The sequence below is a fragment of the Papio anubis genome, chromosome 14 (genome assembly GCF_008728515.1).
Source record: "Papio anubis isolate 15944 chromosome 14, Panubis1.0, whole genome shotgun sequence".
Lineage (NCBI taxonomy): Eukaryota > Metazoa > Chordata > Mammalia > Primates > Cercopithecidae > Papio > Papio anubis.
In genome coordinates, this window is record NC_044989.1 from 87,509,423 (window position 1) to 87,580,896 (window position 71,474).

Consider the following 71,474-nt stretch of genomic DNA (forward strand, 5'->3'; position numbering starts at 1 on the left):
TCCCAAAATGTTAGGATTACAAGTGTGAGCCACTGCACCCGGCCAAGAATTCTTAACTGATAAAAGATGGTTAACTATCGTAAGTGGTTCAAGAGGACTACAAGGCAGGAGCTGACAAACTTTTTCTGTAAAGGGCCAGATAGGCAATATTTTAGGCTTTGTAGGCAAGAGGCACAATTAAAGACATTAGGTAGGTCCTCATATAACAACACAGAAGGAAATGTCCACATTTTTTTATAGATGAAATTCGAAATAAAGTAATGAGTACACGTTTTGGAATAATGTTCTATTAATGAAAAGAATGGGATCCATTTTGCTGGGATAACATTTTGCCTAGTTGAGGTTCCCATGTAAAATCGTCTCAGATCCGGCAGTACAAAAGCTGGATTTAATCTGCAGGTGGTACTGTGCCAGTGCTCTAAGCCCTATCTATGGGGTGGAGGGATGGTGAACAAGGAACTGAGAAACTTGGAAGAGGGTCTGTGCCCCACAACTGAGATTCAGACCTCTGCAGGGAGAACCAGGTCATACAGCCCACCGGGGACAAAGAAATTTGTTAGAGGACATAGGACACGGACACAGACGAGAACGGATGGACACACACACCCCCAGAGAAAAGTGCCAACTTGGGCAAAGTACCTTTTTCCACCTGCCACTTCACAATGACCCTCCAGCGCCCTCTACTGGCAGAGACTAGCATCAAGCCAACTGGCAAACCAGAGGCGTCCTTTAAGGTCGTTTTGCAGAGTAAAGACTGCTTGGAGCTCAGAGGCAATAATTCCGTAACTTGCACAGGGATACTCATAGTGAGGCAAATAAATTTTTCCCCAACTTCTTGCTTGTCTTTAAAAGTGTTTACTAGAAGGTCGGGCGCAGTGGCTCACGTCTGTAATCCCAGCACTTTGGGAGGCCGAGGCGGGCGGATCACGAGGTCAGGAGTTCGAGACCAGCTGGACCAACAGGGTGAAACCCCGTATCTACTAAAAATACAAAAATTAACCGGGCATGGTGGCGCGCACCTGTAATCCTAGCTACTCAGGAGGCTGAGGCAGGAGAATCGCTTGAAACCGGGAGGCAGAGGTTGCAGTGAGTCGAGATCGCACCATTGCACGCCAGCCTGGGCGACAGAGTGAAACTCCGTCTCAACAACAACAAAAACAAAAAAAAGTTAGTCAAATGGAACCTGTTCCCCACCCACTTAGTTCTCTGATCATAGAACCCATAGTTATCAGTGTATTGTGTATCCTTCAGACCTGTTCGATGCTCACATACAATGCTTTATTTTTAAAATTTCCATTTTACAAATTTTACAACAAAATCTACTTTACACAAATTTAAACTATTTCAGCAGTTACATCTATTAATTTTTCTTTGATGGTTTCTGGTTTGTATCTTATTTAGGAAGGTCATCCATACTTCAAGATTAAAAACACTTTTCCCATATTTTCTTTGAATACTTTTATATTTTAGTTTTGACACATGTATCTGTAAACCATCTGGGTTTTAATATTTGAATAGAGTGTGAGGTGACGATTAGATTTTATTTTCTTCCAAGCGGGTGGCCATTTAACTGCTTCAGTGTTATCTAATCCATCCTTTCCAGCAGATTCAAATGATTTAATACTGGGGACCCCAGTCCCCAATCATCAGTAACAACTGCCAAGGATGGCTTCATCCCACAGGTCCCTCTCCTCCTCGGGGCCTTCCCTGCCTGGCCCCTTCTTCTCTCTCCCGGACCTTCTCGCATCTTTTGCGGTGTCCCGACCCTGGTGATTCTTCTTGCTGCGTCTGGGCCTCTCTGCACTGCCTGGGGCACCCTCGGCCTTTCTCCTGCCCCTGTTCCCTTTGTGTGAGTCTCCCTTCGCACGGTGCTTCCTCTTGAGCTCCTCCCCGTGCCTCCTCCTCAGGCCTCGGTCCCCACAGCCTCTGTCCCCATGGCCCGCCTGCTGGGCGCTGCTGCGGGGCTCCCAAAAGAGGCAACAGGAACCTTCCCTGCCCTGCGTCCCGCGGACGCCTGTGTTCTCTCCCTGCCCAGATGGGCTTAGAAGCCACCGGTGTTTGAAGAAACGGTCCTGATTCTCTTGACTGTGGTTTACAGATTCCAGTCTTCGTGGAGCATGAGGAATTTTAGGCCAGGGAGGTACCCGGCTTTCCACGGTCCTCAGTCTTTCCAAGGAAGCCGGGAACAGGTGGGGTCTCCAGAAGGGGAGTCCCTGCTGCTCCGGCCCCCGAGGCTCAGTGGGACCCCTTTCTTGGTACACGGAGTCCTCCTTCACCTTTGTAAAGCAAAGTGTTGGTTGCAATCCTCTGGCTCTCTGCTTTCTAATATAATCCTCCAGTTCATGTTGAAAAGAGTCAGAAGTCTTAGAATTTTCCATTATATTGATTACGGATGAATCTGTTAGGGAAAATGGGGGGAAGCTTTCTGTTAAATGTATTATTTTGCTATGATTTTTGTGTGTGTCCTAAAGATGAGACTCCAAATTCTAGGGGAGATTATATTATGTAATATGCTGTAAGTACTACATAGTCACTGATGTTGAAAATATTTTTGACATAGACTGAAAATGATGAAATATAATGGACTAAGAAAATGAGCCTTAAAACACTGTGCAAATTTGAGGATCTATAACTATATAATAAATATAACACATATAGATAGGCATAAGACATATCAGTGGTTACCCCAGGTTTAGGGGGAATTTAGATAATTTTAGTCTTAATTGTTCTGAATTTTTGCCAAAAATACTATCACTTGTGTGATAAAAAACAGAAAATTAAGTTGTTTCAAGGAAATAGACAATCAACTAATCTAAAATCATTCATAAATTCTACAAAAACAGAACAAGCTAGTCCTGTGCTTATTATATGCCAAGAAAGAAATAATAGAGAGATAATTAAATTAAACATATTCCCAGGTCACTCACATTCTATCTATTTTAAATCTAATAGCTGGTGAAAAAACAGAGGAAGATGCTATTCTTTTTTTTTTTAAACAAATGAAGAAACTGAGTCACAGAGAGTTTGGGTTGCTTACTTAAGGTCACACACAGCTGAAAAGTACAGGCAGGATTTAAACCCAGGGAGCGAGGGTTCAGAGCCTGCTGGCTCAGTCATACTCTGTAGCTCAGAATGCTTTTCATCTCTGAGATTTGTACCAACCTTATAGGTGTTTTGGGGACTAAGACAGTGATTACAACTGAAGGACTGGGGACAGTGCTGGGGATGCAGCAAGTGGCCAGTGACTGGTAGCTATTAATATTCTCATTAAGATGCAGGAATGAGGACCAGCAGTATTAAATGTTTTACTAGCAGTCTATTCTGAGAACTTGCCTCCATTTTATTTTACTAATTTTTTTTTTTTTTTGAGTCAGGGTCACTCAGGCTGGAGTGCAATGGCACGATCATGGCTCACTGAAGCCTCGAACTCCTGGGAGACACCCGCTGCTCCACACCTCACAGCCAGCACGATCAACAGGTCCTGCCAACTGCTGTTTACAAAACTTGTCCAGAATCTGACCAATTCTACCTAAACTGCTCTTGCCACATGTCCCCTGGATCAGGGCAGTCACCCTTCTCTGGTCTTCCAGCATCTATTCAATGAGCCTATTTCCAAACCAGCTGCCAGGATAACCATTTTAATGTGATGTCATCCTGGCTATCTCAAAACCATTAGAGAGCTCAAAATCCTCTGCTCAAAACCATCAGTGGGCCGGGCGCGGTGGCTCATGCCTGTTATCTTAGCATTTTGGGAGGCCAAGATGGGTGGATCACCTGAGGTCAGGAGTTCAAGACCAGCCTGGCCAACATGGTGAAACCCCATCTCTACTAAAAATACAAAAATTAGCCAGGCATGATGGCAGGCGCCTGTAATCCCAGCTACTCAGGAGGCTGAGGCAGAAGAATCGCTTGAACCCAGGAGGTAGAGGCGACAGAACGAGACTCCGTCCCAAAACAAACAACAACAACAACAAAACCATTAGAGAGCTCCTCCATCTCTCCCTCAGAAGGAAGCTGATTCCCACGGTGCCTACAAGGCCTGACACTGTGGGTCACTCCCTGTCCTGAGGCCTCCAGTTTCTCTGTGACTACCTACCGTCCTCCTGCTCCTCCTCTTCAGTCACACTCCTCTCCCAGCTGGAAGGCAGCAGAGAGGCACACCCTGGCCTCAGGTCCTCCCTGTCCCTAACTCTGCAAAGCTCTTTACCTCTGCACGCACACCGGAAGCCCCCTTGCCTCCCTGGTCTTAGCTGGAAATGTCAACTTCTCAGAGTTTTGACGACCCTCCCCATGGGACACCCTCTGCCCCTTCCCTGCTTGATTTTCCTCCATGACATCACCATTCCCTAATAGAGTGCTTTAAGATACTGAGATACCTTGGGGAATTTGAGACAGGGTCTTGCGCTGTTGCTCAGGCCGGAGTGCAGTGGCACAATCACAGCTCACTGCAGCCTCCTGGGCTGAAGTAATCGATTACTCAATTACTCCCACCTCAGCCACCTGACTATTTGGGACCACAGGCGCACGTGACTACGCCCAGTTCATTTTTTGTATTTTTAGTAGAGATGGGGTTTTGCTGTGTTGCCCAGGCTGGTCTGGATCTGCTGGACTCAAGCAATCCATACATCTTGGCTTCCCAAAGTGTTGGGATTACAGGCGTGAGCCACTGCTCCCAGCTGAGATGTCAAGATGCTGGTTCTCTTGGCTGGGTGGAGTGGCTCACGCCTGAAATACTGGCACTTTGGGAGGCCGAGGTGGGCGGATCACTGGAGGTCGGAGTTCAAGACCAGCTTGGCCAACATGGTGAAACCTCATCTCTACTAAAATACAAAAATTAGCTGGGCATGGTGGTGTGCCTGTAGTCCCAGCCACTTGGGAGGCTCAGGCAGGAGAATCGCTTGAACCTGGGAGGCGGAGGTTGCAGTGAGCCAAAATGGCGACACTACACTCCAACCTGGGCAGCAGCAGGAGACTCCGTCTCAAAGAAAAAAAAGACCCTGATTCTCATTCTGCATTTCTACCGAGCTCCCTAGCAATGCTGATACTGCTCATACCCAGACTACACTTTGAGTAGCAAGAACCTCACAATTTAACGTGTACATTTGGTCTTCTTTTTTTTTTTTTTTTTTTTTTGAGACAGAGTCTCACTCTGTCACCAGGCTGGAGTGCAGTGGCGCCATCTTGGCACACTGCAAGCTCCGCCTCCCGGGCTCAAGCGATTCTCCTGCCTCAGCCTCCCAAGTAGCTGGCACTACAGGCGCCCGCCACCATGCCTGGCTAATTTTTTGTATTTTTAGTAGAGACGGGGTTTCACCGTGTTAGCCAGGATGGTCTCGATCTCCTGACCTCACGATCCACACGCCTCGGCCTCCCAAAGTGCTGGGATTTACAGGCGTGAGTCACCGCGCCCAGCCATTTTACATTTGGTCTGTTTTCTATCTTACTACACTTGGATGTAAGCTCCTCATGGGTAGCGATTCCTTGACTGCTGTTTCCTCAACATGTCAAATTGTGCTTAACGTAGATGCTTAATAAATACTCGCTGAATGAATACCTGAGTGAAGAAACGCCGTGACCTCTCCCAACATGTTCGGGTCCACTAAGAACCCCAGATCTAAGGAGTCCTACCCACTTCAGCTGTACTTCCCACACAACCTCCTCTCATTTGCCCCTCAGCCGTCTTCCTTAACAACTAGCCATCCAAACGTCGCCAAACGTCTGGTTCACCTCTTACCTGGAATCACTGCCGTGCATTAGTTTACTGAGAGAAATTTCCACAAAACAGATGGAACCCTCACCTCCTTTAGACTACAGTCGTTGGGGTCGTGTAAGTAGAGGTCCTGGGGGCCTCACAGAGTGCAGAGGCCCACCTGCTTAGAACTCAGAAGCAAGTTAGGAGCCCTAGCACGGCGGGGGTAGCTTTTCTCTGAGCTCCAGGAGAATTCCAGCTTGCTCGCTGCTCGCCCGTCCAAGAAAGCAGGAAGCCACACCCCCTCCTTCGCCCCCGCCTCTTTGGTTTCAGGCCTCCTCATCCCATAGCTCCACTCTCAGGAGAAACAAATTCAATTACAGACACTAAAGTGATTTAGGAACGCCCAAGTTTATCGCCTTGGAACCAATCAGCCTATAATCTAATCAGTATTATTAAATCCTGTTTGAAGAGTTTATCTTAAAAAAAATTTAATAAAACACTATTACTTTGTGAAATATAGCATACATGCAGAAATGTGCACGAAACAAAAATCTACAACCCAATGGTTTATCACTAAGACAAAGTCCATCCAAACACCATTCAGGTCAGCAAACAGAACCGAGCCACGTGCCAGATGGCGTCTCCTTTCCCTCCTAACCTTATCTGTCCCTTTGTCCCGCACTAGCCTGTGTTTTTTGGGGGGAATCTCATCGTTGCTTTTCTGGATAGTTTATTACTTACATGCAAGTCTCGAAATGCTATAGTTTTGCCTGTTTTTTGTAATGTACTTTATGTAAATACGCTTGTACACTGCACTTCTTCGTACACTGTATTTCTGAATTTTACCACGTTCATTTTCATAGCTGTATGGTATTCCATTATTGAAAAAAGTATATATATTTCATAGAATATATATGTGTGCATTATATATGTATGGGTGTGTATATAGATAGTTAGAGGGATATTAACAGATTATTGATCTGTTCTAGGCCATTGTGATTGTCCCCAGTCCAGGCCATTTTAAACAACACTGTCATGAATATTCTTGTATATACTTCCTGATATACATAAACTTGCATTACTACAGAGTGTTTACCTAGAAGTGGGATTTCTGTGCTACACAGCATGGTATATTCAGCTTTACCAGACATAGTAATACCAAAGGTTTTTCTAAAGGGGTTAATACCAATTTTTTTTTTTGAGACGGAATTTCACTCTTGTTGCCCAGGCTGGAGTGCAGTGGTGTGATCTTGGTTCCCTGCGGCCTCCGCCTCCCGGGTTCAAGCAATTCTCCTGACTCAGCCTCCTGAGTAGCTGGGATTACAGGTGCCCACCGCCATGCCTGGCTTATTTTTTGTAATTTTTTTTTTTGAGACTGAGTCTTGCTGTGTTGCCCAGGCTGGAGTACAGTGGCGTGATCTCGGCTCACTGCAACCTCTGCCTCCCAGGTTAAACCGATTCTTCTGCCTCAGCCTCCTGAGTAGCTGGGACTACAGGCGACTGCCACCACACCCGGCTAATTTTTGTATTTTTAGTAGAGATAGGGTTTCACCATGTTGGCCAGGCTGGTCTCGATCTCCTGACCTCGTGATCCGCCTGCCTCGGCCTCCCAAAGTGCTGGGATTACAGGCATGAGCCACGGCACCCAGCCAGTTATTACCAATTCACATCCTTCCCCCAGGAGTGTTTGGGAGCTTCACATTCTTTCCAACACTTGGAATTGTCAAACCTTGAATTCTGTATCTAACTGTGATTTTAATCAACATTTCCTGTTTACAATGGTACTGAGTATCTTCTTTATGTCTATCGGCCAGTGTTTTTCTCTTTTGGGCCATGGGGGTCCAGGTCTCTAGAACATTCTTCTGTTGGGTCGTTTGCATTTTACTTATCTATCTTCTAAGAATGAGCCCTCTGCTGGCTCTGTGTGTTGTGGAGTCTCCCACTGTTTGTCTTGTATTTTCATTCCCTGGGTGGTGGTATCTTTTGGTGGACACTCTTAATTTTAATGTTGTCCAGCATAGGAATCAAACTTAACAGGGATAATGGTTTTTGTTGTTGTTGTTGTTGTTGTTGTTGTTGTTGTTTTAGAGACAGAGTCTCCCTCTGTCGCCCAGGCTGGAGCGTGCAGTGGTGCTATCTCGCCTCACTGCAAGCTCTGCCTCCCGAGTGGGACAGTGCTTTTTAATGTCATGTTTAAGATATATTTCCTAATCCTAGACCAGGATTTCTCTACCTGGCACTGATAACATTTTGGGTCAGATAATTCTTTGTTGAGAGGGGCTGTCCTGTGCATTATAGGATGTTTAGCAGCATCCCTGGCCTCCACCCACTACATAACAGTAGCAACCCCCTTCCAACCTAGTTGTAACGACCAAAAATGTCTTCAGACATTGCCAGAAGTCCCCATGTTTCAGAAACATTGCCATAGATCATAAACATATTCTCATATGATGCCTTATGAAAGCTTCATAGTGGGCCAGTGCGGTGGCTCACGCCTCTAATCCCAGCACTTTGGGAGGCCGAGGTGGGTGGATCACTTGAGGTCAGGAGTTCAAGACCAGCCTGGCCAGCATGGCTAAGCCCTGTCTCTACTAAAAATACAAAAAGTTAGCTGGGCATGGTGGCGCACGCCTGTAGTCCCAGCTACTCAGAAGGCTGAGACAGGAGAATCGCTTGAGCCCAGGAGACGGAGGTTGCGTTGAGACGAGATCATGCCACTGCACGCCAGCCTGGATGACAGAGCGAGACTCCAACTCAAAAGAAAAAAAAAAAGCTTCATGGTGGCTGGGTGAGGTGGCTCCCACCTGTAATCCTAACACTTTGGCAGGCTGAGGAGGGTGGATTGCTTGAGGCCAGGAGTTCCAGACCAGCCTTGCCAACATGGCAAAACCCTGTTGTTTCTTTTTGAGACGGAGAGCCCAGGGCAGAGGACCAGCTCACTGTAAGCTCGGCCTCGGAATTATTTTGCCTCAGCCTCCCCGAGTAGCTGGCGGCAGGCGCCCGCCATTCGGCCCGCTAATTTTTTTTGTATTTCAGTAGAGGGGTTTCACCGCGGTTAGCTGTGGAGGTCTCATCTCCTGAACTCGTGACTGCCCTCGCCTCCCAAAGTGCTAGGATTACAGGCTTGAGCCACCGCGCCCGGCCAAAAACCCTGTTGTTTCTACTAAAAATATAAAAATTAGCTGAGCATGATAGTGCGCACCTGTGATTCCAGCTACATGGGAGGCTGAGGCAGGAGAATCGCTTGAACCCAGGAGGCAGAGGTTGCAGTGAGCTGAGATTGTACCACTGAACTCCAGCCTGGGTGACAGAGCAAGACTCTGTCTCAAAATAAATAAATAAATAAATAAATAATAAAAGCTTCATAGATATATAATTCAACTGGAATTGATTTTTGTGCAAGCCGTGAGGCAGGCATCCTACTTCATTTGTTTGAAGATATGGTGGGGGGAATGCAAAGGGTTTGTGTTTTTTTCTGTTCTCTCACTCAACAATCAACACAGAAGGCTTCTGTGACCAAATGTATGGGGTTTCCCCCCACACACCAAGCGAACAGTCAATTCTGCAGCTGACACCAGCGGGTGTGCTCTCATCTAATTCAGTTCTCACACGCTCAACCTGGAGATGGCATCAGGTCCCATAGGTTGAGGACTCAGTGCCCAAGACTGCCCCTGCCCCCAACTTTGGAGGCCAGTTGCAAGTCCTAGCCTGTTTCACTTGTGCTTCTGATCAACCAGCTATGAATTAGAGTTCCCAGGACCTCCTCCTTAGGTTCAGTTAATTTGCTCGAGTGGCTCACAGAACTCGGGGAAACACTTACTTATGGTTGCTAGTTTATTATAGAGCATATTAGAAAGGATACCAAAGAACACTAGATGAAGAGATGCAGAGGGTAAGATATGGGGGAAGGGGGCGGAGCTTCCTGGTCCTCCCCAAGCTCCTCCCCGGTGTTCCACCCTCCAGGAACCGCCATGTGTTCAGCTGTCCACAAGCTCATCTGAACCCTGTCCTTTTGGGTTTTTATGGAGGCTTCACTACCTAGGCATGATTGATTAAACCACCGGCCATTGATCAACTTAGCCTTCAGCCCCTCTCCCCTCCCTGGAGGTTGGGGGGCAGAGCCGAAAATCCCACCCTTCTAATCCTGCCTTTGTCTTTCTGGTAACCAGCCCCCTTCTGAAGCTACCTAGTGGCTGCCAGCCATCAGTCAACTCATTAGCACACAAAAATATATCACTTTGGGGAGTCTAAGGATTTTAGGAGTTGTATGCCAGGAAATGGGAAGAAGACCAAATGTGTATCTCACAATATCACAAACCATACTTTTCCAACGCCATTTATTGAAGTTTATCTTCCACACTGCTCTGAAGTTCTTTGTTAGTTTACTTTTTTCTCACGTCAGACTGGTAACAGGCAGACCTTACCAGGTTTGAGAAAGGCACGTCCCACACATGAGTGTGAAAACCCAATCATCATGCTTATGAACTGCAAACAGATCTGCCTTTGTTATTCAACAAATGTCCATTTGTTCATGGTTCTGCTTCTGGTTTCTGTACTCTGTCATATCTTTGCACCAGTACTCCTCTGTCTTCATTACTTAGTTTCATGAGAAGTCTTTATATTTGCTAGAGTAAGTCATCTCCCTATTCCTGTCTTTCCATATTCAAGTATGTGTTGATTTATCTTGACATTTTGTTTATATATAAACTTTAAATCTGGCTCATCAATTTCTGTAAACACTTGCAGTTTTGCTTGGGGCTACACTGAATCTGTAGGTTAATTTGAGGAGAACTGACATCTTTCCAGCGTTAGAACTTTCAGTATATGAACATGGCTTATGCCTCCATTTATATGAGCATTCTTTATTCTTTCATGTTCCCAGATGATGGACTTTGTTCACCAAACTCCTCCTAGAATCCTGAAAGGTCACACATTTTAAGCTCTAGGCCCAATGTCACATATAATGCCTGTGCAATTCATGGGTTTATTTATGTCAGATGTAATTTCATTTTTTACATTTTTATTTATTTATTTATTTTTTGGGACAGGGTCTCACTCTTACCCAGGCTGGAGTGCAGTAGCGTGATCATGGCTCTCTGAAGCCTCGACTTCCCAGGCTCCATTGATCCTCCCACCTCAGCCTCCTCAGTAGCTGGGACCACAGGCGTGTGCCACAGGCATTCACACATGCACAGGTGTGTGCAGTAGAGACAGGCTTTCACCATGCTGCCCAGGCTGGTCTCGAAACTCCTGAGCTTAAGTGATCCTCCTGCCTTGGCTTCCCAAAGTACTAGGATTACAGGTATGAGCCATGGCACCCAGGCAGGCGTAATTTCAAGTACTGAAGAAGCTTACAAAGATAAGGACTTTATTAAAAGAATATTTGCAGGCTGGGTGCAGTGGCTCACTCCTGTAATTCCAGCACTTTGGGAAGCCCAAGGTGGGCGGATCACCTGAGATCAGGAGTTTGAGACCAGCCTGGAAACATGGCGAAACCCCGTCTCAACTAAAAATACAAAAATTAGCCAGGCGTGGTGGCGCGCGCCTGTAATCCCAGCTACTTGAGAGCCTAAGGCAAGTGATTCGTTTGCATCCGGGAGGTGGAGGTTGCAGTGAGCCGAGATCATGCCACTGCACTCCAGCGCCTGGGCGAAGCAGAGTGAGACTCTGGTTCAAAAAAAAAAAAAAAAAAAGGCCGGGCTGTGGCTCTCACATCTGTAATCTGCTACCCTTTGGGAGGCCGAGGTGGGTGAGATCACTCAGGTCAGGAGATCCAGACCATGCTGGACTGACACGGTGGTGAAATCTGCCTCTACTACTAAAATGCAAAAAAATTAGCTGGGCGTGGTGGCGGGCGCCTGTAGTCTCAGCTACTCGGGAGGCCAAGGCAGGAGAATGGCGTGAACCTGGGAGGCGGAGCTTGCAGTGAGCCGAGATCCTGTCACTGGACTCCAGCCTGGGCGACAGAGCGAGACTCCGTCTCAAAATAAATAAATAAATAAATAAATAAATAAATAAATATTGCAATGTGAAGAAATTTGTGAGAAAGGAAGATAAAGTGGGAGAAGAAACAAAATGGAGGCCCCTGCAAGTCCAGGCTGTGTAGCTGCCCCGTCTGGGTGAGAGATTATTGTCACCATTTAGCAGGCAGGCACAGATTTCACCTTTGGGCAGCCCTGAACGTCAGGCTCAGCACCATGAAATTTCACACTTTATTGTGGGCTCCCATTGTTGCGCTCTGATTATTTGATTCAGCTAACATGGTACTGGCACATTTCATCTTCAAATAACCCTTGCTGAGGCAAATTTTTTTTTTTAATTCCATTTTAAGATGAAAAGTAAGGTTAAAGAGGTTAGGTGATCTGCCCTTAGCCACGTATAGAAGTTAGCATGTTCAAGTCCATCTTCTGATTCCAAGGCCAATGCCTGCCCTCCTTCCATTCTACCTCCCCACAGTGTGTGGGATTTCTGCTCTTGCTGTTTTATAAGCTCTGGACACTTGAAAGATATCTAATATACAGAAGGCAGATGCTAGTTATTATCAGACAAGCTGAAGTGAAAGCACGAAAGGGCTCAGGAATCACTTCTTTTCTTTCTTTTTGTTTTTTTTTTTTTCTTTTTTTGAGATGAAGTCTCACTCTGTAGCCCAGGCTGGGCTACAGTGGTGCAATCTTGGCTCATTGCAACCTCTGCCTCCAGGGTTCAAGCGATTCTCCTGCCTCAGCCTCTCGAGTAGCTAGGACTACAGGCATGCATCACCATGCCCCGCTAATTTTTGTATTTTCAGTAGAGACATGATTTCACCATGTTGGCCAGGCTAGTCTTGAACTCCTGATCTCAGGTGATGCAGCCGCCTCTGTCTCCCAAAGTGCTGGCATTACAGGCCTGAGCCACTGAGCTGGGCCAGGAATCACTTCATGATGGCATTACCAAGGGCTGTAGATGCTGAAATTTATCAGAAAGGGATATTCTTGTTTCTGTGATGGACAAGCGCTGCCCCACCCAGACTCCTTAAGGCTCTTCCAGCCCTGAAATAAACCGTGGTGTGGAGCATTTATATGCTAAAGAGATCACTTTCTTGCTTACTTTATCCATTATTTCCATGGCTCTCTCTTGTCCCTAAGCTGCTCCTGTGTCTACGGTTTCACCCTGGAGGGCCAAAAGTTCCAACAGGCAAGTAAAGCTCATGCTTGCTTAGCCCACAAAGGGGGAACAAGTACTGCATACTTCGCATTTCAACATCTCTTTTGGGGGTACCAGGGTATACAACTCCCTTGTCCTGGTTTTATTATTTATTTATTTTTGAGACAAGGTCTGCCTCTATCACCCAGGCTGGAGCTCAGTGGAGCTATAATGGCTCACTGCAGCCTTGACCTCCCTAGGCTCAAGTGATCCTCCTACCTCAGCCTCCCAAATAGCTGGGACGACAGGCATACAACATCATACCCGGCTAAGTTTTTGTATTTCTTTCTAGAGACAGGGTTTTGCCACTGTCCAGGCTGGTTTCGAACTCCTGGGCTCAAGTGGTCTATCCACCTCAGCCTCCCAAAATGCTAGGATTACAGGCTTGAGCCACCATGCCTGTCCTGTCCTGGTTTATAACAGATGAGGTGAGGCTGCTATGCAGCTTTTATTTTGAAAAAGAACTATGCAGTTAGATTTCCCTGACTGTTCTTTCCTCAAAGAGCAACTCATTTCTCCATCTTCCTTTAATCTTGTCATAATGTATCCAAGGATGATATAAGCCCACTTCCACCAACAGTAGAAGAAAGACGCAAAAACACCACACCTTTACCAATCAATGGCTGTGTCCTCATCCTCAAGCCCTCAGGAGTAAATAAGTTTTGCAAATGAAATTTTATTTTACCTATAGAAAGACTAAAGATTTTTCATCAAAAATGCAATTTATTGCTTCTACCCAAGATCAAGGGGTACATAATCTGTGCTTATTATGTAATACCTGACACATCCACTAGCTGAGAACAAAATAATAAGTGGGTTTTAGGAGCAGAAGATAGTGTAATCTTGCTTCATCCACTAGGTGTGCGGGTTCAACAATGCAGTCACAACCAGAACAACGGTGCTCCAGATAACTGATGACTCCAGTACGGCTCTGGCCCTCATGCTCTCAGTTTTAATATGAAACCTGCCTTTTTCCCTTTTATTTATTTTTTTTTTTTACTTTTATTTTTTGAGACGGAGTCTCCCTTTGTCGCCCTGGCTGGAGTGCAGTGGTGGATCTCTGCTCAGTGCAACCTCTGCTTCCAGGGTTCAAGTGATTCTCCTGCCTCAGCCTCGGGTTTAACTGTGATTACAGGCGTGCACCATCACGCCCCAGCTAATTGTTGTATTTTCAGTAGAGACAGGGTTTCAACATGTTGGCCAGGCTGGTCTCGAATTCCTGACCTCAGGGTATCTGCCCACCTCTGCCTCCCAAAGTGCTGGCATTACAGGCATGAGCCACTGCACCTGGCCTTTCCTTATTTATTTTTTTGAGACAAGGTCTCTCTGTCACCCAGGCTGGAGTGCAGTGGCTCGATCTCAGCTCACTGAAATCTCCGCCTCCCAGGTTCAAGCAATTCTCCCACCTCAGCCTCCCGAGTAGCTGGGATTACAGGCACCCGCCACCAAACCCAGCTAATTTTTGTATTTTTAGTACAGATGGGGTTTCACCATGTTGGCTAGGCTGTTATTTTTATTTTTTTATTGAGACAGAGTCTCGCTCTGTTGCCCAGGCTAGAGTGCAGTCGCAGGATCTTGGATCACTGCAACCTCCACACCCCGCCCACCCCCCCCCGGGTTCAAATGATTCGTCTTTGCTGAGATTAGAAGCGCCCACCACCACGCCCAGCTAATTTTTGTATTTTTAGTAGAGACAGGGTTTCACCATGTTGGCCAGGCTGGTCTCAAACGCCTGACCTCAGGCAATCCTTCCGACTTGGCCTCCCAAAGTGCTGGGATTACAGGCGTGAGCCACCATGCTCGGCCTCCTTTTTATCTTTATTTGTTATTTTTTGAGACAGGGTCTTGCTCTCTCATCCAGGCTGGAGTGCAGTGGCACAATCATGGCTCCTTGACCTCTTGAGTTCATGCAACAATCCTCCCACCTCAGCTTCTTAGGTAGCTGGGACTAAAGGCATGAGCCACCACACCCAGCTAATTAAAAACTACTTCTTTTTTTTTTTTTGTAGAGTGCCAGGTGCAGTGGCTCATACCTGTAATCCCAGCACTTTGGGGTTGGGTGCGAGGATCGCTTGATCCCTGAGCACAGATCCCAGGAGTTTGAGACTAGCCTGGGTAACGCGGGGGAAACACCTCTACAAAAAACAAAAACAAAAACAAAAAAACCATATATACATATGAAAACAAAAAACTTCACACTTGCCCATTGTTACGGCACGCGCCTGCCATTCCAGGGGCTGATGTGGATGAACCCAGGAGTCCAAGGATGCATTGAGTGAGCCAGAATCGCGCTGTCTCAGAAAACTCAGTCTTGCCATATTTGCTCACGCTGATCTTGAACTCCCGGGCTCAAACAATCTTCCTTCAAAAGAGCTGGGATTGCTGTGCCTCAGCCACCTCATCTTGGAAAATTTAATCGAAACGGTAGACCTATGTCTTCTAAATTGCTAGTATGCCTGTCTTTTCTTTTTAGCCATACTGTTATAAAGTCATACGCAGGCATACGCAACCACAAAAACTCGACGTTAACGAAGGCACGAACAACTCTGTCTCTATTAGTGTTTATAACATGAAGCGCACTATCGCTCCTGGAAATACTACCATACCAGGTCTATGAGTGCGAAAGATAGAGCAAGCTCCCATTACCAACTCCTGCTTCCAAAAAATACCTTTAATAGTTACCAGAAAAGATACAGATACTACGTAGATAAAAACACACACTACCCTTCTTCCTAGTCAAAAAGTCCAAAAACAACAGTAACTGTACGGCCCCTCCCAGGTCCTCCCTTCTTGCACCCACCTTAAGGTCACGGTGAGAAACCTCATCTTCGGTAAACATTTCACTCGTTTTCTGATGTAAACATTACATTGAAAACATACCCCCTTTGAGGCATTTTGTCTGCTTCTTGACTTAGTGACTTTCGATCTTTGTCGCCCCTTTTCCTTGGTCGCGAGGGCCGTTCATTTGCATGTCCCGCCCTCCCTGCGCCCAGGAGGCGTGGCCACCAAGGGGCCCGGTCCTGCACAGCGCCCCGAGGAAGCTGGTTTGGAAGCTCTGGAGCGACCCCACTGCCGGGTAAAGGACAATATTTGCCCAGAACGGAAGGGAATTTGGGATGAAGTTGCCCTAAGAGTGTGGGACGAAACTGTTTCGGGCAGAGCAGTCGGAACTCACCTGAGGAAAGCATGGGGGCAGGAGTCACTAATATGAATGAGTGGCACGGACAGGGCGGCCTTGCAGCGCCCTTGGTGTTGGAAGGGAAGATCGTGCAGCGCCATGGGGACCAGGGCGGCAGGCCGCAGCTGGGGTGGGGGTGAACGCCGGTCAGGGTGCCTTGGAGCGGATTCTGTCCTCGGGAGCTGCGGTTCTTACTCCTCTGCCGTCACCGGCGGGCGACCTTAGGCAGGGAGTGAAATGCAGCGGGAGCCCTGGAGGGAGGGTGAAGCCGCGCGTGTAGGAGGAACCTACTATTGGCCAGTTCAGGCCCCGCAGCTGCGGAGGTGGGGGACCACTGTGTGGCGGCCTGCTGAGCGGCTGCGTGCTCCGCGGTTGGAGGGGGGAACCTCCAGCCCACCTCCTTTTTTCAGCCTAGAAACCGCTAGTTACCCCCTTTCTTATGCGACCAAGACAGTAATAACTTTCACGGCCCTCCGGGTCTGCGCCCATTCTCCTCTGAGGATTCGCTCATCCACCGGGAGGCCTGTTTTCCTCACCTGTTGTCCCTCTGGCAGACCCTAGGCCTCTTGGAGTCCAGCCAGCATCTATCTGCCCGCTGTTTCTGAGGTGACAGCATGCTGGCAGCCCTCGCTCTGGGCGCCTCCTTGGCCTGGGCGCCCACTCTGGCCGCGCTTGAGGAGCCCTGCAGTCCGCCACGGCACTGTGGGAGCCCCTCTCTGGGCTGGCCGAGGCCGGAGCCAGCTCCCTCTGCTTGCGGGGAGGTGTGAAGGGAGAGGCGCGGGCGGGAACGGGGGCTGTGGCGCTCACAGGCCAGCGCGAGTTCCGGCGGGCGCGGGCTCGGCGGGCCCAGCACTCGGAGCGGCCTGCTGGCGCCGCAGGCCCAGGGCAGTGAGGAGCTTAGCACCTGGGCCAGCAGCTGCAGAGGGTGCGCCGGGTCCTCCAGCAGTGCCGGCCTGCCGGTGCTGCGCTGGAGTTCTTGCCGGGCCTCAGCTGCCTCCCCGCGGGGCAGGGCTCGGGACCTGCAGCCGGCCATGCCCGCACCCCCCACCCCGAGGTGGGCTCCCGCGGGGAGCCTCCCCGACGAGCACCGCCCCCTGCTCCGCGGCACTCCGTCCCATCAAACGCCCAGGGGCTGAGGAGTGTGGGTGCAACCCGCAGAACCGGCAGGCAGCTCTGCTCAAGGCTCCCGTGCGGAATCCACTAGGTCAAGCCAGTTGGGCTCCTCAGTCTAGTGGGGACTTGGAGAACTTTTATGTCTAGCCAAGGGATCATAAATGCACCAATCAGCACTCTGTGTCTAGCTCAGGGTTTGTAAATACACCAATCAGCACTCTGTGTCTAGCTCAGGGTTTGTAAATACACCCATTGTTACTCTGTATCTAGCTAACCTAGTGGGGACTTGGAGAACTTTTTTGTCTAGCACTCTGTGTCTAGCTCAGGGATTGTAAATGCACCAATCAGCACTCTGTCAAAACAGACCAATCAGCTCTCTGTAAAATAGACCAATCAGCTCTATGTAAAATGGACCAATCAGCAGGATGTGGGTGGGGGCCGGATAAGGGAATAAAAGCAGGCTGCCAGCGCCAATCAGCGCTTTTCTGAAGGGTGGGAGCGTTGTTGTTTTGCTCTTTGCAAGGAATCTGGCTGCTGCTCGCTCTTTGGACCCAGGCCACCTTTATGAGCTGTAACATTCACTGCAAAGGTCGGTAGCTTCACACTTGAAACCAGCAAGACCATGAACCCACCAGGAAGAATGAACAACTCCACATGTACTACCATTAAGAGCTGTAACATTAGCTGGGAAGGTCTGCAGCTTCACTCCTGAAGTCAGAGAGACTGTGAATCCACCAGAAAGAAAAAACTGGACACATCTGAACATCTGAAGGAACAAACTTCGGACTACCATCTTTAAGAACCGTAACACTCACCGTGAAGGTCCGCAGCTTCATTCTTGAAGTCAGCTAGACCAAGAACCCACCAATTCCGGACACAGTTCCCACCCACCACACTGTCTCCCTAGTTCTATCCCAGCTCTTTAAACAGTTGGAGTTCAAACCTCAGACCATGACAGCACATGAGCCTGAACTCCAGTATGGCCCTGGACAAGTTCCTTAATCTCGCTGAGCCTCGGCTTTCTTGAAGCAGCGGTAACGTTGTTAGTAGCCTCCTGGCCCCAGTACACCGACATACATATATGTGGATATCCTGTGAGGGGTCGTTTCTTATCCGCAGAGGTCCATACTTTGTTCCTGAGTCACTGATGCATTTCTGCATCCAGCGTGTTTAAGGGAGACAGTCTGGGGAGGGCAGGGAAGAGCCTAGCGGGTCCCGTAGTGATTAGGGCTGTGATGGGGGTGTTACTGGAAAAGGGTCCCTATCCAGACCCCAAGAGAGGGTTCTTGGACCTCTTGGAAGAAGGAATTTGGGGCAAGTCCATAAAGTGAAAGGAAGTTTATTAAGAAAGTAAAGGAATAAAAGAATGGTTACTCCATAGGCAGAGCAGCAGCATGAGCTACTGGACTGACTATTTACAATTTTTCTTGATCCTCTGCTAAACAAAGGGTGGATTATTCATGGGTTTTCTGGGAAAGGGGTGGGTAATTCCTGGAACTGAGGGTTCCTACCCTTTTTAGACCCTATAGGGTAACTTCCTGATGTTGCCATGGCATTTGTAAACTGTCACGGCACTGGCAGGAGTGTCATTTAGCATGGGAATGCATTATAATTACCATATAGTGAGCAGTGAGGATGACCAGAGGTCACCTTCGTCACACTCTTGGTTTTGGCTGGCTCTTTTACTGCATCCTGTTTTATCAGCAAGGTCTTTGTGACCTGTGTCTTGTGCAGACTTTCTATCTCATCCTGATTTAGAATGTCTAAGCTAGTGGGAATGCAGCCCCACAGGTCTCAGCCTTATTTTACCCAGCCCCTATTCAAGATGGAATTGCTGTGGTTCGATTGCCTCTCATGGGGGCAGTGCACAGTCACATCTTGGTCTCTGCTGCCTCATCCTTCCAGATCTTTCAGATGTTTGCCCTCTGGCATTCTAGGATAGGAAGACTGCTTCCAAAGTGATGCAGGATTTTTCTCGGACACTTTTCCAACTGCAGACTTCTGGCCTTCGATGCTCCAGCCCATGCCTAGCTCTGCCCCAGGCAGGAGGTGCCCTACCCACTTGGGCTTGCACTCTGGTGGGGTTCCAGCAGCCACCAAGATTACATGCTCAACCCCAGTAGGAGGGGGTGTGTGAGCAAGTGAGTGCCTCATCTTGCCAGCCATTCCAAGTGCCCTTTGGGGCTTGCAGCTGGATCAGGCCTGTTGGAAGCAACTCCCAGGGTGAACCCTGACATCCAGATGAAGTGAACTTGGTGGTGCCCAAACAGGAAAGCACTGACTCTGAAGCCTCAGAGGGGGTGTTACAGCCATGCTAACAGTTTTTAGTCCCACCATCAGCAGCCTGACAAACAGGGGCATGTTAACAACGAATGGGGGGGTGTGTTAACACCTCTGTCAGTCCTGTTGTCTGCTCCTGCTGGAGGCTCCCTGGCTGGCCTGGCCCTGCACTGCTTCTCGTGGCAAGTGGCTGCTACTGGTTGCAGACAGTGGGGGAGGTGTGGAGGGCTATGGTGTTACTGCCTTCTTCGTACCCTTTGCTGACAATGATAGGGTGAAAAGGGCGGAGAAGACTTTTCTGAAGCGATGAAACAGCTCTCAGTGGAGAGGGGATGCGAAAGGTAGTCCCTGGCCTGAAGTCGGGTGGTCTCTCTCTCAGTGTGGCTCAGTCTGGGGTTTTTATGGGCTCAGAAGTGGGGACTGCATGCTGATTGGTTTATGAGTATGCAAAAAAGGCTAAAACAAAGGCACCATTCGAAGGTGGCATGACAGTGTAGAAAACCAATTAGGGAAGGGGAGATATATGTAAAGTAAGTGAAGGGTTGGGATCAGTCAGAGGAAAGTACACCAACAGGAAGAGAGGTTCTCAGTTCAGTCCGTGGATTTATCCAAGACTTGTAGCTTAGCTTTCAGACTTTTAAACTGCCTTTGGTTTGAAAGTTGGGTTTCACTGGGGACATGCTGCTATCTGCCTAGGTGTTTGTCTGCCTCCTACCACTATTAAAATTACTAAATCAGCGCATCTAGCCTGAGGGCATCTAGCCCGAGGGGTCCCCTAGTCTGGCCAGCAGAGGTTTTTGTTTTTTCTTTTGTTTTAATTAAAATTTTAATTAAAAGGGACTAATATAGAGGGTTTTTAAAAAATTACCATATGTGTTGAGTATTTATGCTATGCCAAGCACTTCCCATATATTTTCTCATTTAATCCTCAGAATAGCAAGGGTGATTGCCTTATCTCCATCCTATAGATGAGAAAGCTGAGACCCAGAGAAATTAAGAAACTCACGAGGTCATGTTGTATGTAAGTTAGTTTTTGCTGTGTCATAAACCACCCAACTGTTTATGATTTCAAACAGGTAATACTTGTTTCTTAACAACTGGATGGGGGCTGGATGGCCAAGGGGCCTCATATTTTAGGGACAGGAAGAGCTCATCATCAGCTGGGTGTTGGGGATGTGACCACAAGTCTCATTATTCAGGAGAGTTTGAACATAGGGGTTGAGTTCCAAAAGCAGCATAAGGGCAGCAACACAAGAACTTTCTGTGTCTCACTTATGTCATATTTGCTATTCTCCCATTGGCCAAAGCAGGTCACAAGGGCATGGCCAGCCAATATGGAAGGGGACAACCAAAAGGGGTGGACACAGGGAGTGAGAATTGCTGCCACAGGGAAAAATCTGGCAGGTGTCACCTTAAGTAACCAAAATGAACATCATCAGTAATAGGACAAATTGCAATCGTGTGCCTCCTGATAGTCTAGCAAGAAGAACACAGCATCACTTCTATGATGTTCCTGCCAATAATACGTAATTGGAATCTAATCCTAAAGCAACAAATTCAAATTAAGGAAAATTCTACAAAATAATTGGCCCGTAATAGAAGTGTAAAAGTCATGAAAGTTAAGGAAAGACTAAAGAACTATTCCAGACTGAAGATGAAAGAGACATGAGAAATAAGTGCAGTGGTGGTCTGAACTGGATCCTGACTTGGCAAAACTTGAATAGGAACTGTTGGTTGGATGGTAGAAATATATTAATGTTGATTTTCTGATTTTGCTAGCTATATTACAATTTTAAGAAGACACACAGTATTTAGGGGTTATAAGGAGTCAGGTCAGGAACTTTCAAGTCATTTAGTAAAATAAAAGTTCTTTGTACTTTAATTCTAAGACTTCTATAAATTTGAGGTTATTTTTAAAATACTTTAAAAAACTCCTTTAAAGTCTCTTAAAATGCTGTCCTATTAATAATAGATTTTTAAATTTGTTTTTATTTTTAGCAAGGTTTTGTGTGCCCATAGTTTGAAGTATTGTTTTTATTTATTAAAACATTGTTTAATGTCACTCCATTCAGAGGTAATGAACTGTTAGTTTGTTGTTGTTGTTGTTGTTTGAGACAGAGTCTTGCTCTGTCACCCAGGCTGGAGTGCAATGGTGCAATCTCAGCTCACTGCAACCTCTGCCTCCTGGGTTCAAGCAATTCTCCTGCCTCAACCTCCTGAGTAGCTGGGATTACAGGCACCCACCACCATGCCCAGCTAATTTTTGTATTTTTAGTAGAGACAGGGTTTCACCATGTTAGTCAGGCTGGTCTGGAACCCCTGACCTCAGGTGATCCATCCGCCTTGGCCTCCCAAAGTGCTGGGATTACAGGTGTGAGCCACTTTGCCTGACCTGAAGTGTTAGTTTTATGTCTTTTTTTTTTTTTTTAAAGACCAGTAGTTCCCTAATCTCCACTTTCCCCCTTTCCTGCACCTCAGAGGCAACTACTTTCAGCTGATTACTTTGACAGGTATGACCTTATTTCCACATAATTGCTTATGTCATGATTTTTTTATTTTTGAGATAGGGTCTTGCTGTGTTGCCCAGGAGGGAGTGCAGTGGCGCTCTTGTAGCTCACCACAACCTTGAACTCCTGGGCTCAAATGATCCTCTGGCCTCAGTCTTCTGAGTAGCTGGGACTACAGGTACATGCCACCATGCCTGGCTAATTTATTTTTGCAGAGACAAGGCCTCACTGTGTTGCTTGGGCTGATCTCTAACTCCTAGGCTCAAGTGATCCTCCTGCCTCGGCCTCCCGAAGTGTTGGAATACAGGTGTTAAATCAAGTTTAGCCTAAAGCTGCCTCCTCACATATATAAGTGTGGCCTAAAGGTTTGTCTGTATATCATGACAAGTGGAGTAACAGACTACACTTGTGCCAATCACTGAGTTTTGGCCAAATGTAGCCAACTGTTCAAACCATGTTCAGATAAGGCAAATGCCAAGCTGTAGCCAAATTCAGCTGTCTCTGTACCTCACTTCCATTTTCTGTCCATAAACCTTCCACTGCGTGACTGCGCTGGAGTGTCCGAGCCTACTCTGGCTGGGAAGGCTACCCGATTCTTGAACTGTTTATTGCTCAATTAAACGCCTTTAAATTTAATTTAGCTGAAGTCCTTCCTTCCTGCCTCCCTCCCTCCTTCCTTCCTTTTTTTTTTTTTAAGATGGAGTCTTGCTCTGTTTCCCAGACGGGAGTGCAATGGCACGATCCTGGCTCACTGCAAGCTCTGCCTCCCGGGCTCATGCCATTCTCCTGCCTCAGCCTCCCCAGTAGCTGGGACTACAGGCGCCCACCACCACGCCTGGCTAATTTTTTTTTATTTTTAGTAGAGACGGGTTTCACCATGTTAGCCAGGATGGTCTTGATCTCCTGACCTCATGATCTGCCCGCCTTGGCCTCCCAAAGTGCTGAGATTACAGGCGTGAGCCACTGCGCCTGGCCTGAAGTTTTTCTTTTATCACAGGTGTGAATCATTGTACCTGGCTGTCCTACATTTTTAAAAACTATCATGCAAGTCATAGTGACTTCCTCAAGACTGTCATTATCACATACTTGTAGTGTGCCCTTGCTCAATTTTTATGGTTTTAATTTAAAAATTGGAAAAAGGATCTGCCTGCTCTACTAAGTGTAGTTCAGTTGTGTGTGCTAACTACTGAACCATGGCATCTATTTTGAAACCATTTTGAAGAAATCACAGTACTTGGGTATCTTACTGAATATTCTTAGGTAGTTGGCTCCTGAACAATGTGGGGTTAGAGGCTCTGAACCCTGTGCAGTAGAAAAGCCAAGTATAACTTGTGACTCTCCCAAAACTTTACTAATGGCCTGCTGTTGACTGGAAGACTTACCATATCATAAACAGTGGATTAACACCTATTTTGCATGTTACATCTAGTGCATGCTGTATTCTTACAATAAAGTAAGCTAGAGAACAAAATGTTACTAAAAATCATAAGGAAGAGAACATAGATTTACTATTAAGTAGAAGTGGATCATCATAAAGATCTTCATCCTCAACATTAGTTGAGTAGGCTCAGGAGGAGAAGAGGAGGGGTTGGTCTTGCTGTCTTTTTTTTTTTTTTTTTTTTTTTTTTGAGATGGAGTTTAGCTCTAGTGGCCCAGGCTGGAGTGCAATGGTGTGATCTCAGCTCACTGCAACCTCTGCCTCCTGGGTTGAAATGATTCTCCTGCCTCGGCCTCCCAAGTAGCTGGAATAACATGCATCACCATGCCCGGCTAATTTTGTATTTTTAGTAGAGACAGGGTTTCTCCATGTTGATCAGGCTGGTCTCGAACTCCCGACCTCAGGTGATCCGTCGGCCTTGAACTCCCAAAGTGCTGAGATTACAGGCGTGAGCCCCACCACACCTGGCCTTGGTCTTGCTGTCTTAAGTGTGGCAGAGGCAGGAGAAAATCTGCGTATAAGTGGACCTGTGCAATTCAAGGCCATGTTGTTTAAGGGTCAACGGTAGTTTTGAACTTCCCCCAAGCATTAGACTCAAAATAACCTGTGAAAAAGAATTTTGTCAACTCTAAAAATGCTGATAATTCAGCTGACCTTGTTTGTAATACCTGTCAATAAAGACTATACTATCTTGGGGTTTTCAGAGAAGAAGGTATCTTTTAGGACTGATAATTCACAGCCTACTTGTGCTCTACTTTGGTTCTCTTTTGACCAGTAGACCAGACATGTTAAAAAACAGGCAGTAAAACTGCACAAAATAATCTTACTCTGTCAATGCCATGGAAGAACAGTTAATTTGGGGATCTACTTAGTCACTCTAAGACTAGTCACATAGTCAGTTATAAATCTACCTAATAATATAGTTTTTTAGCCTATATTATTTTGTCCCAACCAAAAAAAAAAAAGTTATATTCCTTACCTATAGACAAAGATATCACTAAGTGTATTTCCTTATTGTTAGGATTAAGTCATCAAGGAACGGGAATGTCTACTTTTTCTGTTCTTGGTGATTTTGATACAGCTGCGATGACTGGAGGAACACCAGGGTCTTTGGTCTCGCGCTGACAGGATTGACATGGACACACATGGATTGGTTTTAAGAAGCAAAAAGTTTAATAGGCTGGAAAGAAGGAAAGAAGAAAACAGCTCCCCTGTACAGAGATAAAGGGAGGGGGGATTCGAACAAAGAGAAAACCCTGTGTGCCACAGAAAAGGGGCTGCTTATATTGGGATGCTGGAGGAGGCGGTGTCTGGTTTCCATAGGGCCCAGGGGATTGGTTTGACAGGTATGTCATTCACGTAGCCCGTGAAAAAACTGGCCCTCCCATCCTAGCCTTTTAACATGCAAATACAGGGTGTCTTGCCGTTCTACACACGTGGGGATATGTTGGGGCAAGGGAGAAGGCTCAGGGAATCGCCATGTTTGGGTGGACCCAGTTTCTAATGGCCGGGATTTGCATAGCAAAGCTTGGCAGCCCTGCTCTAAGAGCAGGGGCTTTCCTGCTAGATAAGACGTTTCTGGAACAGCTTTAAAAGAAACAAAAACTTCCCAAGGATCCCCTTTTCCTCTCTAGCTGCCTAAAATAATTTCTTAATAACTCCTATAACAATTGATGTTGGGTTCTAATGGTCGCCTCTTCCCCTTCTAGGCTACTGTCTAAGATGATTTTTGTTTTTGTTTTTGTTTTGTTTTTTTTTGAGATGGAGTTTTACTCTTTTTACCCCAGGCTGGAATGCAATGGTATGATCTTGGCTCACTGCAACCTACACCTCCCAGGTTCAAACGACTCTTCTGCTTCAGCCTCCCGAGTAGCTGGGATTATAGGCGCACACCACCACACCTGGCTAATTTTGTATTTTTAGTAGAGACAAGGTTTCACCATGTTGGCCAGGCTGGTCTCAAACTCCTGACCTCTGATGGCCTCTCAAAGTGCTGGCATTACAGGCATGAGCCACCGTGCCTGGCCTGTGTGTTTGAAATTTATTATGGGAACTGGCTCATGTGAAATGATTATGGAGGCTGAGAAGACCCACAATCTGCCATCTGTAAGATGCATAACTAGGAAAGCCTGTGGTTTAATTCAGTCAGTGTGAAGGCCTGGGAACTTGGGGGTTAGGGTGGGATTAGGTTAGGGTGTAAGTTCTAGCTGAATGTGAAACCCTGAGAACCAGGAGCACCAATGTCCAAGGAAAGGAGAAGATGGATGTCTCAACAAAAAAAGAGTAGGCAAATTTGCCCTTTTTCCTCCTTTTTATTCTGCTTGGGGCCTCAACAGATGGGATGATCACATTGGGAAGGCCATCTGCTTTACTAATTCACCAATTCAAATGTTATTAATCTCTTCTGGAAACACCTTCACAGACACACCCAGAAACAATGTTTACCAGATACTCAGACATCCCTTAGCCCAGTCAAGGTGACACACACAATTAAAAATCACAGATGATTAAAAAAATAACAGATGGGAAGAGTTAAGAGTATAGGCATGCTAATAAAAGTTTAAGTAATAATGATTTTATCCAGTGTTTATTTTTTCAGGCTAAAAGTTGTATTTTAGAATACAAAATGGAAAGGGCAGTTAACTTTTGTTTGTGAATTTTCATCTCCCTACCATGGTAAAAATAATTTTAGCAAAACAACTTTAATGTTAATATTATAATAGACATGTAAGCACAACATTGCAGAATACAAAGAGAATTTTTTTCTGTTTTCTTTTTTTAAGTGGGGCTTGGGAATTTTCATTTCACAGTCTCCTTGTTATCCAAGGCATTTTTAGAGGCCAGTCTTTCTAGTCATATTTGATAATGACGAAGATGAACTAATTGACTTCCTCAAAGTCACATAACAACTTCATGGCATAGCTGAGACTAGACTCCTGGGATTCAGATTCTCAGGCCATCAGTCTCTCTACAACAAAACAGTGATGCTTAAATACTTTAGATGCATATCACAAAAAAGGGGATTATTAGAATGAAAACACTGATTAGGACAAGACAATTTAATGGCATTTTATTTCCGATAAACCCTTCTCTCTTCAGTTTTAACTATTTGAAAAAATTGTAGGCATGTCAGAGGCATGTAAACTAGAGTAACTCCATCTTGAATAGCAGCTGGGTAAAATGAGGCTGAAACCTATTGGGCTGTATTCCCAGATGGTTAAGGCACTGTAAGCCACAGGATGACATAGGAGGTCAGCACAAAATACAGATCATAAAAACCTTGCTGATAAAACAGGTTGCAGAAAAGAAGCTGGACAAAACCCACCAAAACCAAGATGGCCACCGAGAGTGACCACTGGTCGTCCTCACTGCTAAACTCCCACGAGGGCCATGCCAGTTTACAAATGCCATGGCAACGTCAGAAATTACCCTATATGGCCTAAAAGGGGGATGCGTATCAAGAAATTACCATAAAAAATGGGCAACCAGCAGCCCTCTGGGCTGCTCTGTCTGTGGAATAGCCATTCTTCTATTCCTTTACTTTCCTAATAAACTTGCTTTCACTTTATTGTATGGGCTTGCCTTGAATTCTTTCTTGTGTGATATCCAAGAACCCTCTCTTGGGGTCTAGATTCAGACCTCTTTCCTGTAACATCGTTCTGGCGACCAGCGAAGGGACTATAGTGAGGAAACCCCCGACCCAAAAGCTAACTTTGGGTAAGTGGTGGGGTCCTGTAATACTCAGTCATAGATTTCCACCTTAAAAACCAGGTTCACATGTGAGTAAGCAAGGAACTTTTACAACTTTAAAGTGTGACCTACCCAAAAGATCTTGCCTCTTAAGTATGAACTGCCAAGTTATTCTCTCCTCCTCCCAAAAGAAAAATCATTGTTAAATAGACTGACACACAACAACATGTAGAAATTAGAATACTTTATTATAAATATTTCCAGAATATAAACTGATTTTGTATCAAGATGATTTGAAACTTTAGAAACTTTATGTAACCTAAGATTATAATGTATTTCATTTTCCACTTTCCAGCCTAGAAAATACACTGCAAGTTAGATCTAATACAGGAGAAAAAAATTGCTTCATAGAGAAAAACCAATGAACATAAAATACCCAACTCAAAACTGTAACAAACCCAATCAAGAAACAGATTGTGCAAAGTCCATTAATCCTCCAATTTAAAATAAATAACCTCCCAAGAGAAAATAATTCTACCATCAAAGCAATTTGATGAATAAAAGCAGAGTCACTTTCATTAAAGGAAATTACACTATATGTCAAAAAAATGTAATAATGCTTTTAGAAAATGAGGAAAAGTAATTTCTGTGTTGGAGAGCAAGCATGCTAAACACTTTCTGTTCACTTGGCCTTTGTTAGAAGTTAACCTATTCACATAAGAAAAGTGGTATGAACATGGACATCATAAAACCAAGCTCTCACCTATTTTTTCAACTTAACTTTGGAAGAACCAACTTTGAAAGCTTCAAAATCCAAGAATAGACTGGTCCCAAAGCATTTCCTCCTCTGTCCTTTCTTGGCCTTGTTCCTTTTTCTTTTTTGTACGCTTACGTTCCTCTTTCTTAGAGACTACATCTCGGCTTTTTTTCTCCTTTCGATTCTTAAGCTTTTCTGTACTGACATGTACGGTTTCTATTTCCACCTCTGTCTTCTTTCTTTGGATGCTCTTGTGTTTGTCTAAATCAATTTCCTCACAACTTTTTTTTCTCTTATGCTTGGACCGCTCCTCCTCTGATTTTTCTCTGCCTTCCTCTGGGCACCTTTTCCTCTTCTGATATATCTGTCTGTGACTGGCTTGATGAGTACTGATACTGTTATCTGAGGAGAAGTGCTTGTAAACTCTAGATTCTACACCATGTGAGCCACAAATATATTCTTGCTGATTAAAGTTCAGGGGTACTGGTTTTTCTGAGAAACAGTCCCTGGTGAACTGACAGTAGCTCAGAGAGTCTAGTCTCAATCTGCTGTCATGGGCTGGTAACCACTGAGGCAACGGATTTTCTACTGTTTGTGAAATATTGCATGATCTTGGGTAGGTCTGGATGGTTTCAGATGGGAGTCTCTGGTCAAACATTCTATATGTGGGTCTGGAATTAACCTCTCCTTTGTACCCACAGGTTTCCAAATAGTCCCCTCTCATCTTTCTGAAACAAGTCTTTGGCTCTAAGCCTCTGGCTTTCTGTACTTTAATATAATCTTCAAGTTCATCTTGAAAAGAGTCATATGTCTTCTTTGAATGCTTCATTAGGTTGACAAAATGGGATTTTCTGCAAAGAAGGGAGAAAATTCTTACCAGATTATCTTGTCCAGAGCATTTCCTTTGCTTTTTTTTTTTTTTTCCTGAGATGGAGTCTCGCTCTGTCGCCCAGACTGGAGTGCAGTGGGGGTGCTCTTGGGTCACTGCAACCTCTGCCTCCTGGGTTCAAGCGATTCTCCTGCCTCAGACTCCCGAGTAGCTGGGATTACAGGCGCATGCCACCATGTCCAGCTAATTTTTGTATTTTTAGTAGACACAGGGTTTCACCATGTTGACCAGGCTGGTCTCAAAGTCCTGGCCTCAAGCGATCCACCCACCTCGGCCTCCCAAACTGCTAGGATTACAGGCATGAGCCACTGCACCCGGCCTCCTTTGCTCTTGGTAAGAGCTTTGAAAAACAAAGCAGCTCAAACAAATTACAACTTAGTTCAGCATAAAAGTTGAATATCTTGACATTATATGCCAAAGGGTAGCATCAGGATGGTCAGATACCTCCCAGGTCATGTACCAGTAACTTTAACCTTCTTAGAAGTGAGAGGAAAAGGGCAGAAGGGAACTGATACACATGTTGCTGTCATAGGGACAAAATGTGAGACAAGCAGGGATGTGTAGATAGGAACCACACAACCATGGTGGGTGTCTTGGTATTAATGTTCAAATAATTTCTGAAGTTCTCATGAATTGGTTTCCTATATATTAGGTTTCTAAGACAAGTAAAAGAACCACAGATATAGAATTTGATTTTTAAAATCTTCAGTTTACTCAAGATAAAATAAACATACTCACCTGGCGAGAGTACTGTAAGACTTAACAATAAAAGGATGTTTATAAAATGGATTGGGAATGCTGAAAATTGGAAATTCAGTTATACGATGAAAACTACTTTTAGGTATCAGGTATAAGGGAAGATGAAGGAACAGAGTTCTGTATCTTCTGTGTAGGCTTGGATTTCATTCCACTACTTCTGATTGGTGAAAAAAGCATTCTAGAATGTCTTCTGGTTTGTTCTCTCTTAAAGTACTGGTGAGAGGCATAAGGGAAGAAACAGGGTGAAAACTGAAAGGGGATAGGGCTGATGTGGAGAAAAGTTTCAGAAGAAACTTACAGTAGATACACCGTTTTTGTTTGCTTGATTCTTTTTTTGGGGGAGGGGCAGGACTGTTCCTGATTCTTTCCTTTCCTCACCTCAAATCCTGAATAAATACAAATACAGCAGAAAATGTACTTACCATGAAATTATAATGCCATATATATGTGTGTATGTGTGTGTGTGTGTATATGTGTGTGTGTGTATATATATATATATATTTTTTTTTTTTTTGAGACGGAGTCTTGCCCTATCGCCCTGGCTGGAGTTCAATGGCACGATCTCGTCTCACTGCAACCTCTACCTCTGGGGTTCGAGTGATTCTCTTGCCTCAGCCTCCTGAGTAGCTGGGACTACAGGTGCGCACCACCATGCCTGGCTAATTTTTGTATTTTTAGTAGAGATGGGGTTTCACCATGTTGGCCAGGCTGGTCTCCAACTCCTGACCTCAGGTGATCTGCCTGCCTCGGCCTCCCAAAGTGCTGGGATTACAGGTGGGAGCCACTGTGTCCCACCTGCCCTTTATATTTTTGGTGATACAGTTTATCTCAAAAAATTAGGAGGGTGTATATCCCATATAGAACTGAATATTTCTTCAGCTCTCAGAAACAAGGCTTGTTTCTGCTAAAGGGAAGAAATGTTCAATTCTACATGGGATATACTCCCTCCTAATTTTTTGAGGCTAATGATCAGCCAGTTTTTCAAATTTGGAAATTTGAGGTTAAAAAGAAAATCTAAATGAAGCCTAGTTTGTCAAGTTAGAAAACATAGTTCCTGTTCAACTTAAATAGTATAAAAATTCTGACTAGAAAACTAATAAAAAATAATGTAACAAATACTTGCTTAAATATGGGCAAACTATTTTAACCTATACTTCAGAAAAGAATATATGCAAATAGCCAATAAGCACAAGAACAGATGTTTAAAAGCACTGATCAGCAAGTAAATATGAATTAAAACCACAATGAGATACCACTATGCACTTACTAGAAATGACTAAAATGAAAAAGACTGACAATACCAGTGCTGATAAGGATCTGGAACTCTCATACATTGTTGATAGGAATGTAAAATGGTATAACCACTTGAAAAACAGTTTGGCAATTTCTTAAGAAGTTAAACATACATTTACCATATGAATGCAGTTAGTCTATTTCTAGGTATTTACTTAAAGGAAAAGGAGATACAGTCATGCACTGCATAACAATGTTTTGGTCAACAATGGACTAAATGAATATATGATGGTGGTCCCATAAAATTATAGTGGAGCTGAAAAATTCACAATAATGTGAATAATGCACAATGCATTATTCATGTGTTTGTAGTGACACTGGTATAAACAAATCTACTATACTGCCATATAAAAGTATAGCATATACTATGTACAGTACGTAAGATTTGATAACTATATTACTAGTTTATGATTTATTTACTATACTATATTTTAAATTGTTATTTTAGAGTATATTCTTTCTCCTTATTGAAAAAAAGTTAACTGTAAAACAGCCTCAGGTAGGTCCTTCAGAGGGTATTCCAGAAGATGGCACCATAGGAGATGACAGCTCCATGCATGTTACTGCCCCTGAAGACCCTCCAGTGGCACAAGATGTGGAGGTAGAAGACAGTGATGATGATCCTGACCCCTGTGTAGGCTTAGGCCAATGTGTGTGTTTGTGTCTTAGCTTTTCATAAAAAAGTTTACCAAGTGAAAAAAATATATATAGGGCCAGGTGTGGTGGTCCATGCCTGTAATCCCAGAACTTTGGGAGGCCAAGTGGGTGGATCACTTGAAGTCAGGAGTTCGAGACCAGCCTGGTCAATATTGTGAAACCCCGACTCTACTAAAAATACAAAAATTAGCTGGGCATGGTGGCACATGCCTGTAATTCCAGCTCCTGGGGAGGCTGAGGCTGGAGAATCGCCTGAATCTAGGAGGCAGAGGTTGCAGTGAGCTGAGATCGTGCCTCTGCACTCCAGCCTGGGCAACAGCATGAGACTCCATCTCAAAAAAATAAAAAAATTAAAAATTTGAGAATAGGAAAAGGCTAGGATAAAGATATAAAGAAATAAAATATTTTTGTGCAGCTGGACAATGTGTTTTAACCTAAGTGTGATTACAAAAGAGTCAAAAAGTTAAAAAAAATTAAAAGTTTATAAAGTGAAAAAATTACAGTAAGCTAGGGTTAATTTATTACTAAAACAAGAAAAATATTTAAAAAATAAATTTAGTGGGCTGGGTATGGTGACTCACGCCTGTAATCCCAGCACTTTGGGAGGCTGAAGTAGGCAGATCACCTCAGGTTAGGAGTTTGAGACCAGCCTGGCCAACATGGTGAAACCCCATCTCTAGTAATAATACAAAAATTAGCTGGGTGTGGTCTGGGCACCTGTAATCCCAGCTACTTGGGAGGCTGAGGCAGGAGAATTGCTTGAACCTGGGAGGCAGAGGGTGCAGTGAGCCGAGATCGCGCCACTGCACTGTAGCCTGGGTGACAGAGCGAGACTTTGTCTCTAAATAAATAAATAAATAAATAAATATTTAGTGTAGCCTAAGTGTACAGTATTTATAGTCTACAGCAGTGTACAGTAGTATCTTACGCCTTCCCATTAACTCACCACTCACTGACTCAGAACAACTTGCAGTCCTGCAAGCTCCTTCATTCATGGTAAATGCCCCATATCGGTGTACTATTTTTTTTAATCTTTCATATCATATTTTTACTGTTTCTTTTTGTTTAGATAGGTTTAGATACACAAACACTTACTGTTGTGCTACAACTGCCTACAGTACTCAGTATAGTAACATGCTGTACAGATTTGTAGCGTAGGAGCAACAGGCTATATCATATAGCCTAGGTGTATAGTAAGTTATACCATCACTCTATGATGTTTGCACAATGAGAAAATCATGACACATTTCTCAGAATGTATCCTGGTCGTTAAGTGACACATGACTGTGTGCCTATACAAAGACCTGCACATGAATGTTCATATAGTTTTATTTGTGATAGCCCCTGAAAGAAAAGAAACTCAAATGTCAATCAACAGGGGAATGGATTAAATCAAACAGTGGTATAACGATACAATGAAATACTATCAGTCATAAAAAGGAATAAACTATATTGATACACATGACGTGAGTGAATCTCAAAATAATGAAAATAATTATAATTCTTTTTTACTATTCAAAACAGTGACACACTAGGCATAGTGGCTCATGCCTGTAATCCCAGCACTTTGGGAGGCTGAAGTGGCAGAATTGCTTGAGTCCAGAAGTTCAAGACCAACCTGGCCAACACAGGGAGAACCCATTTCTAAAAATAAATAAATTAAATAAATAAATAAATAAATAAATAAAAAGTAATAGAAGGCTGACAAAAGAGTACATACGATATGATTCCATTTATATAAAACTCTAGAAAATGGAAACTCTAACAGTGGTTGCTTGGGGAGAGGTGGGAAGAAAAGATTCTAAAGGGGCGTTTTTTGGGGGATGATGGATATGTCCATTACCTTGATTGTGGTGATCATTTCATGGCTATATACATGTGCCAAAACCTACCAAATTGTATACCTTAAATACATACAGTTTACTGTATGCTAACTATGCCTCAATAATGCTGTTTTTAAAAAGTCACTAATGGCCAGGCGCAGTGGCTCAGGCCTGTAATCCCAGCACTTTGGGAGGCTGACGCAGGCAGATCACCTGAGGTCAGGAGTTCGAGACCAGCCTGGCCAACATGGTGAAACCCCCATCTCTACTAAAAATACAAAAAATTAGCTGGGTGTGGTGGCACATGACTATAGTCCCGGCTACTCAGGAGCCTGAGGCAAGAGAATTGCTTGAACCCGGGAGGTGGAGGTTGCAGTGAGCCGAGATCGTGCCATTGTACTCCAGCCTGGGTGACAGAGACAGACTCTCTCAAAAAAAAAAAAAGTCACTAATGAGATTTAAAAGATGTTGATAATTGTGGAAACTGGATGATGGATACATGAGGGTTCATTATACAATTTTCTCTATTTTTGAGTATATTTGAAAATTTTTGGTAATAAAAAGATTTTACTTTACATCTACTAGGAGGGCTATAGTCAAAAAAAGATAATAGAAAGTGTTAGCAAGAATGTGGAAAAATTGGAAACTTCATTCATTGTTTGTGGAAATGTAAAATGGTGCACCTACTTTGGAAAATAACTTAGCAGCAGTTTCATCAATTCCACTTAGCAATTCCACCCATATACAGCCAAAAGAATGAAAACCTATGTCTATGCAAGAAGTTGTACACAAATGTTCACAACAGCACTATTCATCACAACTAAAAAGTAGAAATAATCAACCCAATGCCCATCAACCGATAAATGGATAAACAAAATGTGGTATATTCATATAATATTTTTTAGCAGTAAAAAGGAATGAAGTACTGATATATGGTACAACACGAATGAAGCTTGAAGACATTATGCTATGTGAAAGAAGCCAGTTCCAAAGGACCACAGATGGCACAGAGATGAACAAAGAGGTGAATGGAACCTTACTTACCCTTATCAGGCTGAGAATTTGGTGGAGAAATCTGATCATATTCACTCAGTTTTTCAGCATGAACTTTCAAAGAGTGAGACTATACAATAACTGGTGAGCTAAAAACCATGATTCAGAAACTAAAAATCAATTTTTGTCCAATTCTCCACTCTCATTCATCTGAAACCAAACACAATCTTGTTACAAAGATTAAATAATTCAAAGTTTATAATTACATCAACATAGACCAATCATCTGAAAATTCACAAAATTTATCTTCATTTTATTAATTTGCTTCTTATAAATCTGAAAATAAAGCCTAACTTTTAAAAATGTTTAAACATACTTTATTTTTATAACAATATTTTTATATAGTTTTATTTTTAATTGACAAGTAATAATTGTATATATTTATATATATGATAGTTCAGTACCTATATATAATGTGGAATAATCAAATTTGGTGAATTAGCATAGCCATTACTTCAAATGTTTATCATTTCTTTGCAATGTGAACACTTAATCTCTTACAGCTACTTTTAAAAATATTAAAATAATAAATACATTTTGAATATACATGAACTATAGTCACCTTCTTGTGCAACAGAACACCAGAACTTATTCTCGTATCTAACTGTAACTTTGTACCCCTTGACAAATGTCTTTCCTTTCTCTGTCCTCTCCCTCACCCTACCACCCAGCCTCTGGTAACCACCATTCTACTCTCTACTTCCCTAAGTTTTTAGATTCCACGTACAAGTGAGATCATACGGTATTTGTCTCTCTGTGCTTGTAAAGCCCTAATTTTTTGAGCATTTTTTTATACCCTGGAAAAATAAATAACATTTGTTTATTTAAGAAGAAATTACTCCAAATTTATTCTACCCTAGGTATATACCCCAAAGAACTATAAATTGAAAAATAGCACTTAAGAGTTTTAATATATTTGGTCTGAACTAAAAGTTTACGAATAGAGTTTCGCTTACTTTCAAATCAAAGTATGAGCTTCCGTAGATAATCCTATGATTAGAATTATTTCTAACATAAAGTTTTATGTTTCTGTTTGTGACAGAGACTACCAGTTGTCTCTCAATATATTTTTTACTTCTTCCTTAGTAACAAACCTTAGGAAATGTGTCTAGCTAAAAGACTACATGTTCTGGCCATTGTTAAAGCAACATGTAGTCATGTGAATAAATTCTGGTCAATAAGAAGAAAGCTGAAGTGCTGTGTAGGATTCTAGGAGGGATCCTCCCTCCTGCTGCTGAAATGAGGATGCCATGGTTAGAAATGAAACAGTCATCAAAGAACGTGAGGAAATAAGTCAGGGCCTTAGAATAAAAAGACAGAAAATGTCTAGGTCCTCTCTGATGATCATGGAACTATCCTAACAGCCTTGTACTGCCTAACTCCACACTTTTAAATGAGGCAAGGAGTAAACTGTTATGGGTTCAAGCCATAACAGAAAATAATCTCTGAATATATTTAAAGCCAACCATGTAAGAGTAACTAAAATGTAAATGTACGGAAAAGGACACTAACATTTTCAGAACACAATTATGAATGATGTGTATTTTCTGTATTTTTCTACATTGAATATTACTTTATAATCCTTTGAAAGTTATTTTTAAAATTTCAATGAAACACAAGTTATCACAGAGCCCTTTGACTATTTCTTAGACCTCTGGGCTCTAAAGACTGAGCCTAAAATATACTAGACGAGAATATAGTAGATTAAGAATTAGGGCAAGACAGAGATTGCCACTTCCATTTTTCAGGTTGAAGAAACATACTTAGAGAGGTCAAAGTTATTTGCTCAGCAATTAATGGTGGAGTCAAGGTTTGAATCCAAGTTCTCCCAATCCAAGGCTAAGACATGACTGTAATTATGGTACTTTAATCTCAACCACCACATATGAAATAAAATGTAGTTTCTGACATGATTATCAACGGGGAAAACTAGATGAGTTCTCTAAAAAAGCACAGCAGGCCTATGTTTCATTTCAGTAAATGTATCTACTACTTTTGGTATCCCAGATACCACAGATTAAAGAGATCTAGGAAAAATAAATAACATTTGTTTATTTAAGAAAGAAGAAAGAAAGAAAGAAAGAAAGAAAGAAAGAAAGAAAGAAAGAAAGAAAGAGAAAGAAAGAAAGAAAGAAAAAGAGCTTCAGAGTTAGAAATGAGCTCCAGAGTAGCTCATCCAAGTCTCAGAGTGTGAGAAGAGTAGAATGGGAAAAGACTATTGTAATGTAGTATACAAAAGACTATTCTTTCTCCAGGATACTATTATACAGCAAAGATGATACAAGTGAGTAGCTATACCATATAAAAGGAAAGAACACTGGACAGGGAATCAGGTCTCATTTATTGGCTTAGTCATGCCCATGACTAGCTAAAAACAATCACCACTCCTCCTGATCTCAGTTTCTTCTTCTATAAACTAAGGAAGTACGATCATTAGACATTTTACCTTCCAATGCTAGCATTCTAAAATCCTGTGCCTTGAAAACAAGGTAAAGTCAAGGGTAAGACTGCTGCATATTGTGTTGTAACCTTTGATTACTGTAAAGGAAGAATCTGGGGATCTACAATATCTCTTGACATATTAATATTTTCCTGCTCAAGCTTCATAATATCTTCCTTATATTTACCACAAGAACTGATACAGTGGCTTTCTGCATAAGGTAGAAGACAGAATGGAGAGAAGAAAAGAAAATGAGCTTCAGAGTTAGAAAGATCTGAGTTTAAATCCTAATTCCCCAAATATAAGTCAGGAAGTTATTTCCCTTCTCTGAGTCAGTCATCAAAAGGACAATACTTTCCTTGTATGGATTAAATAAGATGACATATATGAAGTATACCCACTACATTTAAAAAGTGACATTAGGACATATTCCTTCTATTTTCAACCTACCTCATAATGCAAAATCCTTTGTTATTTGAACTGTAACACTACTCCACAGACATCTTTTATAAAAGGTATCTGTAAAGGTTCAGTCTTTGTTCATTCAGTGTGGTATCTATCAATAAAAGAGAGGTAAGACAGAAGATTATATTAAATCGTTAAAGTAATATTTTTAATTTTCAACTACTATATTTCATATACCATCTCAAATCTTAATTTTCTGAGTGCTTGCAAAGCTACAGTAATAAATTTTTGCTCATTACGATAAAAATTTTAATATGAATATTTTGTAAGACTCTAATATTTAATATGCTAACATATTTTTTAGTCTACAAAATACCATTCTGAAGGAAAAGTTACTGGGGCACCAGTATTGAAAGTCTGGGCTAAGAAATCCAGTCTTGGCATTTTATGTTTTAAAGCTAACAATCTCAAGAAATGCAGTCAATTTTAAGATAGCTAATGATTCCAGATACATCACCAATGTCATCTGAGAATCACATGGGGGAACCACAAACCATCTTTTTTTTTTTTTTTTTGAAACAGGGTCTGGCTCTGTCACCCAGGCCAGAGCGTGATTCTCCTATCTCAGCTTCCTGAGTAGCTGGGAGTACAGGTGCATGCCACTGTCTCTGGCTAATTCTTTTTATTTTTTGTAGAGATGGGGTTTCACCATGTTGCCCAGGCTGGTCTCCAACTCCTGAGCTCCGGTGATCCAACCCACCTTGGCCTCCCAAAGTTCTGGGATTACGGGCATGAGCCACTGAGCCCGGCCAACAAACTATCTTAACCTTGGCCTCCCAAAGTTCTGGGATTACAGGCATGAGCCACTGAGCCCGGCCAACAAACTATCTTAACCTGTGGTAGACAACCTTCTTCCACGGCTAGTACAAACACAACCACACTAATTTCACTAAATAGAGCTCAGACAAGCCCTTCAAAGCTACAGTCATATTCACATATTAGCTTCTACAACTTTTGCTAAAAGTGTTTCTCACTTAATAAATAATCTACGCCAAATTACTACATTTACACTTGGGGTCTGTACTTCAATCTAAAGTTCCTAACAGCTAACATTTATTTTATAGAAGTTTACCAGTTTATACATAGGGTGCCAATCACGTAACATCAAAATTGGACTTTCTACCTGGTAGTTTAAATGGATGAGTTAGAATCATATGTAATGTCATGGAGAAATGCCCATGATGTATTAATGGGAAAAACAATGTATAGAACTCTATCAATCAATTGTTCAATCATAAAATCCAATTTTAGTATAAACAACCCAACATATACAACCCCAACTTAAATATATACGTGTCTATTTACTATAAGGAAGGAATAATGCAATTGGCCTCCAATCCATTCACTTCCTTTCCTGGAGAAGAGGGAAAAAGAGAAGGATGGTTGACAACCGGACCTCAAGTAAAAAGCCTAATGATATTTGCTTGGAGGAAGAGATCTTACCACTAAAATGCTCTTAGCAAGATGTCCCTGGCTAAAGATTACCTGCAGTAAATAAACCCAGACTCTATGAGGCATCTCTCTCTGAAGAATGCCACATAAGGTACACAACTCTCTAGGGTATAACATGGAGATGAGTCACAATTTAAACACCCCACTGTGTGAGGTGATCTTGTGAATCTTACTTAGAAACCTTACCTATTTATTCTGGGCCAGAGATACAAGTCCAAAGTGGGAAAACATGGTGTACTGGTCTGTTCTTACATGTTACAAAGATATACCAAAGACTGGGTAATTTATAAAGGAAAGAGATTTAATTGACTCACAGTTTTGCATGGCTGGGGAGGCCTTAGGAAACTTACAGTCATGGTGGAAGGTGAAAGGGAAGCAAGCCACTTCCTTTCAAGGTGATAGGAAGGAGAAGTGCTGAGTGAAGCGAGAAAAGCCCCTTATAAAACCATCAGATCTCGGGAGAACTCACTATCATGATAACAACATGGGGGAAACTGCCCCCAATTCAATTACCTCCACCTGGTCTCTTCTTGACATGTGGGGATTATGGGGATTACAATTCAGTATGAGATTTGGGTGGGGACACAAAGCCTAACCACATCACATGGTCTGAGGAGCCACCTTTCATGTATTAGACACTATGCTTCGGTTGAGTCTTTTGACTGCCTGTATCCTTGAAATAATTAGTAAACCGGATGAGTCTGATTTGACAGTCTGATCTTGTGTGTTAACTCAGTATCCACAGAAAAAAATCTGAAAAGATATATGCTAAATTTAATGGGGTTTGGGAAATGCGAAATTGGGTCAGAAAATGAGTAGGGGCAAACATTTAACATATTGCTCTTTGTACATATCTATATTAATTTGTGCAAAAAACATATGTGACTCTCTACTTCTAAAAACTCCATAAATATTTAAGTTATACTGGGTATCTTCAAACTAATCTTAATATTAGTGCCAATGTATGGATTAAAAAGATTTGCTTAAAAATATTATGTGCTCAAGATAATTATAAATCAGAAACATTTTAGAAAGGACTTGAAGAGTATTAAAAATGTATCTCAGGCTGGGTGTCATGGCTCATGCCTGTAATCCCAGCACTTTGGGAGGCAGAGGCGGGCAGATCACTTGAGCCTAGGAGTTTGAGACCAGCCTGGCCAACATGGCAAAACCCTGTCTCTACTAAAAATACAAAAAATTAGCTGGGCGTGTTGGCACATGCCTGTAATCCGAGCTATTTGGGAGGCTGAAGTATGAGAATCTCTTGAACCCAGGAGGTGGAAGTTGCAGTGAGCCAAGATTGCGCCACTGCGTTCCAGTCTGGGCGACAAAGTGAGACTGCCTCAAAAAAAAAAAAAAAAAAAAAAATTCTGTTATATATAATATCTAAATTATTTCTTAGTTGTTTTAAAATAAAGGACTTACTTACATTTGACTCTAAGGTCAACAAGGTAAACAGGTTAATACAAAGGTTTTCAGAACTTCCTTTGATTCAGAATTAATGTACAAAAACTGACATGGTGATGTGATGGTGACTTTTCCATTAAAAAATCTTGGTTTGGCGTAGTGCTTCGTACCTGTAGTACCAACACTTTGGGAGGCTGAGTTGGGAGGATTGCTTGAGGCCAGGAGTTTGAGACCAGCCTAGGCAACACATTGAGACCTCCAGCTCTACAAAAATAAATCTTTAATAAGAACAGGTAAATACTGTCTTTCGGTGATGACCAAATCAGTATACATGGAAAGTTTACTGAGTAGTTATTTAGAAGCGCAAGATATCTGAAAATAGAACAATAATTTCCTTCCTGGTTCAACCCTTAATACCAACCAGGCATTTCTAAAAGGCAATGTTGTAAGCTGAGGTAAGAAACTTGGGGTTACCTTTAACTCCTTTGCCAACTATGCTCTCATTTTTTATCTGTTAAATAGCAAAATATTCTGAAGCTCAAAATCTCAGCCATTTTTCTCCTGAGTCATGTCTGTTCTAGCTTTATAATATTTTCAAAGCTGTTCTTTCATTTTTCAATTCCTATAACATTATTTAGTTCAAGTTCTCCATGCTTTTGGACTTTACTAAACTTTATCACTATTTATTGAGTTTGTCTTCAAGGTACTCTGGTGAGTACTGTGGGAAAGCACAGGAAAAAAGAGATGAACCTTACTTATCGAATGCCTACTGTACGCCAAATAATAGATTATTCAGTTTTTTACTTCTGCAAGAATTTCTCATAAAGCTCTGGATATTGGGATTTAAAGGAATTAAAATATGTTGCCACATGTGCTATTTCATAAAGGCAGATATTAAACCTTGGTTTATCTCATACCCTTTCCCTTACATACACATAGCTGTTCCACACATTGGGAGTAAGTGAACAAGACAATTGTTAATATTGAGGACTTCATAATTTTGTAAAAACTGATAGGCAAAGAACTATGATGCAAGACAAAAATGTGTAAAGTGCTGTAAGACATAAGAAGGTATAATGTGTTCTTGGTGAGGGGTTTGTGGAGAAGAATGGATTTTGAATGAACCCTTAAAGAGATGGGTAAAATTTAGAAAAAAAAAAAACAAGTAAAGAAAGGGTATTCTGGAGGACAGAAGAGCATTAGAAAAGGCACTTCTGCTTTAGCTAAAACAAGACATGCATAAAGGTAGTGAAAGACAGTGCTAAAGGTGGAATGACGCTAAATCATAATATGCCTTATTTGGACATTTGGATTTAATTCTGCAGTCAATAGGGGAAGAAAAAGAGACTCAACATGGGGATATTGTTAGGAAGCTGTTGCAGGCAAGAGATTATTGGGCTGCACCAAAAGAGTAGCAGAGCTAACAGAAAGGAAGGGAAGAATATGAGAGATATTCTAAAGCTGGAATTAAAGGAATTTGTGATAGCTGGGAAGAGCAGAGAGAAGAAAGAGAGTGGGGGCAGAGACAATTCTAGGTAAGGCCTTGATCCTGGGTAAAGTTATCTTTGACAGAGAAAGTAAGGAAGAGGAAAAAGAGTTGTTACTGTTGTTATCCCCCAGAAGGAGGGAAGTAGGGAGTGGAACAAATAAGCATTAAGCATTCAAAAAGCAGTGAATTTGATTTTGGAACAAACCCAGATTCTATCAAATGTCTAGTATCTTTCACATCTCTCCTTTCCTGTTGCATTCTTCTATGTGTTTAATTCCTCTATGTGAAGTTGGGTTTAAACAACTTGCAGATGTTTTATGTACCCTGAAATTCCTTACAAATTAAAATGGTTGGGCCCCTGAACTAATTGTGTACGTACCAAACTTCAGTACACGTGATGGGTAACAGGAACCACTAGAGGAAAGAAAGGTTGGTAGTGAACTCTAGGCATTTGTAGAAATCTTTCCTCAGAAAATTTTGACATCACCTCTCTTTCACTTGCATAGTGATTACTATATATTTACTCATTACAAAGGTTGCAGCATTATATAGTTTGAAGAACACAGACGGTGATTGTTGTGGAATAAAGTGAAATTATCTCTTCCTCTAACCTGGACATTGTTTTCATCCTTACCATTTTATTTTAGCATTAGTTATTTTTTAAATAGTCATCATATTACTGGTTTCTAATGACCTTTACAATTGTTAAAATCTTGGAGGTAGCATCTCTCTCCCCCGATATTGGCTATCTTCTCCCATGTGATAGGAATGCTGACTGAATTATTTTTCTAAATGCAGGAATTAATACTTCATCTTGTTATGGGTTTAGACCATTATTCCTTTTTTTTTTTTCCAGACGGAGTCTCACTCTGTCTCCCAGGCTGGAGTGCAGTGGCGCAATCTTGGCTCCCTGCAAGCTCTGCTTCGCAGGATCACGCCATTCTCCTGCCTCAGCCTCCTGAGTAGCTAGGACTACAGGCGCCCGCCACCACGCCCGGCTAATTTTTTGTATTTTTAGTAGAGATGGGGTTTCACTGTGTTAGCCAGGATGGTCTCGATCTCCTGACCTTGTGATCCACCTGCCTTGGCATCTCAAAGTGCTGGGATTACAGGCGTGAGCCACCGCGCCCAACCTAGACCACTATTCCTAAATGAAGTTTCTTTCTTTTCCTTTGTTTATTTTCTTTCTCTCCCCACCCCTGCCCCGCTTCTCCTTCTTTCTTTAAAAAGTCAGAGTCCCCCAGGCTGGAGTGCAGAGGCATGAGCATAGCTCACTGCAGCCTTAACTCCGGGGCTCAAGTGATCCTCTCGCCTCAGCCACCAGAATAGCTAGGACTATAGGCATGTGCTAGCATGCCCAGCTAATTTTAAATAATATTTTGTAGAAACGGGAATCTCATTATGTTGCCCAGGCTGGTCTTGATCGCCTGGCCTCAAGCGATCCTCCTCCGTTGGTCCGTTGGTCTCCCCAAGTGCTGAGATTACAGTTGTGAGCCACTGCAGCCACCTGAGAATTTTTAAAAATTCAAATGATCTTAATCTTGGTATTTGCTATGGCTCCCACACATACTTTTTATATGCATTCAGTCTATGACTTCATTCACATTACTGGTGAAAACTTTAAGCAGGACAAGGGCAAGATAATACCTATGGCATGCTACAAAGAATCTACTCTCTTCCTGCATCTAGGATGTATCTATTTATTAGCAATCTGTGGGTTTAATTAGAAAGATATTAAGAATTTGATATCATCTGAGTTTATTTCAAAATCAAATTTAGCATCTTTTTGAACACTATACTTCTCCACTCTACTCGCTACTACTCTCCTTCTTATGGGTCTGATCTATTTGTACCACACTGAAGTCTTATTTTTCCATTTTGTTGATATTTGAAAGATAAAGGAAATGCCCTTCTAAAATTGTAACCATCCTTTCTACAGCAATGGTTCTCAATCTCAATTATTTTGACCAAAACAATCTATAGGCAGATAGGAGTAAACTCTTGTAGTCAGGAGGTCTAGGGATTACAGCTTAAAGAGATCAACCACACACACAGCAGAAGTATTTCAAGTTTCATGGTTTACTTTAACAACTCATGAACTTCTTGAACTCTAGTCTTAAAACTTCCATTTGATATAAAAAGTCATTATTTAATCTCTGAATAAATTATGCCAATTAAACTTCAAGTATCTTCCTGGCACAATCTTGTATCTCAGAAACCTCAGGGAATCTCATTATGCTCACTAAAGAAATATGGTCCTGCAACGTTCTTTTGATTTACCAGTAATCTTTCATGAAAGAAACGAGGCATGGCATGACTTGTTTTCAATAAATCCATACTGCCTTTTAATGTTTATTTCAAAGTATCACATTCACAAGCCACCTATTAATAATCTGTTCTGTAACACTTTTACAGCATTGCCCTTATGATGTATCAGGTACTGTTCTAAGCACTTATACATAGTAACTTTTTTTTTTTTTTGAGACGAAGTTTCCCTCTTGTTGCCTAGGCTGGAGTGCAATGGTGCCATCTTGGCTCACTGCAACCTCCGCCTCCTGGGTTCAAGCGATTCTCCTGCCTCAGCCTCCCAAATAGCTGGGATTACAGGCATGTGCCAGCACGCCCAGATAATTTTGTTTTTTTGTATTTAAGTAGAGATGGGGCTTCTCCATGTTGGTCAGGCTGCTCTCGAACTCCCGACCTCAGGTGATCGACCTGCCTCAGTCTCCCAAAGTACTGGGATTACAGGCGTGAGCCACCATGCCTGGCCTCACGGCAACTAATTTTATCCTCGTAAGAACTCTATGGGCTCAGTACAATTACTTTCTATATTTTATAGAAGAGGAAACTGAGGCACAGAAAGCTTAAGAAACATATCCATGGTTGCAGTTAGTAAATGACAAGGCAGTCTGGTTCCATAATCTGTTACTGACTGCTGTGGCATGCTGCCTTTCTAACTGATGTAAAACTTTTCAGTCTACATTCTGGAATCCATTTCTTCTTAAAAAGCTGAAACATTTTCTGATCTCCAGGTTTTACATATCTCTCCATTAAAAAAATGAAAACCGGCTGGGCACACTGGCTAATGCCTGCAGTCTCAGCACTTTAGAGGACAACGTTGGGGGGATCACTTGAGTCCAGGAGTTTGAGACCAGCCTGGGCAATGTATCAAGACCCTGTCTCCACAAAAGAAAACAAAACAAAAAATAAAATAAAATCAAGTCACAGAGTATAGGATATTCTCAACTAACATATCAGACAAGGGACTTACATCTGGAAGATATAAAGACTTTTTATGACTCAATTATAAGACAAACTCAATTTAAAAAGGGCAAAAGGTCTGAACAGATACTTCAGAAAAGAATATATACTAATGACTAAGTAAATATGAATTAAACCACAATGAAGGGTCTGCTTTTAACTTGGACTAACATAACTTCTTCATGCAATAAACTGAAAAGAGCCATGCTGTCTAGTTAAAAAAAAAAAGAAAAAAGAAAAAAAATGATACCCCACCACACTCTCACTAGAACAATTAAAATTAAAGGACTAAGAATACCAAGTGTTGCTAAAGATGTTAAATAACTAGAACTTCCATACATTGCTGGCTAAAATGTAAAATGGTACAACCATTTTACAAAGGAGTTTGATACTTTTTTTTTTTTTTTTGAGATGGAGTAGCACTCTTGCTCATGCTAGAGTGCAGTGGCATGATCATAGCTCACTGCAGCCTTGGCCTCCTGTGCTCAAGTGATCCTTCCATCTCAACCTCCTGAGTAGCTGGACTATGGGTTCATGGCATCATGACTGGATAATTTTTTTTTTTTTTTGTAGAGATGAGGTTTTGTCACGTTGCCCAGGCTGGTCTTTAACTCCTGGGCTCAAGCAATCTGGCCATCTTGGCCTCCCAAAGTGCTGGGTTTACAGGTGTGAGCCACCGTAAAAAATTATCAGCCACCTGGCTTAATTTTTTATAAAGTTAAATACATAGCTACCATATGACCTAGCCATTCTGCTCCTGTGTATCTGACATGAAAACATATCCATGCAGATTTGTATATGAATGTTCACAGCAGCTTTATTTGTAACAGCCAAAACCTGAAGCAACTCTAATGTCCATCCACAGCTGAACAGATAAGCAAAATACAATTATTCAGACATAAAAAGGAACAAAACAGCAACACATACAACATGGATGAATCTCAAAACCATCATGCTGAGTGAAAGACAGACATGAAAGAGTATCTACTATATGATTCTATTTATAAAATGTTCTAGAAATGCAAACTAATCTCTAGTAATAGCAGCAGATCAATGGTTGCCCAGGGATAGAGGTAGAGGGTGGAATGGATTGTAAAGGGGCATAAGTACTTTTGAAGTTGATGGAAATGTTTGGCATTTTGCTTATGATAGTGGTTTCATGGGAGCATACACTTGTCACAAATTCATTGAATTGTACTTTTTTTTTTTTTTTTGAGACACTCTCACTCTGTCCCTCAGGCTGGAGTATAGTGGTGCAATCTTGGCTCACTGCAACCTCCGCCTCCTGGATTCAATTTTTGTGCCTAAGCCTCCCAAGTAGCTGGGATTACAGGCATGAACCACATACCTGACTAATTTTTGTATTTTTAGTAGAGAGAGGGTTTCACCATGTTGGCCAGGCTGTCTCAAACTCCTGACTTCAGGTGACCCACCCACCTCGGCTTCCCAAAGTGCCAGGATTACAGGTGTGAGCCATCGTGCCCGGCCTGAATTGTACACTTTATATATGTGGAGTTTATTATAAGTAAAATATACCTCAATAAAATAACTAAAGGAGTTTACACTTTTTTTTGAATAAGAAATAATTATACATTAAAATGATTTTGAAATGTTGGCTTTGTTTCCAGAAAGATCATCCACCCGACAAAGGCTACGTCACCTCAGGCATTACTAAGAACTAATGCCTGTCATACTGTTACTTAGCTCCATTGCTCCTTTGAGTCAAATAGATATAGGAACACTGGAGTCAGTTCTGCCACTTACGAAGTTATGTAACCCTGGTCAAGCTTCTCAACCTCTCTGCCTTAGGTTCCTCACCTCTAAAATAGGGATATAACATATACCTCAAAAAGCTGTTGTGGTCCTTACAGAAATTAATACATGCAAAGCACTTAGAAGAGTGCAGGGAACAAGGTAAGTGTGGTATGGATGAAGTATTTGTATTATTGTTCAGGATTTTGTCTATTTAAGTGACATAGTGAGATGTTCTCCCAATAAATTAATCTAGTAACTACAGAAAGACAAATAAGGTTATCCATAAACAGCGCAGAAGTATCTGAAAGAAGTACCTAATTCTTTGTATTTCAAGTTAATTGATGTTTTAGAGGGACTGTGTTTATGGAAGTTGAAGGATGGACATGATCCTTATTCTAATTGCTCTGATTTTGAACCAACTTTTTGTTTGTTTTTTTGACACATGGTCTCATTCTGTCACCCAGGTTGGAGTGCAGTGGTACAATCTCGACTCACAGCAGCCTCAACCTCCCAGGCTCAATTGATCCTCCTGCCTCAGCCTCCCCAGTAGCTGGGACTACAGGTATCTGCCACCACGCCCAACTTATTTTGTATTTTTTTGGCAGACATGAGGTCTTGCTTTATTGCCCAGGTTGGTCTCGAACCTCTGGGCTGAAGGAATCCACCTGCCTCAGCCTCCCAAAGCAGTGGGACTATGGGTGTGAGCCACCATGCCCAGCCAGGTCTTTATTTCAGTAAAAATATGTAAAACCACTGTGAAAGTTAAAGTAACAAAAACTGCACATCAACTACTGTATTAAATATGAAACACATAATATGAATTACTCATAATTCAAAACTGTCTAAAAAGAGCTTCATATCTTAAATACAAGGAACTGTTCTACTTTTCTTAATTTGATTTACCAATCTGTTTCATTCTACCTACCTTTGAGAAACAGCAAAACCTGAATTTAACTTTTTAAACATCTTTCTCACAAAACGCAACTTGATGCTGAATTATTTATTTATTTATTTAAAGAGACAAGGCCTTGCTATTTTGCCTAGGCTGGTCTCAAACTCCTGGGCTCAAGCGATCCTTCTGCCTCGGCCTCCCAAGTGCTGGGATTACAGGCATGAGCCACTGCGCCCTGCCTAATTTAACTCTTGCACCACATGAAATGTTTTTCAGACATCTCATGTTTGACGAATAAATCAATTGAATTTGAACAAAAAATGTAATAAAAATTTCCATGCCTCACAGCATGACCTGCTGTGATATGGCATTTAATCATAACAGCTTAATAGGTTTGTGTTTTTTTGAGACAGGGTCTCACTGTCTCCCAGGCTAGAGTGTGGTGTCATGATCTCGGCTCACTGCAGCCTCTGCCTCCCAGGCTCAAGTGATCGTCCTACTTCAGCCTCCCGGGTAGCTGGGACAACAGGCACACACCACCATGCCTGGCTAATTGTATTTTTAGTACAGCCGGGGTTTTACCATGTTGCCTAGGCTGGTATCAAACTCATAAGCTCAAGTAATCTGCCGCCTTGGCCTCCCAAAGTGCTGGGATTACAGGTGTGAGCCACCATGTCTGGCCAGCATAATAGATTTTTAAATGGTTATTAAATATCTTTAATCTTTGAGGAAAAAATTTTATGAGCAAAATTAGGATGTTAATTTGGTTATATTTTAGGTGTCAGTAGCTTACTTCTTCTTCCCCTCTAATAAATACACCGTGGCTCCATACTTTTCAATCTAACTCACTAACATATATTAGGAGACATTTTATATCTTTCCATTATTTGCACCTTCTTTCTGTCAGCAATGTTATTTTCAGCGTATTTTTTTATTTTTATTTTTTTTTGAGATGGAGTTTCATTCTTGTTACCCAGGCTGGGGTGCAGTGGCAGGATCTCAGCTCACTGCAACCTCTACCTCCTGCGTTCAAGTAATTCTCTTGCCTCAGCCTCCCGAGTAGCTGGGATTACAGGCGTGCACTACCATGGCTGGCTAATTTTGTATTTTTAGTAGAGACAGGGTTTCACCATGATGGTCAGGCTAGTCTTGAACTCTTGACCTCAAGTGGTCCACCTGCCTTGGCCTCCCAAAGTGCTGGGATTACAGGTGTATTGGGCCCGGCCTCAATGTATTTTATTAAAGTTATCTAAAAGTATCTTATGTTTTATGACAAGGTCTATGAATGCAGTTTTGTTTTTTGATATAACAGTAAATAGTATTTTTTAAAAATCTGTTTCTAATAGCTTTTTGCTAGCATTTAGAAATACTATTGATTATATATACGGAACTTGTATTTTACTCTCCTGCTGAACTCACTATTCTCATTGCCTTTTCCTAGATTCTATGGGGCTTAGTCAATATTTTCACTTATTGACACCTAATAAAGGCAGCAAGTCTGAAACTAACAAATAATCATTGATGTTTCTCCAGGCACACTCTCTCATCATTCTTCCCAGCTGCCAACTTCAGATTTACATTAACATAATGTGCTCTGGTGTGCCTGTAACAAACATGTCATGTGCAGAGCACATATTTATGCAAAACAATGTACTACTCCTGGTATCTTAGGAGTCTGACTAATCCATATTTAAAACTGCATTTTCTCCAATTGCTCTTTATTTTTCTCCCTAACTTCATTAATAAATGTTACTATTGAACCCTTTAAAAGGGCTGGCCTAATTCATCTGTATACCCTTAGTACCAAGTATAATATCTGGCACATAACAGGAGCTTAAAAATGTTTTCTGAATAAACTTAAGGGTTATTAGCTAGATTTTCTTTATGTCATTTAACTTGAGTCTCTGCTTAATATCATGGAAACAAAGGAAAATATTTTTAGGCAATTGCTATGTAAATGAGTTAATTACTCAATAAGTAGCCAGAAATGTCCTTCACTCCAAAACCAAGTCAGTTTGTTTTTTTTTTTTTCTTAAAAACAGGTAGAGCTGGGCACAGTGGCTCATACCTATAATCCCAGCACTTTGGGAGGCTTAAGTAGGCGGACCACTTGAGGTCAAGAGTCCAAGACCAGCCCAGCCGACATGGTGAAACCCCGTCTCTACTAGCAAACACAAAAATTAGCTGGGCATGGTGGTGCATGCCTGTAATCCCAGCTACTTGGGAGGCTGAGGCAAAAGAATCACTTGAACCAGGGAGGGAGAGGTTGCAGTGAGCTGAGATTGTACCACTGCACTCTAGCCTGGATGACAGACTCCATCTCAAAATAATAATAATAATAATAATAATAATAATAAAAACAGGTAGATAACCAAGAATTTTTGTTTGTTGCAGTTTTTACTATGATTACTCAGGAATATTATTATTTAGTGAAACTGTTTTTAACTGTCAAAAATATTTGAGAAACTTCACCAAATAAATTACAAAGTGTCCTGGAAAATCTTGACACCACAATAATACATTGTCTATTTCTTTTAGCTATGGAAACATGGTGCTTCTTTGAGTTTTTGTGATTAAATTTTCCATTTCCTATTTGTAACCTTATGCCTTCTATATCTTCCTTACTTGGTTGTTTTTTTTTTTTTTTTTTTTTGAGACAGGGTCTTGCTCTGTCACCCGGGCTTAAGTATAGTGGTGTGATCACAGCTCACTGCAGCCTCAACCTCCTGGGCTCAAGCAGTCCTCCTACCTCAGCCTCCCAAGTAGCTGGGACTACAAGCATGCGCTGCCATGCCTGGCTAATTTTTACTTTTTTTTTTTTTTTTTTTTTGTAGACAGGGTCTCACTCTTTTGCCCAAGCTGGTTTCAAACTCCTGGGCTCGAGCAATCCTCTGGCCTTGACCTCTCAGTGTTGGGATCACAGTCGTAAACCACCATGCCCAACCTTTGCCAATTTTTAATCCTTACTGATATTTGCTCTTTAAAAGACCAATACAGAGGAGTTCCTTATAAGGGTGCAATAGGTATAGGTGAAAATGGATTAGCAGATGCTCTTCAAATCAGTTTTAGTGGTCCTATCAGAATTTTGAAAGTGAGAGTAGAATTTTAATAACTGGAAACATGACAATTCTTTGATACCTTTGGAGGAATCTGCTAACAAAGTCTTAAAAAAATTATAGCTAAGTGCAAACAACCTTTTTTTCCAACTTGGCAATTATTTAAAACTCTTATAAATACCTAAAATAAAAAATATAGAGTCCTAGCCATGTTTTAGATAGTGTGACATATGAAATATTTGCCAATTGTTAAGTGGCAGTAACTGAAATTTTAATGAAGGATATTTACCGGAAGTAAAGTGACAATAGGTAATTTTTTAGGTAACAATTATATTTTGTTTTTTCAAATTCTAGTGAATAGTCTCAACCTTAACAGAGATTACTCTGAATGTCGTCTGACATTACTTTTTGAGTATCAGCCCTTATGGGTCAAAGTTTCATATGCTTTATGAATTACAATTTTAGTACCAGCCATGTCAAGTCATGGAAAGAATACCAACACAGATGTGTTTATTCAATTCACAATTTTAAAGCTGTAAAAGACCTGAGTTTGGCTGGTGCAGGGTTCTTCAACCTTGACACTACTGGTATTATGAGTAGGATAATCCATTGTTGTGTGTGTGGGAACTGTCTTGTGCATTTTAGGATATTTGTGACATCTCTGGCCTATGCCAAGGAGATGCTGGTAGCACCTGTACTCTTGCTTACCATGTTCCTTGTGGGTTTAGAAGATAATCCCAAATGTTGAAATCCCAAATTACCAAAATCCCAGTCACAAGATAGTTGCATCATGTTAGCCCAGCTTTCATGGACTATTTCTGTACAATTGCCCATAATCTATTCCTGTAATACGTTTTCTCATTTGCCATTTTTTTTCCAGTATCTTAAATTGTCAGACTTAAAAAAATAATAATTCAGCATGCTGTGTATTTCATCTTTGCATCATGTCCAATACTGGAAGTGTAAACTGCAGAGAGTTCTAATTTGTCTTATGCATTTTTTGCAAATCTGACTTCATGAAAGTACATTATCAAAACACTGACTTTGTGTGTAAGCACTGTGCATGTACCTAAAAACGTTGAAACTTCCTCAACAAATGAAGAGATGAGAGATGTCTTTTGCATATCTGCATTTGTGAAAGATAAAAATTTCTTCAGGTTTCAGCTCTTTGGGCAACTGCGTAAGTGAACAGTGACCCACTATAGGTTTTGATCTATCTCATCAAAAGACTTGTCACAGTATTTCAGATGACCAGTTATTAAGCTAGGTGCACACGACTACCAACCATTGTGACATGCTTTTATACATTTCCCTTTTTGATCTACTTCTTTATGAATACAGCTCATCTGCTCATAACTGTTATATGCATGTGACTGTTAGTATACTTGTTTGCAAAATGTTACCATTGCGTTTTATTGTGTCAAATGACCTATGAAGTGTTCTGTCATGTTTTTGTTTCTTAAATAAATCCCCCTTTAAAAATGTAAACAAACATATTTTAAAGAACTAAAAAAAGTACTTTTCCCAGATGTATTATTTTCAATATTTTGGCCTTTTGTGATTGTGATTTTGGGGACTTAAACTTTAGGGATTTTCATCTTTTGGGATTTCAACATTCAGGATTGTGTCTTTTGGAATTATGATTGGCTCTTCTCCCTCTCTGCTCAGTGATGACAACCTAAAATGTCTCCACATTATCAGATGTCTTCTGGGGCGGGGGTACGATCATCCCTAGATGAGAGTCACTGGGCTAGTCCAATTCCCCCACCCACAGATGACAAAACTCAAATCCAGGAAGTAGGACTTACTCAGGGTCATTTAGCTGTAGGAGAAACTAGCACTAGAACCTATAACTAGTCAGACTCCTATTCCAGTATTCTCATTTTACCACCTTGAGGTGGAACAGAAAGGCTACTGCTAGTATTGTGTGAACTGACATCTTTTAAAGTCTTTTGCACATATTTGAAGTAATTGCAAAATCAAAAACAAAAACACATGCTGAGTCTGGCAAAAAGCTTTTTCCATGAGAAGCTGTTTCCAAATCTTCCTGTGGTCTGGCCATGTGAGCCAAATTGAATTGTAGTCTTTAAACTGCTCAGGCTTATTTATTAGTGAGAGGCAGGAAATTTGTTATAAAAGCAAAATAATCCAGGCTGACTGAAGACACTAAATCTAGTCCTCCAAAACTGCCTTTACTAAGAGAACTTAATAGTCTCAACATTTGGTTGCAATGACTAATCCCTATTTTTAGTGAACAGAAAAAGTGCTTACAAAAATGTTTTAAGAAATTTGCAGTATTTTACTCCTCTGCTAGTTCTCCAAAGTCAATTGACACAAAGTCAATTGTGTAAAATATTATGGGATAACACGCAAAATGTATCATGAAAAAGGATAAAGAAGAAATCAGTATTTTTATGGGGTTATATTTACAGGTGTCTCTCCTGGAAAAAGGAATCTAAATTATTCTACAATATTCTGGCTCCCATCATCTTTCACTCTGAAGACAAACAGCAACGTAAGGCAACACAGCAAATACTAAAAAAATTGATACTGAACATGGCTAAATGTTTCACTTATGTCTTCTGCAGTGGGATCAAGCACTATCAACTAAAATAATTCCCAAAACTGCTTTAAGCCTTATCTCATGGTTTGCAACCAGCAGGCTGTTTGTAGACATATAGAACTATTATAGTAAGAACTCAAACGTCTCTCAGATTAAGATGGATAAGAAATAGCCTTTTGTGTTAGGGGCAATGTGTTGGAGAACTGCAAAAACTCTCCCCAGCCTTGGAGAGTTGACCAAAATTTAACATGGCCTCGAGAAGCCTAAGGCCACATCCATGAGGGCAATCCAGCCCTCTTTTGAGTTCCTGTTGGAAAAGCCAGGCTGCCAAAAAAATTTTACTGTTTGTTCTAACCAACACCTAATAACAGCTCCCTGACTTCCCTTTTAAAAAGCATTTACTAAAAAGGGCTCACAACTACGAATCCTCCTCCTTTCCTTTGAGATGTGTTTGTACCTCTTACAATTCAGGTGTGTCTTCCTTAAGGACCTGGAAGTCAATGCTCTGAAATGTAACCAGGAAGGACTGGGCCTGACTCCCGGTCTCTGGGGGAGGATCCTATTTTATCTTAGATAATTCCAAGATAGGAGACAGAGCTGGCCTACTTGCGTTTATGCAGTGACCAGCCCTTTGTAATTTTTCACCTCCCTGACTCTACTTGAGCCCTCTCTTCCCACTCCCTACTTCTCCCTTTAAAACTCGCAGTCATCTCGGTGAAAATAGGAATGGAGCTCAGCCTTTCCCCCGTCAGTAGTTGCGGAATAAAATCCTTTTTCAGCGCTTTAATGTCCAGCTTCCTGTATCTCTGACATTGGTAGGTACATATTAAAACTCAGCTGGGCGCGATAGCTCGCGCCCATAGTCCCAGCTACTCCGGAGGCTGAGGCAGAAGGATCCCTTGAGCCCAGGAGTTGGAGGCTGCAGCGAGCTATGATCGCGCCACTGCACTCCAGCCTGGGCACAGCGAGACCTCCGTCTGTAAATTAGAGGATTAAAAGCACACACACATAAAACCCCAGATCACTATCAAGACGGGCCTATAAATCTTAGAAGGTTGTCTTACAGGGCCATATCCTCAAAAGCTTAGGAAACCTCTCCAGTGATCCCCCGCTAAACCTCATCCCCTCTTCTCTTCCCCCAAGGGCCCCGCTACTTCCTGCTTTCCCCGATTCCTAAATCCACCTCTCCCTAAGTGTCCTACGTCGAAGTCTCTACTTTCCAGGATGCTGAACTTCACCAAACGGAAGCTTACCCTCTTCCACGTTTGGGCTTTTTTCTACTTATCCCTGTCCCCTCAATTTTCGAGTTTCCTCATCAACCCCACTTCCCTTTCCCTGACGCTCCGAGTCTAGATTTCCTCCTGGCCGCCCCTAGTTTCCCACTCCGACCTCGGCTTCCTCCGCAAGCCGAGCGCCCCTTCCCTCCGCACTTCACTCGGAAGCCCTGGCGCCCCTTTCCGGGAGCGGCGGCCGGTGAGGGGTGCGCGGGACTCGGGCCGCGCCCTAGTCGGCCATTTCGCACACTCGGGGCGCGCCCGGCGGGCTGGGCGCGCGAGGCCTGTCCTGGAGCGCAGGAGTTGAGGGGCTGAAGACCGGGCCGCCCCCGCCGCCGGGGCGGGAACTCACCTTCTCTGAGGCAGGGGCGGGCGTCTACAACTACTGTCCCCCGCCCCGCCAACGCCGCCAGCCAGGGGATAAGCCGCGGTGGAGGTGGCGGAGAGGCAGGAACAACCGCTGCCGCCGCCGCCGCCTCCGCCGCCGAGCAGGCGGGATGGGAGGAGGAGGCGGAGACCCGGCTTCCTGAGGGGAAGTCGCCGCCACTACCGGCTTATGACTGGACAGCGCAGACGCCATGGCGGCGAGGCGCGCTAGTGCGCTTGCGCGGCGAGCCCAGCGCCCAGGAAGCCCCTTGAGCCCCGCCTTGTTGGTTGCTTCGCCCACTGGGCCTGGCAGTTCCCGGCGCGGTTCTAACGTCTTGCTGGCGCGACTGGTTTTGATCCTGTCCCTCTGCCCTCCTTTCGGGGGCAAAGAAAAGTTCGTGGGGCCGCTCGCCTTGGGAGAAGGAGTATAAAGCCAACTGAGTGAAAAAAAAAAAAAAGTCTGAAAATTTACAGTTCCACCCTCAAAAGTATCTCAAAAATACATGATCTGTTGCCTTATCAACCCCCAAATATAGGTTCGTGTACCAAATGGGCAGTAAGCCAAACACTGACACATTCAGAGCTTAGGAGCGGGGGAAGGTTTATTCCATTTGGCCAAAGTGAGAGAGCGGGAGAAGTCTCTCAGATACTGACATGCCTTTGAACGTAACTGGGGGGCTTTTATGAGTAAGGTAAGAATAAAGAGGGTGGGATCCCCCGTGATCAAAGTGTTTCCTCCCTGGGACTCTAGGTCTCATCTGCCCCATCAGATGATGCCCCATCTGGACCATCAAGGAGGTCTGCATGACCTAAGAGTCATCATTGTTTTGTTTGTGATAGGGTCTTGTGCTATGGCCCAGGCTGGAGTGCAGTGGTACCATCACCGCTCACTGCAGCCTCGACCTCCTGGGCTCAAGTGATCCTCTCACCTCAGCCTCCCAAGTAGCTGGGACTGCAGGCAGGCACATACGCCTGGGTGATTTTCGTTCATTTTTTATAGAGATTGGGCAGGGGGTGGGGATGTCTCACTATATTGCCCAGGCTGGTCTCGAACTTCTGGGCTCAAGTGATCCATTCACCTCAGCCTCCCAAAGGGCTGGGATTACCAGTGTGAGCCACCGTGCTAGGTCCATTGTTCTTTAAAAGAAAAACAAATTCATCAGTCTTGCCTGCAGCTCTGGGGTTAGGATATGAAGTTAATCAATTCCTAGTCACTACCCCTCTACTGAAATGACTACGTGCAAGCAAGCATGCATGGAGGAAGAAAAGGACAAAGAAAAGGAAAATAAGTAAAACAAAACATTTTATGATCTATACAATAAAGCCTCAGTTATAATCTCTCTTTCCTTTATTATGTCCTAATTACACAGAGTAGATTAAGCACAATCGTTTGTCATGGTACGTTGTCATCACTGGTCCATAAATGACCTTTTTCTCTCTCCCTCTTGCTCTTTCAGTATATACATCTATAATATATATTATACACACAAATATATATGTATGTATATATCTCATCATCTCATCCCGTTTCCCAGAGAAATCACTAACCTAGTTTGTATTCATCATTTCCTTTCTCTATGTGTTATCATACATAGGCATGGCTGAAACACATTTAGATTGTTTTTAAACTTTATAAGATTTACACCTTTATGAGTATGCTGGGGGGTGTTGTTCATTTCACTTAATATTTTGAATTTCGTCTAAGCTGTTGAAGACAGCTGTAATTTGTTCATTTCACTGCCGGACAGGACTCCACTGATTTTCCTGTTGATGGGCACATCTCCTGGTATACTGTGGAAGAGTTTTTTTGGGGTATTCTCTACTTTCCTGTCACATTGCCGTTGCCTTATTTCAGATTCTCATCATCTCTTGCTAGAAACATGCTAACATCTCCCTCTGACTTCACCTACTCCAGGCTACTCTCCATATTGCTGCCAAAGGGTTCTATCTAAAAGTCATTACTGGCTCCCCAGTGTCTGTTGGAAAAGGTCCTACTGAGTACTATGAGGCTTCTGTGCACCTCCCTGATCTCATTATCTTTCCACTGCCCTTACATCCCCACCCTGCTATTACCTGTGATTCAGCAACATTAAACCTATACTGATTCCTATAAATACCACACTATTGCAAAACTCAACTCACAGTACTGTATACACTTCTCCCTCTTTCTGGAATGCCCTCTGCTCCACTTCCTCATGAATTCCTCTTTCCCTCAGAAATAAATACTATTCTAAATTCAGTATTTTTCATTTCCATGTATTTCTTTATAATTTTACTACATATGTATGTACCCCTAAGTAACATGAAATATTGCATTGCATGGTTTAAAACTTTACGTGTTACTATACATACTGTTTATTCCTCTGCAATGTTTTTTATGTGCCCTCTTTTATATTAACTCATGCTGATATGTGAGGTTCTCATTCACTTTCACAGTTCAATAATATTCCATTTTATGAATGTACCACTACTTACCCTTTCTCCTAGACGTTTTTGATAGACACTGGGTTTGTTTCCTATTTTTGCTCCTCCAGTTGGTGCTGCTTTAACGTTCTTGTGCAGTCTCCTTGTGCACCTGGAGCAGAGTTTCTCCAGGTTTTATACTTTGGAGATGTTTTTCACAAGGAGGCCTCAGATATACTTCTTACTTCTGTGAACCTCCATTTTTTTCATCTCCAAAATGGCCACAATATCCACCTCAAAGGGTGCCATGAAACTTGTGGTAACATAAGCAAAGAACAATGTCACACATTGGAAGAGATGTTGCTGTTAGAATAGCTTTCAAATGTATATGAAACACTGGGACATAAAACACAGTAGTCTGGTGCCAGAATGGTAAAGAGAAGTATACTACTTATGTATCTGTAGCTCCTGCAATAGTTGCCCAATTATAGTTGTTGCACATATCATGCTGTTTCTTGGCCTTCATGTCTCTGCACATGCTGCCATGTCCTTGGGTCTGAAGTGATCGCCTTTGGTTCTGAGGTTCCGGTCACCCTCCCTACTTCTCTTGTCTGTCTCTTCTCCAGAGCTTTCCCTGGTTCCTCAGAGCCCTGGATACCCTTCCCCTTAGCCTCCTATCTCACACCAGCTTTACATGCTCTTCCATAATCTCCTTTAAAGGTCAATGTCTCGAAGACAGGGCTTACATTTTTATACACTCTATTCTATTCTATTCTATCTATTCTATTCTATCTTATTCTATTCTATTCTATTCTATTTTATTTTATTCTATTTTATTCTATTTTTATTCTATTTTATTTTATCTTATCTTATTTTATTTTTTTATTTTATTTATTTTATTTTATTTTATATTTTATTTTATTTTATTTTATGAGACAGAGTGTCGCTCTGTTGCCAGGCTAGAGTTCAGTGGCGTGATCTCGGCTCACTGCAACCTCTGACTTCCTGGTTCAAGTAATTGTCCTGCCTCAGCCTCCCAAGTAGCTGGGATTACAGGCACGTACCACCATGCCCAGTTAATTTTTGTATTTTCAGTAGAGACAGGGTTTCACCATGTTGGCCAGGATCGTCTTGATCTCCTGACCTTGTGATCCGCCCGCCTCGGCCTCCCAAAGTCCTGGGATTACAGACATGAGCCACCGTGCCTATTTTACTTTATTTTTTGAGAGAGGGTCTTGCTCTGTCACCCAGGTTGGAGTGCAGGGGTATGATTGTGGCCAACTGCAGCCTCCTCCTGGGTTCAAGTCATCCCCCCACCTCAGCCTCTTGAGTAGCTGGGACTACAGGTGTGCCAGCTAATTTTTATATTTTTTGTAGAGACGGGGCTCTTACTATGTGGACCAGGCTGGTCTCGAACTCCTGGACTAAAGTGATCCTCCTGCCTTGGCATCTCAAAGTGGTAGGATTACAGGTGTGAGCCACCATGCCCAGCCTTACTCATCTTTATACCTGGAGCAGTGAGCACAGTGCCTGATACACAGGCTGATAAATGCATGCGGGATGAATGAATCTAGGACTTCTTGGGAGGAAAGGATTGCACAACTAAGGATTTCTTGGAGCCAGAGGGAGAAAGAGGGAAGCAAGCATGCTGTTTAAGTAAGAACACACGAACTAAAGAGTATGAAGTTTTGTCAGGGATGTAATTATGCAGGATATCATGGATAATCAAGGAGGGCACCTGCTCCTGTCACCCTGGAATGTGAGTGCTAGGTGTGCACAAGAACTTCTTCCTTGATCAGGTCCCTCACACAGGATATGAAATGAATGAATGAATCAGTCAGTGAATGTACTTGAAAGCGGTGAGCTTCTCCCCAACTCTAGGCCTATTTAACATTGCCAGGTATTAAGCTATTATCAATCTAAGCATGGGTTGGCAAACATTTTGTGTAAAAGGTCGGATAGTAAATATTTTCAGCTTTGTGGTCCATATGTTGTCTGTTGCAAATATCCAACTCTGCTGTTGCAGTGTGAAAGCAGTCACAGAAAATATGCAAAAAAAAAAAAAAATCACTGCAGCTGTTTTCTAATACATTTTTCTTTATAGTCATTGAAATCTGAATTTCATGTAATTTTCATGCATCACAAAATAGCTTTTTTTTTTTTTTTTTTTTTGAGGTGCGGTCTCGCTCTGTCACCCAGGCTGAGTGCAGTGGCACAATTTCGGCTCACTGCAGCCTTGACCTCTGAGGCTCAAGTGATCTTTCCACATCAGCCTCCCGAGTAGCTGAGACCACAGTCATGCATCAACATGCTTGGATAATTTTGTTTATTTTTTATAGAGATGAGGTCTCACTATGCTGCCCAGGCTGGTCTCAAACTCCTGGGCTCAAGCGATCCTCTTGCCTTGGTCTCCCAAAGTGTTGCTATTACAGGCATGAGCCACGGCACCTGGCCAAAATAGACTTTCGATTTTTTTTTTCCAACCATCAAAGAAGGTACAAACCGTTCTTAGTTTGGAGGTAAAGGAACCTTGACTTTTGGTCTAATTGAACCTTAGCTCTGGGTACAAAAGAGGTCAAATCCAGGGATAAGGGCTGTCCTTTAACTAGTCTTCAGATGTAAAATCTTGCAGCTCCTTTGATTTGTCACTAGATGGTGATCATTGCAGGCATGTGGCTCAGCCAGTGGGTCTTTCAAGGAGATGACTGGAGCTCTTCCAGGTATGACAGATTAACAGCTACAGTATTAATACAGACACACAAGCTATCCCAATGATTCAAGACGTATCACAAACCACATGGATTTGATCGCCATCTACACTCCTTCACACTTATTTGTACATATTCCCTGAATTGCAACATACAGGGTAAATGTACTCACTCTCTCAAGGCCTCTGAGGTTATTAGCTTGAAGGCTCAGAACAATATACAGAGTACAGTTAAAGATTTTGGGGCTGCAAAGTGGCATCTGGGAACAGATCCTACCCACAATGCAATTTAACAAGTGGAGCCCCTTCTTACATTAAGAGGATGCTTGAAGCCATGCCTAGCCCTTTGATGATACACTGATAACTCTCCCAAAACAGCCCCCACTCCTGGCCTCTTCGTGTCCCTTTCTTCTACCCTTGAGCTTGTGATTAGGGACCCAGCATGACCCTTGCTTCATAAATCCTGCATCAGTTGCCTCTCACGTACTTTAGGGTGAGGGAGTGCTTGGTATCCACAAGAATGTTCTTGGCTTGTGTGTGTGTGTGTGTTGGGGAGGCGGGAGTTCAGCTGAAATAGAGACAAACAGAGCGATGGCCTGGACATCCTGTTCCACAGTGGTAATTTTTGTCATCCCCTTGTCTGAAATCTCCCAGGTCAGCCTCATTCCTGGACCAGGAGCTCTTTGGCTTGAGCTGTTTCATTCTTCTTCCTTTCTCACTACCCTTCTTTATTCATATACAAAAAAAGAAGGAGCCTGGATGCTTACTAAAATCACTAAAGATGGAAAAAGTTGCCATCTTCCTGGAGTGGAGAAGGGCTCGTCTACAGAAACATGACTGTGAAGGTCTGTGAAGCTCAAGTCTACAATCCTAACCACTATATCACGTTGTCACACAGTTATGTCCACCCCGTCCCCTAGATTGATCTCTTAGGAGATGCAGAATGAATCTAATTATTTCATATTTCAAGAGGTAAGACATCAACAACAGCTCTCATGTGCTTCCTGAATCTTTCCTGAATCTTTTCTTTTTCCCCCCCGAGAGGGAGTTTTGCTCTTTTGTCCAGGCTGGAGTGAAGTGGTGTGATCTCGGCTCACTGCAAGCTCCACCCCCACCGGGTTCAAGTGATACTCCTGCCTCAGTCTCCCTAGTAGCTGGCATTGTAGGTGCCCACCACCATGCCCAGCTAATTTTTGTGTTTTAGTAGAGACAGGGTTTTGCCATGTTGGCCAGGCTGGCCTGGAACTTCTGACCTTGGGTGACCCGCCCGCTTTGGCCTCCTGAAGTGCTAGGATTATAGGCATGGGAGCCACCATGCCCGGCCTGCTTCCCAAATCTTTTCTTCTCTGCCCAATCATCTCCACTAGGGCAATAATGAAGCAGCCTCATTGTCTGGAGTGACATCTGAGGTTTGTTGTCTCACAGCCACGGAGATCAAGAATGTGGGCACACAAAGAGTGAGGTTAACAGCAGAAATTCAACAGGGAAATTAAAGAGAATAGCTCTCTGCTACAGAGAGGGGTCCCAGAAAAATGGGTTGCTGATCCACACTGAAATGAAGAGGGTTTTATAGATGAGCTAGTGGGGGGGTGGTGTCTGCTCTACATAGGGTGTGAAAAATGGGTTAGGACCAGGTGTGTCATCTGCACAGGACTTGAATCTCTAACAGCCCCCACCCCAATCTTTTATTATGCAGGTGGGTTCTCTGCCTGAGCTTCTCTATGTGGCCCATGTCTTTTTTACTGTACACATGCTAACAAAAAAGGGAAGGTAGTGCCCCATGTTGGACATGCCTGGTCCCCAGGTAGCCCTTTTCTATTGGCGCAGCTGCTGGCATCCCCTGTGCAAGCTTCCAGCTTCCTTGTCTATGTTTGCAGTTAGGTCTTCCAGGGTGCTCTTTGTTAGAAAAGAAATTATTTCTAGGGCTGCTTTTTGTTAGAAGGGAAGTTCTGCTGAGGACTCTTTTGCCCTCACTATCTGCCTAAATGATTTTTTTTTTTTTTTTTTTTTGAGACAGAGTCTTCCTCTGTCACCCAGGCTGGAGTGCAGTGGCATGATCTTGGCTCACTACAACCTCCACCTCCCAGGTTCAAGTGATTCTCATGTCTCAGTTTCCCAAGTAGCTGGGATTACAGCTGTGCACTCCCATGCCTGGTTAATTTTTGTATTTTTAGTAGAGACGGGGTTTTACCATGTTGGTCAGGCTGGTCTCGAACTCCTGATCTCAAGTGATCCAACCACCTTGGCCTCCCAAAGTGCTGGGGTTACAGGTGTGAGCCACTGTGCCCTGCCTAAATAATTTTTCTATCTCCTGCATCAATAAGAAATCTTTTCAAAACTCTAGATGTGCTTTTTCTCATGACAAAGACCAGTAGTTCTCAATGGAGGCAAATCTGCTACGTAGAAAGCATTTTAGGAATGTAGGAAGAACTTTTGTTTGTCACAATGATTGTGGGATGCTACAGGCATATTCGTGGCAGCACCAAAGTCATCAAAAAAGGGTTGGATCTCATGGGGGGGAAAAAACAAACCAGGATGGGCTGTAGCAAAGGCAGATGGGCAAAACACTTTTACACAGGATTTATATTGATATGTGGCATACTAGGGCCTTATGCTCTCTTCCCCACCACCAGTCTGGAAACTACCGTCAACATCCTCTGCATCCTTAATCCTGGCCAGAGATGTTAGATCCTCTGAGAAGCAGGGGACAGCCTGGTACAATGGAGACTCTCTGCCCACCCTGCACAACCTCGAATATCTGTATGTGCTTTTCTGGTAGGCAAAAAGCCGGTTTATGATTGTCTGAGTCTGATAATCCATTTTGTAAGTAATCGTAAAGTAGTTTTTGTAAAGTTTTAATATACACTGAATTTTCCAGCAATGCAACTTCTCGTTAACCAAAGGAAGATCATAGTTTATTTCATTTAGAACTCCCCTAAGAGTCATTCAGCATTTCAGAAAATTATGGTCACAGGCAACAATATGGTATTGTGTCCTCAAAATCAATCTGCATTTTTGCTCTGTCTATCATAGTGATTCCACTTACAGGTACAAACATCTAGCCATTTTGTCTCATCTTCTAATATAGTTGTACCCAAGCATATGCATAGTGAGCACATTTACATATTTAATTTACAATAAATAGATATTACTACAAATTAACTTTGATTTTCTTTTTTTTTTTAAATTAATTTATTATTATTATACTTTAAGTTGTAGGGTACATGTGCATAACGTGCAGGTTTGTTACATATGTATACTTGTGCCATGTTGCTGTGCTGCACCCATCAACTCGTCATTTACATCAGGTATAACTCCCAATGCAATCCCTCCCCCCTCCCCCCTCCCCATGATAGGCCCCGGTGTGTGATGTGCCCCTTTCTGAGTGCAAGTGATCTCTTTGTTCAGTTCCCACCTATGAGTGAGAACATGCGGTGTTTGGTTTTCAGTTCTTCTGATAGTTTGCTAAGAATGATGGTTTCCAGCTGCATCCATGTCCCTACAAAGGACACAAACTCATCCTTTTTGATGGCTGCATAGTATTCCATGGTGTATATGTGCCACATTTTCTTAATCCAATCTGTCACTGATGGACATTTGGGTTGATTCCAAGTCTTTGCTATTGTGAATAGTGCTGCAATAAACATACGTGTGCATGTGTCTTTATAGCAGCATAATTTATAATCCTTTGGGTATATACCCAGTAATGGGATGGCTGGGTCATATGGTACATCTAGTTCTAGATCCTTGAGGAATCGCCATATTGTTTTCCATAATGGTTGAACTAGTTTACAATCCCACCAACAGTGTAAAAGCGTTCCTATTTCTCCACATCCTCTCCAGCACCTGTTGTTTCCTGACTTTTTAATGATCGCCATTCTAACTGGTGTGAGATGGTATCTCATTGTGGTTTTGATTTGCATTTCTCTGATGGCTAGTGATGATGAGCATTTTTTCATGTGTCTGTTGGCTGTATGAATGTCTTCTTTTGAGAAATGTCTGTTCATATCCTTTGCCCACTTTTTGATGGGGTTGTTTGTTTTTTTCTTGTAAATTTGTTTGAGTTCTTTGTAGGTTCTGGATATTAGCCCTTTGTCAGATGAGTAGATTGCAAAAATGTTCTCCCATTCTGTAGGTTGTCTGTTCACTCTGATGGTAGTTTCTTTTGCTGTGCAGAAGCTCTTTAGTTTAATGAGATCCTATTTGTCAATTTTGGCTTTTGCTGCTGTTGCTTTTGGTGTTTTAGACATGAAGTCTTTGCCCATGCCTATGTCCTGAATAGTACTACCTAGGTTTTCCTCTAGGATTTTTATGGTATTAGGTCTAACATTTAAGTCACTAATCCATCTTGAATTAATTTTCGTATAAGGAGTAAGGAAAGGATCCAGTTTCAGCTTTCTACTTATGGCTAGCCAATTTTCCCAGCACCATTTATTAAATAGGGAATCCTTTCCCCATTTCTTGTTTCTCTCAGGTTTGTCAAAGATCAGATGGCTGTAGATGTGTGGTATTATTTCTGAGGACTCTGTTCTGTTCCATTGGTCTATATCTCTGTTTTGGTACCAGTACCATGCTGTTTTGGTTACTGTAGCCTTGTAGTATAGTTTGAAGTCAGGTAGCATGATGCCTCCAGCTTTGTTCTTTTGACTTAGGATTGTCTTGGAGATGCGGGCTCTTTTTTGGTTCCATATGAACTTTAAAGCAGTTTTTTCCAATTCTGTGAAGAAACTAATTGGTAGCTTGAAGGGGATGGCATTGAATCTATAAATTACCTTGGGCAGTATGGCCATTTTCACGATATTGATTCTTCCTATCCATGAGCATGGTATGTTCTTCCATTTGTTTGTGTCCTCTTTTATTTCACTGAGCAGTGGTTTGTAGTTCTCCTTGAAGAGGTCCTTTACATCCCTTGTAAGTTGGATTCCCAGGTATTTTATTCTCTTTGAAGCAATTGTGAATGGAAGTTCATTCCTGATTTGGCTCTCTGTTTGTCTGTTACTGGTGTATAAGAATGCTTGTGATTTTTGCACATTAATTTTGTATCCTGAGACTTTGCTGAAGTTGCTTATCAGCTTAAGGAGATTTTGGGCTGAGACAATGGGGTTTTCTAAATATACAATCATGTCATCTGCAAAGAGGGACGATTTGACTTCTTCTTTTCCTAACTGAATACCCTTGATTTCTTTCTCTTGCCTAATTGCCCTAGCCAGAACTTCCAACACTATGTTGAATAGGAGTGGTGAGAGAGGGCATCCCTGTCTTGTGCCAGTTTTCAAAGGGAATTTTTCCAGTTTTTGCCCATTCAGTATGATATTGGCTGTGGGTTTGTCATAAATAGCTCTTATTATTTTGAGGTACGTTCCATCAATACCGAATTTATTGAGCGTTTTTAGCATGAAGGGCTGTTGAATTTTGTCAAAAGCCTTTTCTGCATCTATTGAGATAATCATGTGGTTCTTGTCTTTGGTTCTGTTTATATGCTGGATTATGTTTATTGATTTGCGAATGTTGAACCAGCCTTGCATCCCAGGGATGAAGCCCACTTGATCATGGTGGATAAGCTTTTTGATGTGTTGTTGAATCCGGTTTGCCAGTATTTTATTGAGGATTTTTGCATCGATGTTCATCAGGGATATTGGTCTAAAATTCTCTTTTTCTGTTGTGTCTCTGCCAGGCTTTGGTATCAGGATGATGTTGGCCTCATAAAATGAGTTAGGGAGGATTCCCTCTTTTTCTATTGATTGGAATAGTTTCAGAAGGAATGGTACCAACTCCTCCTTATACCTCTGGTAGAATTCAGCTGTGAATCCATCTGGTCCTGGACTTTTTTTGGTTGGTAGGCTATTAATTATTGCCTCAATTTCAGAGCCTACTATTGGTCTATTCAGGGATTCAACTTCTTCCTGGTTTAGTCTTGGAAGAGTGTAAGTGTCCAGGAAATTATCCATTTCTTCTAGGTTTTCCAGTTTATTTGCGTAGAGGTGTTTATAGTATTCTCTGATGGTAGTTTGTATTTCTGTGGGGTCGGTGGTGATATCCCCTTTATCATTTTTAATTGCGTCGATTTGATTCTTCTCTCTTTTCTTCTTTATTAGTCTTGCTAGTGGTCTGTCAATTTTGTTGATCTTTTCAAAAAACCAACTCCTGGATTCATTGATTTTTTGGAGGGTTTTTTGTGTCTCTATCTCCTTCAGTTCTGCTCTGATCTTAGTTATTTCTTGCCTTCTGCTAGCTTTGGAATGTGTTTGCTCTTGCTTCTCTAGTTCTTTTAATTGCGATGTTAGAGTGTCAATTTTTGATCTTTCCTGCTTTCTCTTGTGGGCATTTAGTGCTATAAATTTCCCTCTACACACTGCTTTAAATGTGTCCCAGAGATTCTGGTATGTTGTATCTTTGTTCTCATTGGTTTCAAAGAACATCTTTATTTCTGCCTTCATTTCGTTATGTACCCAGTAGTCATTCAGGAGCAGGTTGTTCAGTTTCCATGTAGTTGAGCGGTTTTGATTGAGTTTCTTAGTCCTGAGTTCTAGTTTGATTGCATTGTGGTCTGAAAGACAGTTTGTTATAATTTCTGTTCTTGTACATTTGCTGAGGAGTGATTTACTTCCAATTACGTGGTCAATTTTGGAGTAAGTACGATGTGGTGCTGAGAAGAATGTATATTCTGTTGATTTGGGGTGGAGAGTTCTATAGATGTCTATTAGGTCTGCTTGCTGCAGAGATGAGTTCAATTCCTGGATATCCTTGTTAACTTTCTGTCTCGTTGATCTGTCTAATGTTGACAGTGGAGTGTTGAAGTCTCCCATTATTATTGTATGGGAGTCTAAGTCTCTTTGTAAGTCTCTAAGGACTTGCTTTATGAATCTGGGTGCTCCTGTATTGGGTGCATATATATTTAGGATAGTTAGCTCTTCCTGTTGAATTGATCCCTTTACCATTATGTAATGGCCTTGTTTGTCTCTTTTGATCTTTGATGGTTTAAAGTCTGTTTTATCAGAGACTAGTATTGCAACCCCTGCTTTTTTTTGTTCTCCGTTTGCTTGGTAAATCTTCCTCCATCCCTTTATTTTGAGCCTATGTATGTCTCTGCGTGTGAGATGGGTCTCCTGAATACAGCAGACTGATGGGTCTTGACTCTTTATCCAGTTTGCCAGTCTGTGTCTTTTCATTGGAGCATTTAGTCCATTTACATTTAAGGTTAAGATTGTTATGTGTGAACTTGATCCTGCCATTATGATATTAACTGGTTATTTTGCTCGTTAGTTGATGCAGTTTCTTCCTAGCCTCGATGGTCTTTACATTTTGGCATGTTTTTGCAATGGCTGGTACCGGTTGTTCCTTTCCATGTTGAGTGCTTCCTTCAGGGTCTCTTGTAAGGCAGGCCTAGTGGTGACAAAATCTCTAAGCATTTGCTTATCTGTAAAGGATTTTATTTCTCCTTCACTTATGAAACTTAGTTTGGCTGGATATGAAATTCTGGGTTTAAAATTCTTTTCTTTAAGAATGTTGAATATTGGCCCCCACTCTCTTCTGGCTTGGAGAGTTTCTGCCGAGAGATCTGCTGTGAGTCTGATGGGCTTCCCTTTGTGGGTAACCCGACCTTTCTCTCTGGCTGCCCTTAAGATTTTTTCCTTCATTTCAACTTTGGTGAATCTGGCAATTATGTGTCTTGGAGTTGCTCTTCTCGAGGAGTATCTTTGTGGCGTTCTCTGTATTTCCTGGATTTGAATGTTGGCCTGCCCTACTAGGTTGGGGAAGTTCTCCTGGATGATATCCTGAAGAGTGTTTTCCAACTTGGTTCCATTTTCCCCCTCACTTTCAGGCACCCCAATCAGACGTAGATTTGGTCTTTTTACATAATCCCATACTTCTTGCAGGCTTTGTTCATTTCTTTTTCTTCTTTTTTCTTTTGGTTTCTCTTCTCGCTTCATTTCATTCATTTGATCCTCAATCGCTGATACTCTTTCTTCCAGTTGATCGAGTCGGTTACTGAAGCTTGTGCATTTGTCACGTATTTCTCGTGTCATGGTTTTCATCTCTTTCATTTCGTTTATGACCTTCTCTGCATTAATTACTCTAGCCATCAATTCTTCCACTTTTTTTTCCAGATTTTTAGTTTCTTTGCGCTGGGTACGTAATTCCTCCTTTAGCTCTGAGAAATTTGATGGACTGAAGCCTTCTTCTCTCATCTCGTCAAAGTCATTCTCCGTCCAGCTTTGATCCGTTGCTGGCGATGAGCTGCGCTCCTTTGCCGGGGGAGATGCACTCTTGTTTTTTGAATTTCCAGCTTTTCTGCCCTGCTTTTTCCCCATCTTTGATGGTGATGTACTGATGGGGTTTTGGTGTAGGTGTCCTTCCTGTTTGATAGTTTTCCTTCTAACAGTCAGGACCCTCAGCTGTAGGTCTGTTGGAGATTGCTTGAGGTCCACTCCAGACCCTGTTTGCCTGGGTATCAGCAGCAGAGGCTGCAGAAGATAGAATATTTCTGAACAGCGAGTGTACCTGTCTGATTCTTGCTTTGGAAGCTTCCTCTCAGGGGTGTACTCCACCCTGTGAGGTGTGGGGTGTCAGACTGCCCCTAGTGGGGGATGTCTCCCAGTTAGGCTACTCAGGGGTCAGGGACCCACTTGAGCAGGGAGTCTGTCCCTTCTCAGATCTCAACCTCCGTGTTGGGAGATCCACTGCTCTCTTCAAAGCTGTCAGACAGAGTCGTTTGCGTCTGCAGAGGCTTCTGCTGCGTTTATTGTTTACTGTGCCCTGCCCCTAGAGGTGGAGTCTACCGAGACAGGCAGGTTTCCTTGAGTTGCTGTGAGCTCCACCCAGTTCGAGCTTCCCAGCAGCTTTGTTTACCTACTTAAGCCTCAGCAATGGCGGGCGCCCCTCCCCCAGCCTCGCTGCTGCCTTGCTGGTAGATCACAGACTGCTGTGCTAGCAATGAGGGAGGCTCCGTGGGCGTGGGACCCTCCTGGCCAGGTGTGGGATATGATCTCCTGGTGTGCCTGTTTGCTTAAAGCGCAGTATTGGGGTGGGAGTTATCCGATTTTCCAGGTGTTGTGTGTCTCAGTTCCCCTGGCTAGGAAAAGGGATTCCCTTCCCCCTTGCACTTCCCAGGTGAGGCAATGCCTCACCCTGCTTCAGCTCTCGCTGGTCGGGCTGCAGCAGCTGACCAGCACCGATCGTCCGGCACTCCCCAGTTAGATGAACCCAGTATGTCAGTTGAAAATGCAGAAATCACCGGTCTTCTGTGTCGCTCACGCTGGGAGTTGGAGACTGGAGCTGTTCCTATTCGGCCATCTTGCTCCGCCCCCCAACTTTGATTTTCTTTCACCTTTATTAGGTTAAACTAGTCATTTCTTTTTTAGGTATAAGAATGAATAAATTATACTATGTATGAATTTCACTTTAAAGTAAACATAATATTTACTATAATGAGACTAATATAATAAATATTTACTATATTTATTATTGCTGCTGTGATGAAACATGACAAATTTAGTGACTTAAAATAACATAAATTTATTATCTTACAGTTCTGGTGGTCAGAAGCCAGAAATGGACTTTATATAGCCAGAAATGTACTTTACATGACTGAAATCAAGGTCCGCAGGGCTGTGTTCCCTCTGGAGGCTCTAGGGTGAGAATCTGTTCCCTTGTCTTTTCCAGTTTCTTGGTTCATGGCCACTTCTTCCATCTTTAAAGTCAGCAACATAGCCCCTTCAAATATCTCTCTGACTCTGACCCTGTTGGTTGCATCGTTGCTTCTCCTCTGACCCCGGCCCTCCTGCCTTCCTCCTATAAGGATCCTTGTGATTACATTGGTCCTACCAGGATAATCTAGGATAATCTTCTCATCTCAAGATCCTTAACTTGATCACATTCACAAAGTTCCTTTTGCCATATAAGGTAACATATTCACAGGTCTAAGCATTAGAATCTGCACATCTTTGGGGCCTGTTATTCTGTCTACCACCCTTTAATAATATAATAGCCATCATTCTGATAAGATTGAGGCCCACAGCTATAATTAGAGCCCTGGGCTTCCTCTCTCTGTGTGGTCTTGGGGCAGGTAAATTTCTTCTTTCACCATGGCTTGGGCTGAACCTGCTCCAAGAGTGCTGAGTCTAGGGAACAAGCTCATCTGAGCCAGGCTGAGCCCCTGGCCACTGAGGGCAGACTAGTTGTTGCAAGACCTTGAGTTGGTAGGCAATGTGGATACAGGGTATTCACTGGGAGTCAACCTGGATTGAAAAAACCTTTTTTTTTTTTTTTTTTTTTTTTTGAGATGGAGTCTCGCTCTGTCACCCAGACCGGAGTGCAGTGGCGCAATCTTGTCTCACTGCAACCTCCGCCTCCTGGGTTCAAGTGATTCTCCTGCCTCAGCCTCCTGAGTAGCTGGGACTACAGGCATGTGCCACTACACCCAGCTAATTTTTGTATTTTTAGTAGAGACAGAGTTTCACCGTGTTAGGCTGGATGGTTTTGATCTCTTGATCTCGTGATCTGCCCGCCTTAGCCTCCCAAAGTGCTGGGATTACAGTGAAAAAACCTTTTTAATATTTCCTCTCCTTTCTTCTCCTTTCCTGAAAACACCTTTCCTTTCCCTTCCCTTCCCTTCCCTTCCCTTCCCTTCCCTTGCCTCCCTTCCCTTCCCTTCCCTTCCCTTCCCTTCCATTCCCTTCCCTCCCTTCCCTTCCCTTCCCTTCCCTTCCCTTCCTTTTTTCCTTTTTTTTTTTTCTGAGACAAGATCTTGCTCTGTTACCCAGGCTGGAGTGCAGTGGTACGATCATAGCTCCCTGCAACCTCTGCCTCATGGGCTCAAGTGGTCCTCCTACCTCAGCCTCCTGAGTAGATGGGACTACAGGCATGCGCCCACCACGCCTAGTTTATTTTTTGTATTTTTGGTAGAGATGGGATTTCACCATGTTGCCCAAGCTAGTCTCAACCCCTGGGCTCAAGTGATCCACCCACCTCGGCCTCCCAAAGTGCTGGGATTACAGGCGTGAGCCACTGAGCCTGGCCTTCTTTCCCTTTTTTTAACTCTCTGTTTTGTAGAATTGTTTTTCCCCTTGGGAGCATGCAGTGTTTACTTTTTGAGGCACCTAACTTTACATGTCTTAAGTTCTTTTGCTCTTCAGCGTACATCAGAAGCTGCAGAGACATTCTCTTGCTCTCATGGCTATGTATTCCTACCTAAAAATCAGGATATATAATCAGACAATGAACTTTCAACATGCTTCCAAGAGTTGAAGGTATTTTCAGAGATTCAGTTGGTTGAAGACATGTTAAAATTTCTGGTACATCTTGATAGTTTAGGGAGGACAATGTGACAGAGTAAATAAAATAAAATAGCTATCACTTCATGAGTACTTTATGAAGTGCTCCGTGCTGTGTTATGTCCTTTATACATATTATCTAACCCTCACAATCCAGTGAGGTAGAAATTATCACCCTTGTTTCACAGGTTCCGTCTCAAGTGGTAGTAGCAGGCTCAGAATTCAAACCCAGATTCATCTGACTCCAAAACCATACACTCAGAAAGATCCAGGAAATGCCCCCGCCCACTGCCCCCCCGGGAAGTAGATGCATCCCAGGAACTAAAAATCTTACATGGAAGTCAAGCCAGAGCTCCAGAT

The 71,474-nt window shown here is 42.6% G+C and overlaps 2 protein-coding genes and 1 non-coding gene across 4 annotated transcripts; all 3 read right to left on the minus strand.

Annotated features, from left to right (window-relative positions):
- Nucleotides 1–1,092: 1,092 nt before the first annotated feature.
- On the minus strand, nt 1,093–15,821 carry LOC103877119 (zinc finger matrin-type protein 1-like). The gene is made up of 2 exons (XM_009184609.3): nt 15,675–15,821; nt 1,093–2,398 (listed from the first exon to the last, which is right to left on the minus strand). Exon 2 carries the CDS (start codon nt 2,376–2,378, stop codon nt 1,647–1,649), a length of 732 nt encoding a protein of 243 aa, XP_009182873.1. The 5' UTR covers nt 2,379–2,398; nt 15,675–15,821; the 3' UTR covers nt 1,093–1,646.
- LOC116270456 lies at nt 10,089–10,189 on the minus strand. Its single transcript, XR_004178489.1, has one exon. It is a non-coding gene; the product is annotated as a small nucleolar RNA U13 (small nucleolar RNA).
- An 11,486-nt stretch (nt 15,822–27,307) lies between the features above and the next one.
- On the minus strand, nt 27,308–54,940 carry LOC101004507 (lysine-rich coiled-coil protein 1). Of its 2 annotated transcripts, XM_031655331.1 has the most exons (4): nt 54,718–54,940; nt 37,202–37,307; nt 34,303–34,461; nt 27,308–28,688 (listed from the first exon to the last, which is right to left on the minus strand). In XM_031655331.1, the coding sequence occupies exon 4, from the start codon at nt 28,664–28,666 to the stop codon at nt 27,887–27,889; it is 780 nt and encodes a 259-aa protein (XP_031511191.1). In that variant the 5' UTR covers nt 28,667–28,688; nt 34,303–34,461; nt 37,202–37,307; nt 54,718–54,940; the 3' UTR covers nt 27,308–27,886. The 2 variants fall into 2 exon arrangements, with proteins under 2 accessions (XP_031511191.1, XP_031511192.1); XM_031655332.1 differs by lacking the exons at nt 34,303–34,461; nt 37,202–37,307; nt 54,718–54,940 and adding an exon at nt 29,465–29,938.
- Between the last annotated feature and the right edge of the window lie 16,534 nt (nt 54,941–71,474).

Excerpts from the sequence above, each read along its gene's own strand:
- LOC101004507 (XM_031655331.1), bottom strand. The coding sequence starts at position 28,666 with ATGAAGCATTCAAAGAAGACATATGACTCTTTTCAAGATGAACTTGAA.
- LOC103877119 (XM_009184609.3), bottom strand. The coding sequence starts at position 2,378 with ATGGAAAATTCTAAGACTTCTGACTCTTTTCAACATGAACTGGAGGAT.